General features: G+C 38.4%; 1 long non-coding RNA gene and 2 pseudogenes across 2 annotated transcripts; 1 reads left to right on the forward strand and 2 right to left on the reverse strand.

Moving 5' to 3' along the window:
- The first annotated feature begins 9,016 nt into the window (after positions 1-9,016).
- Positions 9,017-10,591, forward strand: LOC100412092 (WD40 repeat-containing protein SMU1 pseudogene; annotated as a pseudogene).
- Positions 10,592-36,916: 26,325 nt separating this feature from the next.
- Positions 36,917-48,929, reverse strand: LOC144581909 (uncharacterized). Its single transcript, XR_013533326.1, has 3 exons — positions 48,351-48,929; positions 38,936-39,190; positions 36,917-37,897 (listed from the first exon to the last, which is right to left on the reverse strand). It is a non-coding gene; the product is annotated as an uncharacterized LOC144581909 (long non-coding RNA).
- A 1,076-nt stretch (positions 48,930-50,005) lies between these two features.
- LOC108592060 (uncharacterized) lies at positions 50,006-60,654 on the reverse strand (annotated as a pseudogene). The gene is made up of 4 exons (XR_013533324.1): positions 60,531-60,654; positions 59,822-59,917; positions 50,801-52,237; positions 50,006-50,715 (listed from the first exon to the last, which is right to left on the reverse strand). The product of XR_013533324.1 is annotated as an uncharacterized LOC108592060 (transcript).
- Positions 60,655-60,948: the final 294 nt, after the last annotated feature.

The raw sequence follows: 60,948 nt of genomic DNA on the forward strand, positions 1-60,948 counted from the left end.
AAGAGCTAACGATCCTAAACATATATGAACCCAATACAGGAGCACCCAGATACATAAGGCAAGTTCTTAACGACTTACAAAGATATTTAGACTCCCACACAATAATAGTGGGAGACTTTAACACCCCACTGTCAATATTAGACAGATCAACCCACAGAAAATCAACAAGAATATCCAGGGCTTGAACTCAGACCTGGAGCAAACAAACCTGATAGACATTTACAGAACTCTTCACCCAAATCCACAGAATATACATTCTTCTCAGCACCACATCACACCTAGTCTAAAATTGACCACATAATTGGAAGCAAAGCACTGCTCAACAAACGCAAAACAACTGAAATCATAACAAACAGCCTCTCAGACCATAGTGCAATCAATTAAGAACTCAGAATTCAGAAACCAACCCAGAACCGCACAGCTTCATGGAAACTGAACAACTGGCTCTTGAATGTTGACTGGATAAACAATGAAATGAAGGCAGAAATAAAAAAGTTCTTCGAAACAAATGAGAACAAAGACACAACATGGCAGAATCTCTGGGACAAATTTAAAGCAGTCTCTAGAGGAAAGTATATAGCAATAAGTGCCCATATGAGGAGAATGGAGAAATCCAAAACTGACACCCTATCGTCAAAATTGAAAGAGCTAGAGGAGCAAGATCAAAAAACCTCAAAACCCAGCAGAAGACAAGAAATAACAAAGATTAGAGCTGAAGTGAAAAAGGTTGAGACACAAAAAGTCCTTCAAAAATTCAATAAATAAAAGAGCTCGTTTTTTGAATAGATCAACAAAACAGACAGACCACTAGCCGGATTGATTAAAAAAAAGAGAGAGAACCACCAAATAGATGCAATAAAAAATGATAAAGGGGAAATCACCACAGATTCCACAGAAATTCAAACCATCATCAGAGAATAATACAAAAAACTCTATGCACATAAACTAGTAAATCTGAAAGAAATGGATAAATTCCTGGAATTCCGTGTCCTCCCAAACCTAAACCAGGAGGAACCTGAAACTATGAGTAGACCAATAACAAGGGAAGAAGTCGAGGTAGCAATTAAGAGACTACCACACAAAAAACGCCCAGGTCCAGACGGGTACACAGCCGAATTCTACCAGATACACAAAGAGGAGCCGGTACCATTCCTTCTGAAACTATTACAAATAATCCAAAAAAAATTCTTCCAAAATCATTTTATGAGACCAATATCATCCTGATACCAAAACCTGGCAGAGACGCAACAAGAAAAGAAATCTTCAGGCCAATATACATGATGAACATAGATGCAAAAATCTTCAATAAAATATTGGTAAGCCGATTGCAACAGCAAATCAAAAAACTTATTCATCATGATCTAGTCGGATTCATCCCGTCGATGCAAGGCTGGTTCAACATATGCAAGTCTATAAATGTAATTCACCACATAAACAGAACCGAAAACAAAAACCACATGATTATCTCAATTGATGCAGAGAAGGCATTTGAAAAAATTCAACAGCCCTTTATGCTAAAAACCCTCAATAAACTCTGTATTGATGGAATGTATCTCAAAGTAATAAAAGCTATTTATGACAAACCAACAGCCAATATCATACTGGATGGGCAAAAACTGGAAGCATTCCCTTTGAAATTCGGCACCAGACAAGGATGGCCTTTTTCACTACTCCTATTCAATATAGTACTGGAAGTTCTAGCCATAGCAATCAGGCAAGAAAAAGAAATAAAGGGTATTCAAATAGGAAAGGAGGAAGCCAAATTGTCTCTATTTGCAGACGACACGATAGTATACCTTGAAGATTCCATCACCTCAGCCTAAAAACTCCTGAAACTGATAAGCAACTTCAGCAAAGTCTCAGGATATAAAATCAATGTGCAAAATCACAGGCCTTCCTCTACACCAATAACAGTCTTAAAGAAAGCCAAATCAGAAACGAACTGCCATTCACAATTGCTACAAAGAGAATAAAATATGGTGGAAAACAACTCACAAGCAATGTAAGGGACCTCTTCAAGGAAAACTACAAACCACTCCTCAATGAAATCAGAGAGGACACAAACAGATGGAGAAACATTCCATGTTCATGGTTAGGAAGAATTAATATCGTGAAAATGGCTATACTGCCCAAAGTAATTTACAGAATCAACGCTATCCCCATCAAGCTACCATTGACTTTCTTCACAGAACTGGAAAAAACCACCATGAACTTGATGTAGAACCAAAAGAGAGCCCGTATAGCCAAGTCAATTCTAAGCAAAAAGAACACAGCGGGAGGCATCACGCTACCGAATTTCAAACTATACTACAAGGCTACAGTAATCAAAACAGCATGGTACTGGTACCAAAAGAGAGATATAGTCCAATGGAACGAAACAGAAGCATCGGAGGCAACACAATATATCTACAACCATATAATATTTGATAAACCTGACAAAAACAAGCAATGGGGAAAGGATTCCCTCTTTAACAAATGGTGTTGGGAAAACTGGCTAGCCATGTGCAGAAAGCAGAAACTGGACCCCTTCCTTAAACCTTACACTAAAATTAACTCAAGATAAATTAAAGCCTTAAACATATGTCCTGGCATTATAAAAACCCTAGAAGAAAATCTACGCAAAACCATCCAGGACATAAAAGTAGGCAAGGACTTTATGAACAAAACACCAAAAGCATTGGCAACAAAAGCCAAAATAGACAAATGGGACCTAATGAAACTCCACAGCTTCTGCACAGCATAAGAAACAGTAACTAGAGTGAATCAGCAACCAACAGAATGGGAAAAAGTTTTTGCAGTTTACCCATCTGACAAAGGGCTGATATCCAGAATTTACAAAGAACTCAAACAGATGTACAGGAAAAAAAACAAACAAGACCATTCCAAATTCGGCAAAGGATATTAACAGACACTTTACGAGAGAAGACATATATGAGGCCAACAATCATATAAGAAAATGCTCATCGTCACCGGTCATCAGAGAGATGCAAATCAAAGCCACATTGAGATACCATCTCACGCCAGTTAGAATGGCGATCATTAAAAAATCTGGAGACAACAGATGCTGGAGAGGATGGGGAGAAAAAGGAACACTTTTACACTGTTGGTGGGAGTGTAAATTAGTTCAACCATTGTGGAAGACAGTTTGGCTATTCCTCAAGGCCTTAGAAATAGAATTTCCATTTGACCCAGCAATCCTATTACTGGGTATATATCCAAAAAACTAAAAATCGTTCTAATATAAGGACACATGCACATGAATGTTCATTGCAGCACTGTTTACAATAGCAAAGACCTGGAATCAACCCAAATTCCCATCGATGATAGACTGGATTGGGAGAATTTGGCACATATACACCATGGAATTGTATGCAGCAATCAGAAAAGATGAGTTTGTGTCGTTTGTTGGGACATGGATGAATCTGGAGAACATCATTCTCAGCAAACTGACACAAGAACAGAAAATAGAGCACCGCATATTCTCACTCATAGGCGGGTGATGGGAAAGGAGAACACATGGACACTGGGAGGGGAGTACTAAACACTGGATCCATTGTGTGGAAAAGGAGTGGGCCAGTGGGAGGGGGAGGTGGGGAGGGATAGCCTGGGGAGAAATGCCAAATGTGGGTGAAGGGGAGAAAGGGAGCAAAACCCACTGCCATGTGTGTACCTATGCAACTGTCTTGCATGTTCTGCACATGTACCCCAAAACCTAAAATGCAATAAAAAATTAAAAAAATAAAATGATAAAAAGGATATCACCACAGATTGCACAGAAATTCAAGCCATAATAATAGAGTAATACAAACAACTTTATGCATGTAAACAAGGGAACCTAGAAAAAATGGATAAATTCCTGGACATCCGTGTCCTTCCAAGTCAAAACCAGGAGAAACCAAAACTATGAACAGAACGATAACATGGTCTGAAGTCGAGGCAGCAATTAAAAGCCTACCACACAAAAAAAGGCCAGGTCTAAATGGGTTCACAGCTGAATTCTACCAGACACACAAAGAGGAGCTGGTATCATTGCTTCTGAAACTATTCCAAATAACCAAAAATTAGAAAACTTTTCCCAAATAATTTTATAAAACCAACATCATCCTGATACCAAAACTCGGCAGAGACTCAACAAGAAAAGAAAACTTTTCCCTAATATCCATGATGAACATAGATGCAAAAATCTTATATAAAATACTGGCAAACCGACTGCAACAGCACATTAAAAAACTTATCTATTATGATCAAGTAGGATTCATCTCGAGGTTGCAAGGCAGGTCCAACATACGTAAATTTATAAACGTAATTCACCACATAAACAGAACGAAAAACAAAAACCACATGATTATCTCAATTGACGCATAGAAGGCATTTGACAAAATTCAACAGCCCTTTATTCTAAAAACCCTCAATAAACTCGATATTGATGAAACGTATCTCAATGTAATAAAAGCTATTTACGACAAACCAGCAGCCTATTTCATACTGAAAAAACAAAAACTGACAACATTCCCTTTGAAATCTGGCACTAGACAAGGATGCCCTCTCTCACCACTTTTATTCAATAAAGTACTGGACGTTTTAGTTAGAGCAATCAGGCAAAAATAATAATTAAATAAAGCGTATTCAAATAGGAAAGACGAAAGCCAAATTGTCTCTATTTGCAGATGACATGATCGTATATCTAAAAGACCCCATCGTCTCAGGCCAAAAACTCCTAAAACTGATAAGCAACTTCAGCAAAGTCTCAGGATATAAAATGAATGTGAAAAAATCACAAGCATTCCTATTCACAAATAAAAGACTTAAAGAGAGCCAAATCAAGAACAAACTGCCATTCACAATTGCTACAAAAACAATAAAATTCCTAGGAATACAACTTACAAAGAACATAAGGAACCTCTTCAAGGAAAACTACAAACCACTGCTCAACGAAATCAGAGAGGACACAAACAGATGAAGAAACATTCAATGTTCATGGTTAGGAAGAATCAATATTGTGAAAATGGCTATACTGCCCAATGTAATTTACAAAATTTACGCTATCCCCATCAAGCTACCGTTGACTTTCTTCACAGAACTGGAAAATTCCACCATAAACTTTATATGGAACCAAAAGAGAGCCCGCATAGCCAAGACAATTTTAAGCAAAAAGAACCCAACAGGAGGCATCACACTACCGGACTTCAAACTACATTACAAGGCTACAGTAATCAAAACAGCATGGTACTGGTAGCAAAACAGACATATGAAACAATGGAACACAACAGAGTCATCAGAGGCAACACAACTTATGTACAACCATACAATCTTGGATAAACCTGACAAAAACAAGCAATGGGGAAAGGATTCCCTGTTTAACAAATGGTGTTGGGAAAACTGGCTAGCAATGTGCAGAAAGCAGAAACTGAACCCCTTCCTGACACCTTACACTAAAATAACTCCAGATGGATTAAAGACTTAAATATAAGACCTGGCACCATAAAAACCCTAGACGAAAATCTAGGCAAAACCATTCAGGACAAAGAAGTAGGCAAAAACTTCATGACCAAAACACCAAAAGCATTGGCAACAAAAGCCAAAATAGACAAATGGGACGTAATCAAATTCCACAGCTTCTGCACGGCAAAAGAAACAGTCACTCGAGTGAATCAGCAACCAACAGAATGGGTAAAAGATTTTTCAGTTTACCCGTCTAATGAAGGGTTGATATCCAGAATTTACAAAGAACTCAAACAGATTTACAAGAAAAATACAAACAAGCCCATTCAAAAATGGGCAAAGGATATGAACAGACACTTTACAAAACAAGATATACATGAGGCCAACAAACATGAAAAAATGCTCATCATCACTGGCCATTAGAGAGATGCAAATGAAAACTATATTGAGATACCATCTCACGCCAGTTAGAATGGCGATCATTAAAATATCTGGAGACAACAGATGCTGGAGAGGACGTGGAGAAATAGGAACACTTTTACACTTTTGGTGGGAGTGTAAATTAGTTCAACCATTGTGGAAGACACTGTGGCGATTCCTCAAGGACCTAGAAATCGAAATTCCTTTTGACCCAGCAATCCCATTGCTGGGTATATATTCAAAGGTGTATAAATCATTCTACTATATGGACACATGCACACGAATGTTTATTGCAGCACTGTTTACAATAGCAAAGACCTGGAACCAACCCAAATGGCCATTGATGATAGAGTGGACTGGGAAAATGTGGCACATATACACCATGCAGCAATCAAAAACGAGTTTGTGTCCTTGTTTGGGACATGAATGCACCTGAAAACCATCATTCTCAACAAACAAATGCAAGAGCAGAAAATCAAACACCACATGTTCTCACTTATAGGCAGGTGTTGAACAATGAGAACACATGGACACAGGGAGGGGAGCACTACACACTGGGGTCTGTTGGGGGGAATAGGGGAGGGACAGTTGGGGGTGGGGAGTTCGGGAGAGATAACATGGGGAGAAATGACAGATATAGGTGAAAGAGAGGAAGGCAACAAATCACACTGCCACGTGTTTACCTATGCAACTATCTTACATGTTCTTTACATGTACCCCCAAACCTAAAATGCAGTAGAATAAATAAGAAAATTAAATGATTTAATATATGTAAAGTGCTTATAAAACCATGTGGCATATATTGAGTCTTAGTAAATGTTAGCTGTCGTTATCACCATCATCTCCATGAATTCCATGGCCTAAATCCTGCAGTATTCTCAAATCTTTTGCAATCTCATTTTCGTTTATAACATTTATGGTATCAAGGCCTCCTCAAATACAGAGAAGTTTACTTCTACTTCAATGTTCTTCTACTTGCTGACCCCTGCCTTGTAATACATGACTCACTGCCTCACTTCATGCAGGTCTAGGCTCAAATGATGGCTCAGCACGAGCAAGGTGGATCACGCTTGTAATCCCAGCACTTTGGGAGGCAGAGGTGCGTGAATCACTTGAGGTCAGGAGTTTAACACCAGCCTGGCCAACGTGGAGAAACCTGTCTCTACTAAAAATAAAAAAAATTGGTGAAGCGTGGTGGTGGGTGCCTAGAATCCCAGTTACTCAGGAGGCTAAGGCAAGAGAATCATTTGATCCCAGGAGGTGGAAATTGCAGTGAGCCAAGATCTCGCCACTGCACTTCAGCCTGGCAACAGGAGGAAAACTCTGTCTCAAAAAAATTAAATTATTGTCACTCTCACATGCATGTCTTCCAAAACTACTGTTGTGAAACTATACTATGCGATGACCCATAATTCTGCATTGTTTCTTTTAATAAAACTTAACATTTGTGAGATCATATAATGTACTTATTGTATCCTTTTTTGTCAGTCTCTGCCTCCTACCGTTGTAATTTCCATGATGATAATAATACAGTTTTTGTTCAGAAGCCCCAATGCCTAAAACACCATATAACATAGAGCATAGAGTATGTATTCAGTAACTATTTGTTGAATGAAATAAAGACTGAATCAATGAGTGCCTAATAAGATTTTCTGATACAAACAAATGGCCAGTAAAAATCCTGGGTATCATGTAGCCCCTAAGGAAGGTTTTATATGCTAATCTAAAAATCTGGGTTTGCCAACTGACAGGTGACTGTGTGGTTTTAGATACAAACATATTGAAGAATTTTGTCTCAAGATATTGTGTTGACATTTTTTTCCAGCAAAGACAAATGCTTAAATATTGCTTTCTGAATAACAAGCTTTCAAAAATGGATAATTCAAATGAAACAGTATAAACAAATTATATACAGTTTTGAAAACATTTGATAGTTTGCTTTCATGAACTCTATTACTTGTATTATGTCTTCTGCTATTCATCCACAAAGTTTTCAAAGACGTTTGCAGTTTAACTATATCTATAAGTAATTAGTGGTAGCTGCATTTTAGAAAACTATTATTATTAAAAAGCCTTGACAGATGTCATTTTTTCTCTTATTTTGATTCATCCTTTAAATTTTTCTTAGAAATAGTGCTCTTTGCAGAAAAGAAATTATAATGTTTCCTTAAAACAACATGAGCCATATCATGAAGAGCCACAGAGTATATGGAAGGGACTTTCAGTAAAAAATTCTGAGCTGAAAATTTTTCTGTCAGAACAATGTCTGAAAGACAGAGTAGGCAATGACGTCATTCAACAGGGCAACTGTTTGGAGAAAGGGAAATACTGCCATCTAGTGTTCATGAGTGATAAGGCAGGATGATGTTTTCCTTTAAAAGCATGCATTCTAATAAAGAGCATGCATCATATTGAGGTTATAGGCAGAGACCCCTGAGGTGTAGACAAGTAAAACAATCAGCGTCAATTCATGACACAACCTCTGAATAACCAAACAAAGTGTTTACATTCGTGAAAAATCAATTTTGAAACAACTGTTTACTGCTGACAAATAAACTAGACGTCCATAATCAGTTTATGTGGGCTCAGGCATTGGCACCCACCAAGTAAAGATAGCTTGTACTGCATAAAAGAAAGAGAAGCTAATGACATAGTAGAAATTGCGACATAAGCATTCGTGCATTCATTTAAAATCTCTGTAGTGGTAGGCATTCCTAAAATGCCAAGTGTTGGACCTACTAAAGTTAAAATAGTACAACATGTGTTCTCATTATTCAATTCCCACTTGTGAGTGAGAAAATGATGTGTTTGTTTTTCTGTTTCTGTGTTAGTTTGCTGACAATGATAGCTTCCAGATTCACCTATTTCCCTGCAAAGGACATACACTCATTCTTTTATATGGCTTCATAGTATTCCATGGTGTATATGTGCCACATTTTCTTCATCCAGTCTATCATGGATGGGCATGTTGGTTGGTTCCATGTCTTTGCTATTGTAAATACTGCTGCAATAAACATAAAACACATAGATGCAGGTAAAGGAATATCACACACCAGAGCCTGTCTGGAGTGGGGGACAAGTGGAAGAAGAGCATTGGGACAAACACTTAATGCACACAGGGCTTAAAACTTAAATGAGAGTGAGAACTGGGGCCTACTCCCTGAGAGATACAGCTATGTCAATCAAAATCGAATACTCGGCTGTGATCCGCCTTATCATGCAGTACTTGAAGGAGAACAGTTTACATCAGGCATTAGCCACCTTGCAGGAGGAGACTACTGTGTCTCTGAATGCTGTGGACAGCATTGAGAGTTTTGTGGCTGCATTAAAAGTGGCCATTGGGATACTGTGTTGCAGGCTATACAGTCTCTGAAATTTCCAGAAAAAACCCTCATTGACCTCTATGAATAGGTTGTTCTGAAATTGATAGAGCTCTGTGAATTGAGTGCTGCCAGGTCACTTTTGAGACAGACTGATCCCATGATAATGTTAAAACAAACACAGCCAGAGTGATATATTCATCTGCAGTACCTCTTGGCCAGGTCTTATTTTGATTCTCGGGAGGCATACCAAGATGGAAGTAGCAAAGAAAAGAGAAGAGTAGCAGTTACCCAGACCTTAGCTGATGAAGTCAGTGTGGTGCCTCCATCTCATCTCATGGCATTGCCTGGACAGGCACTGAGGTGGCAGCAGCATCAGGGATTGCTTCTTCCTGGTATGACCATAGATTTGTTTAGAGACAAAGCAGCTCTCAAAGATGTTGAAGAAGAAAAGTTTCCTACACAACTGAGCAGGCATATTAAGTTTGGTCAGAAATCACATGCGGAGTGTGCTCGATTTTCTCCAAATGGTCAGTATTTGGTCACTGGGTCTGTTGATGGATTCACTGAAGCATGGAAGTTTACTACTAAAAGAATCAGAAAGGATCCTAAGTACCAGGCCCAGGATAACTTTATGATGATGGATGATGCTGTCCTCTGCATGCGTTTCATCAGAGATATAAAAATGTTAGCAACTGGGGCCCATGATGAAAAAATCAAGGTATGGAAGATTCAGAGTGGACAATGTTTAAGGAGATTTGAAAGGGCACACAGTAAGGGTGTCACCTGTCTAAGCTTTTCTAAAGATGGCAGTCAGATCCTTAGTGCTTCTTTTACCAGACAATTAGAATTAATGGTTTGAAATCTGGGAAAATCCTGAAGGAATTTTGTGGCCATTCCTCCTTTGTTAATGAAGCACCATTTACACAAGATGGACATTATATAATTAGCGCATGCTCTGATGGTACTGTTGAGATCTGGAATATGAAGGCCACAGAATGTTCAAATACCTTTAAACCCCTGGGCAGCCCTGCAGGGACAGACATTACCATCAACAGTGTGATCCTACTTCCTAAAAACCCTGAACACTTTGTGGTGTGCAACAGATCAAACATGGTGGCCATGATGAACATGCAGGGGCAGATTGTCAGAAGCTTCAGTTCTGCTAAAAGAGAAGGTAGAGACTTTGCTGTGCCCTCTCTCCCCATGATGAATGAATCTACTGTTTAGGGGAGAACTTTGTGCTCTACTGTTTCAGTACAGTCACTGGCAAACTGGAGAGAACTTTGACAGTACATGAGAAAAATGTGATTGGTATTGCACATCAACCTAAACAGAACCTGATTGCTACCTACAGCAAATATGTACTCCTAAAGCTCTGGAAACCATATTTCAGCTTTTCTTTTTAAATCAGCTTGAACGCATGTACTTAAATGTGCTCTATTTTTGTTTAGTTTTGTTTTTAAAGGCCAGCTTTTCTAAGTAAATAGATTGTCTGAATTAGTCACAAGAGTAATTTTGTAAAAATTCATGTCTGACTGGCAGGTACTGTTCTCTTTTTTATATATTTTTAAGGTATTAGAACTGGTGCAGTCCCTTAAGGTTTTCATTAATCTTCTACCTGAAGAGTAAAAGACTGATATTTATGGAAAAAATTCTGCTTTTTGATTATTTGAAATGCTAATTAAAAAGTGCTAACCATAGTAAAACTTTTAAATAAGGAACAAAAGAAAACTTAAATGACAAATTGATAGGTACAGCAGACCACCACGTCACATTTATACCTATGTAAAAAGCATATTCTGCACATGTAATCCAGAATGTAAAACTCTTTTTGTAGAAAATACTAAAAAATATTTTGGAGCTCATTTAAACATATAGTGAAAAACCAAATATCCAGCAATGGCTAGAAATAAAGCTATGTGTGAAAATGCTTTGCAATGTGTGAATTTATCTAAAAGAGCTAAACCTTTGTTTTGATTCAGCATGTTAGAAATACTGTTATTGTAGAATCTACAAAGAGAAAATTCTGAGCCCATGGAAACCAACAGTAAAAATTCAAATATTTCATGATAAAAACTAGAAACATGCTATCTGTGAAAATGCTTTGCAATGTGTGGATTCATCTCACATAATTAAACCTTTGTTTTAGCAAACTGACACAAGAACAGAAAATGAAATACTGCATGTTCTCACTCATAGGTGGGTGATGAACAATGAGAACACATGGACACAGGGAGAAGAGTACTAAACACTCGGGTCTATTGAGGGGAAAAGGGGAGGGCCAGCGGGGAGGGGAGGGAGCTGGGGAGGGACAGCCTGGGGAGAAACTCCAAATGTGGGTGAAGGGGAAAAGAGAAGCAAAACACAGAGGCATGTGTGTACCTATGCAACTGTCTTGCATGTTCTGCACATGTACCCCAAAACCTAAAATGCAATAAAAATTTAAGAAATAAAAAAACAATATTAACCCTAAATGTAAATGGGATAAATACACCAATCAAAAGACACAGACTGGCAAATTGGATAAAAAAAAAATCGGTGTGCTGTATCCAGGAAACCCATCTCACATTCAAGAATACACGAAGGCTCAAAATAAAGTGATGGAAAAAGATTTACCAAGCAAATGGAGAGTAAGAAAGAGCAGGAGTTGCAATTGTCATCTCTGATAAAATAGACTTTAAAGCAACAAAGATCAAAAGAGACAAAGAAGATCATTACATAATGGTAAAAGGCTTCATACAACAAAAAGAGCTAACGATCCTAAATACATATGGACCCAATACAGAAGCACCCAGATATATAAGGCAAGTTCTTAAAGACTTACAAAGAGACTTAGACTTCCACACAATAATAGTAACAGATTTTAACACTCCACTGTCAATATTAGACAGATCAACCAGACAGAAAATTGGCAAGAAAACCCAGGGCTTGAACTCAGACGTGGAACAAGCAAACCTGATAGACCTTTACAGAACTCTCCACCCCAAATCCACAGAATATACATTCTTCTCAGCACCACATCACACCTACTCTATAATTGACCACATTCTATGAAGTAAAGCACTCCTCAGCAAATGCAAAACAACTGAACTCATAACAAACAGTCTCTCAGAAAATAGTACAATCTAGTTAAACCTTAGAATCCAGAAACTGACTCAGAACCGCACAGCTTCATAGAAACTGAACAATTGGATCGTGAATGTTGATTGGATAAACAATGAAATAAGAGCAGAAATAAAGAAGTTCTTAAAAACCAACAAGAATGAAGACACAACATACCAGAATCTCTGGAACACATTCCAAGCAGTCTATAGAGAAAAATATATAGCAATAAGTGCCCATATGAAAAGCAAGGAGACATCAAAATGAACACCCTATCGTCAAAATTGAAAGAGCTACAGGAGTAAGATCAAAAGAACTCAAAACTTAGTAGAAGACAAGAAACAACTAAGATCAGAGCAGAACTAAAGGAGATAGGGACACGGAAAACCCTTCAAAAAATCAACAAATCCAACACGTGTTTTTTTGAAAAGATCAACGAAATAGAAAGACCACTGGCCAGATTGATAAAAAAGAAGAGAGAATAACCACATAGATGCAATACAAAACGATAAAGGGAAATTACCACAGATTCCACAGAAATTCAAAGCATCATCAGAGACTATTACTAACAACTCTATGCACATATAGTAGTAAACCTGGAAGAAATAGATAAATTCCTGGACACCTGTGTCCTCCCAAGCCTAAACCAGGAGGAAGTCGAAACTATGAATAGACCAATAACAAGGTCTGAAGTCGAGGCAGCAAGTAAGAGCCTACCACACAAAAATGCCCAGGTCCAGAGGGGTTCACAGCCGAATTCGACCAGACACACAAAGAGAAACTGGTACCATTCTTATGAAACTATTCCAAATAATCCAAAAAGAGGGAATCCTTCCAAATTCATTTTATAAGACCAACATCATCCTGATACCAAAACCCGGCAGAGACCCAACAAGAAAAGAAAACTTCAGGCCAATATCCATAATGAACATAGATGCAAAAATTTCAATAAAATATTGGCAAGCCGATTGCCACCGCACATCAAAAAGCTTATCCATGATAATCAAGTAGAATTCATCCCGGGAGTGCAAGGCTAGTTTAACATGCACAAGTCTCTAAACATAATTCAACACATCAACAGATCCAAAAACAAAAACCACGATTATCTCAATTGATGCAGAGAAAACCTTTGACAAAATTCAACAGCCCTTTATTTTAAAAACCCTCAATTAACCCGGTATGGATGGAACGTATATAAAAAAAAATAAAAGCTATTTACGTCAAACCAACAGCAAATATCATACTAAATGGGAAAAAACTGGAAGCATTCCCTTTGAAATCTGGCACTAGACAAGGATGCCTTCTCTCACCACTTCTATTCAATATAGTACTGGAAGTTCTAGCCAGAGCAATCCAGCAAGAAAAAGAAATAAAGGGTATTCAAATAGGAAAGGAGAATGCCAAATTGTCTCTATTTGCAGACGACATGACAGTATATTTGAAGACCCCATCGTCTCAGCCCGAAAACTCCTGAAACTGATAAGCAACTTCAGCAAAGTCTCAGGATATAAAATCAATGTGCAATTATCACAAGCATTTCTACACACCAATGACAGACTTAAAGAGAGCCAAATCAAGAACGAACTGCCATTCACAATTGCTACAAAGAGAATAAAATACCTAGGAATACAACTTACAAGGAATGTAAGAAACCTCTTCATGGAAAACTACAAACCACTGCTCAAAGAAATAGGAGAGGACCCAAACAGATGGAGAAACATTCCATGTTCATGGTTAAGAAGAATCAATATCGTGAAAATGGCCATACTGCCCAAAGTAATTTACAGAATCAATGCAATCCCCATCAAGCTACCATTGACTTTCTTCACAAAACTAAAATAAACCACCTTGAACTTCATATGGAACCAACAGAGAGCCCGTATAGCCAAGTCAATTCTAAGCAAAAAGAACACAGCGGGAGGCATCACACTACCAAACTTCAAACTATACTACAAGGCTACAGTAATCAAAACAGCATGGTACTGGTACCAAAACAGAGATATAGACCAACGGAACAAAACAGAGGCACTGAAGGCAACACAACATACATACAACTATACAATCTTTGATAAACCTGACAAAAACAAGCAATGGGGCAAGGATTCTATGTTTAACAAATGGTGTTGGGAAAACTGGCTAGCCATGTGCAGAAAGCAGAAACTGGACCCCTTCCTGACACCTTACACTAAAATTAACTCCAGATGGATTAAAGACTTAAACATAAGACCTGGCACCATAAAAATTCTAGATGAAAATCTAGGCAAAACCATTCAGGACATAGGAGTAGGCAAGGACTTCATGACCAAAACACCAAAAGCATTGGCAACAAAAGTCAAAATAAACAAATGGGACCTAATCAAACTCCACAGCTTCTGCACGGCAAAAGAAACTGTCACTAGAGTGGATCAGCAACCAACAGAATGGGGAAAAAATGTTTGCAGTTTACCCATCTGACAAAGGGCTAATATCCAGAATTTACAAAGAACTCAAACAAATTTCCAAAAAGAAAACGCATTCAAAAATGGGCAAAGGACATGAACAGACAATTTACAAAGGAAGACATACATGAGGCCAACAAACATGAAAAATGCTCATCATCACTGATCTATAGAGAGATGCAAATCAAAACCACATTGAGATACCATCTCACCCCAGTTAGAATGGTGATCATTTAAAAATCTGGAGACAACAGATGCTGGAGAAGATGTGGAGAAATAGGAACACTTTTACACTGCTGGTGGGAGTGTAAATTAGTTCACTCATTGTGGAAGACAGTGTGGCAAGTCCTCAGGGACCTAGAAATAGAAACTTTATTTGACCCACCAATCCTATTGCTGGGTATATATCCAAAGGACTATAAATCGTTCTACTATAAGGACACATGCACACAAATGTTTATTGCATTACTGTTTACAATTGCAAAGACCAGGAACCAACCCAAATGCCCATCGATGATAGACTGGACTGAAAAAATGTGGCACATATACACCATGGAATATTATGCAGCAATCAAAAATGATGAGTTCGTGTCATTTGTAGGGACATGTATGAATCTGGAGAACATCATTCTCAGCAAACTGACAGAATAACAGAAAATGAAACACCGCATATTCTCCCTCATAGGTGGGTGACGAACAATGAGAACACATGGACACAGGGAAGGGAGTACTACATGCTGGGGTCTATTGAGGGGAATAGGCGAGGAACAGCGGGTGGAAGGAGCTGGGGACGGATAGCATGGGGAGAAATACCAGATGAGGGTGAAGGGGAGAAAGGCAGCAAAACACACTGCCATGTGTGTACCTATGCAACTGTCTTACATGTTTTGCACTTGTACCCCAAATCCTAAAAAGCAATAAAATTAAAAAATTATAGGAAAAAATAAGTAAATAAAAGATGCTGATAAAAAAAGAATGTACAAAGGGGTATTTCAGAGCTTATTGAGGCTTGTAGTGAAAAACTGAATATGCTGCACTAAGAACTATAAACAAGCTATCTGGAAAATGGCTTTCTATGTGTGGATTAACCTCAAAAATCAAACCTTTGTTTTGATTCACCATATTAGAAACATTCTTTTTGAGGAATCTACAAAGGGTCATTCTGAGCCCATGGACACCTGCAATGAAAACCCAAATATCCTGCAATAAAAACTAGGAACAAGCTATCTGTGAAAATGCTTTGCAATGTGTGGATTTATCTCAGAGAATTAAACCTTTGTTTTGATTTGGCAAATTGAAAAGACTCTTTTTGTAGAATCTATGAAGAAACATTTTGGAACTTAGTGAAACATATAGTGAAAAAATGAATATCCCATGATTAAAAACTAGAAACAGGCTGGGCGTGGTGGCTCAAGCTTGTAATCCCAGCACTTTGGGAGGCCGAGGTGGGTGGATCACGAGGTCAAGAGATTGAGATCATCCTGGTCAACATGGTGAAACCCCGTCTCTACAAAAAATACAAAAAATTAGCTGGGCACGGTGGGGCGTGCCTTAATCCCAGCTACTCAGGAGACTGAGGCAGGAGATTTGCCTGAACCCAGGAGGCGGAGGCTGCAGTGAGCCGAGATCGCACCATTGCACTCCAGCCTGGGTAACAAGCACGAAACTCCATCTCAAAAAAAAAGAAAACAATAGAAAAAAGCTATCTGTAAAAATGCTTTGTGAAGTGTGAATTCATCTCAAAGAGTTAAACTTCTGTTTCGATTCAGCAGGTTGTAAATATTCTTTTTGTATGATCCACAAAGGGACATTCTGAGCCCATGGACACCTGTAGTGAAAACCCAAAAATCCTGTGATAAAAACAAGAAACAATCTATCTGTAAAAATGCTTTGTTATGTGTTTTTATCTCACAGAGTTAAACCTTTGTTTTGATTCGGATTGTTGAGAATATTTTTTTTTACTGAATGTATAAAGGAACATTTCCGAGCCAGCTGAAACATACAGTGAAAAACTGAATATCCCATGATAAAAACTAGAAAAACGCTATTTGTAAAAATGTTTTGCAATGTGTGGATTCATCTCAAAGAGCTAAACTTTCGTTTTGATTTATCAGGTTGGAAAGAATCTTTTTGTAGAATCTACAAAGGGACATTTTTGAGCACATTGAGACCTATAGTGAAAAACTATCCCATGATAAAATCTACAAACAAGCTAGGTGTAAAAATGCTTTGCAATGTGAATTCATCTCACAGAGTTAAACATTTGTTTTGATTCAGCAGGTTGGAAACAATTTTTTTGTAGAATATAGGAAGGGACATTTCTTAGCTTATTGAGGCCTATAGCAAAAACCAAATATCCCGTGATAAAATTTAGAAACAAGCTATCTGTTCAAATGCTTTGCAATGTGTGGATTCATCTGACAAAGTTAAATCTTTGTTTTGATTCAGGAGGATCCAAATACTCTTTTTGGAGAATCTACAAAGGAACATTTCTGAGTCCATTTAGGCCTATAGTGAAGATCCAAATATCCCACAATAAAAACTAGAAACAAGCTTTCTGTGAAAATGCTTTGGGACGTGTAGATTTATTTTACAGAGTTAAACTTTCGTTTTAATTAAGCAGGTTGGAAACACTTTTCTTTTCTAGAATCCAGGATATCTCAGAGCCCACTGAAACTTACACTGAAATACTGAATATCCTGTGATAAAAACCAGAAACAAGCCATCTGTAAAGTGCTTTGTGATGTGTGCATTCATCTTACACAGTTAAAATTTGTTTTGATTCAGTAGGTGTGAAACACTATTGCATTTTAAGTTTGGGGGTACATGTGAAGAACATGCAAGATTGTGGCACGGTACACACATGGCAGTGTGATTTTTCTCTCCTCCTCCCCATCACCTATATCTAGCATTTCTCCCCATGCTATCTCTCCCCACCTCCCCACCGCCCCCTGTCCTTCCTTTATTTCCCCCTGATAGACCCCAGTGTGAGGCTCATCTACCTGTGTCCATGCGTTTTCATTGTTTAACACCCAACAGTGAGTGAGATCATGTGGTTTGATTTCTTTTCTTGTGTCAGTTTGCTGAGAATGATGGTTTCCAGGTTCATCCAAGTCCCTACAAATGACACGACCTCATTGCTTTTTATGACTGCGTAGTACTTCATGGTGTATATGTAGCACATTTTCCCTGTACAGTCTATCATTGATGGGCACTTGGGTTGGTTGAAGGTCTTTGCTGTTGTAAACTGTGCTGCAATGAACATTCATGTGCATGTGTCTTTATAGTAGAACGATTTATAATTCTTTGGATATGTACTCAGTAATGGGATTGCTGGGTCAAATGGAATTTCAATTTCTAGGTACTTGGGAAATCGCCACATTGCCATCCACAATGGTTGAACTAATTTACACTAGTTTAGATTTGCATTTCTCTAACCACCTGTGATGATGAGCATGTTTGTTGGCCTCATGTATGTCTTCTTTTGTAAACTGTCTGTTCATTTCTTTTGCCCACTTTTGAATTGGCTTGTTTGTTTTTTTCTTGTAAATCAAACAGATTTAGTTCTTTGTAAATTCTGGATATCAGCTCTTTATCAGATGGGTAAACTTCAAACATTTTTTCCCATTCTGTTGATTGCCAATTCACTCTAATGATTGTTTTTTTCATGTGCAGAAGTTGTGGAGTTTTATTAGGTCCCATTTGTCTATTTTGTCTTTTGTTGCCAATGCTTTTGGTGTTTTGTGCATGAAGTCCTTGCGTACACAAATGTCCTGAATGCTTTTGCCTAGGTTTTCTTCTAGGGTTGTTATGGTGTTAGGTTTTATGTTTAAGTCTTTAATCCATCTGTAGTTAATTGTAGTGTAAGGTGTCAGGAAGTGGTCCAGTTTCTGCTTTCTGCACATGGCTACCCAGTTTCCCCAACACCATATATTAAACAGGGATTCATTTCCCCATTGCTTGTTTTTGTCAGGTTTATCAAAGATCGAATGGTTGTAGATATGTTGTGTTGCCTCCGATGACCATGTTCTGTTCCATTGGTCTACATCTCTGTTTTGGTGTCAGTACCATGCTGTTTTGATTACTGTAGCCTTGTAGTATAGTTTAAAGTCCAGTAGTCTAGTGCCTCCCACTTTTTGCTTATAATTGACTTGGCTATGCAGGCTCTTTTGGTTTCATATGAAGTTTAAGATGTTTTTTTCCAGTTCTGTGAAGAAGGTTATTGATTGCTTGATGGGGATAGCATTGAATCAGTAAATTACTTTGAGTGGTAGGGCCATTTTTGCGATATTGACTTTTTCTAACCATGAATATGGAATGATTCTCCACATTTATGTTTTCTCTCTTATTTCATTGAGCAGTGGTTTGTAGTTCTCCTTGAACAGGTCCTTCACGTTTTTTGTTAGTTGTATGTCTAGGTATTTTATTCACTTTGTAGGAATTATGAATGGCAGTTGGTTTTTGATTTGGCTCTCATTAAGTCTGTTATTGGTGTATAGAAATGCTTGTGATTTTTGCACATTGATTTTATATCCTGAGACTTTACGGAAGTTGCTTATCAGTTTCAGGAGATTTTGGGCTGAGACGATGGGGTCTTCTAAATCGAGACAATTTGAATTCCTCCTTTCCAATTTAAATATTCTTTTTTTCTTCTTCTTGGCTGATTGCTCTGGATAGAACTTCTACTACTATATTGAATAAGAGTGGTGAGAGAGGACATCCTTGTCTAGTGCCAAATTTCAAAGGAATGCCCATTCAGTATGATATTGGCTGTTGGTTTGTCACAAATAGCTTTTATTATTTTGAGATATGTTCTGTCAATACCTATTTTCTTGAGGGTTTTTAGCATAAAGGGCTGTTGAATTTTGCCAAAGGCCTTCTCTGTGTCAACTGAGAAAATCACGTGCCTTTTGTCTTTCATTCTGTATATGTAGTGAATTACATTTGTAGACTTCCATATGTTGAACCAGCCTTGCATCCCTGGGATGAAGCCTACTCGATCATGGTGGATAAGCTTTTTGATGTGCTGCTGCACTCGGCTTACCAGTATTTTATTGAAGATTTTTGTATCTATATTCATCATGGATATTGGCCTGAAGTTTTCTTTTCTGGTTGAGTCTCTTCCGGGTTTCAGTATCAGGATGATGTTGGTCTCATAAAATGATTTGGGATGGATTCCCCCTTTTTGGATTGTTTGGAATAGTTTCAGAAAAAGTGGCACCATCTCCTCTTTGTGTGTCTGGACCTGGGGTTATTTTGGATGGTAGGCTCTAAATTGTTGCCTCAACTTCAGACCTAGTTATTGCTCTATTCAGAGTTTCAGCTTCTTCCTGGTTTAAGCTTGGAAGGAGGGACGTATCCAGGAATTTATCCATTTCTTCTAAGTTTACAAGTTTATGTACATAGAGTTTTTTGTCATAATCTCTGATGATGGTTTGAATTTCTGTGGAATCTGTGGTGATAATCTCTTTATTGTTTTTTATTGCATCTATTTGTTTATTTTCTTCCTTTTTTATTAATCTGGCTAGTGGTCTGTCTATATTGTTGATCTTTTCAAAAACCCAGCTCCTGAATTTATTAATTTCTTGAAGAGATTTTGTGTTTATATCTCCTTCAGTTCTGCTCTGATCTTAGTCATTTCCTGTCTTCTGCTAGGTTTTGAGTGTTTTTTTATCTTGCACCTCTAGCTCTTTCAATTTTAATAATAGGGTGTCAATTTTAGATCTCTTTTTGCTTGTAACGTGGGCATTTATTGCTATATATTTTCCTCTAGAGACTGCTTTGAAAGTGTCCCAGAGATTCTCATATGTTGTTTTTGTTCCCTTTGGTTTTGAAGACCTTGTTTATTTCTGCCTTGATTTCATTGTTTATCCAGTCAATATTCAAAAACCAGTTGTTCAGGTTTCATGAAGCTGTGCAGTTCTGAGTTACTTTCTGAAATCGGAGTTGTTACTTGATTACACTGTGGTCTGAGAGACAGTTGTTTATGATTTCTATCCTTTTGCATTTGCTGAGGAGTGAATTACTCCCAATTATGTGGTCAGTTTAGAGTAGGTGTGATGTAGTGCTGAGAAGCATGTATATTCTATGGATTTGGGGTGGAGAGTTCCGTAAATGTCTATTAGGTTTGCTTGGTCCAGGCTCTGAGTTCAAGTCTTGGACATCCTTGTTAATTTTCTGTCTCATTGATCTGTCTAATATTGACAATGGCATGTTAACATCTCCCATTATTATTGTGTGGGACTCTAAGTCTCTTTGTAAGTCATTAAGAACTTGGTTTATGTATCTGGGTGCTTCTGTATTGGGTCCATATATATTTAGAATCATTAGCTCTTCTTTTTGCATTGATCCTTTTACCATTATGTAATGTACTTCTTTCTTTTTTGTGATCTATGTTGGTTTAAAGTCTATTTTATCAGAGATGAAAATTACAACTCCTGCAATTTTTGGTCTCAATACGCTTGATAAATCTTCCTCCATCCCTTTATGTTGAGCCTTTGTGTATCCTTGCATGTGAAATGCATTTCCTGGATACAGCACACTGATGGGTTTTGACTTTTTATCCAATTTGCCAGTCTGTGACTTTTGATTGGGGCATTTAGCCTATTTACATCTAGGGCTAAAACTACATTTTACATTTAGGGCTAAAATTACATTTTAGGGCTATGTGTGAGTTTGATTCTGCCATTTTGATGGTAGCTGGCTGTTTTGCCCATTAGTTGATGCAGTTTCTTCATTGTGTTAATGCTCTTTAACATTTGGCATGTTTTGGAGTGGCTGGTACTGGTTGTTCCTTTCTATGTTTAGTTTCTCTTTCAGGAGCTCTTGTAAAGCAGGCCTAGTGGTCATGAAGTCTCTGAGTACTTGCTTGTTGGCAAAGAATTTATTTTTTCTTCACTTATGAAGCTTAGTTTGGCTGGATATAAAATTCTGGTCGAGAGTTCTTTTCTTTAGGGATTTTGAATATTGCCCCCCACTCTCTTCTGGCTTGTAGGATTTCTGCTGAGAGATCTGCTGTGAGTCTTATGAGCTTCCCTTTGTGGGTAACCTGACCTTTCTCTCTGGTGCCCTTACCATTTTCTCCTTCATTTAAACCCTGCTGAATCTTACAATTATGTGCCTTGGGGTTGCTCTTTTTGAAAAATATCTTTGTGGTGTTGTCTGTATTTTCTGGAATTGAATATTGGCCTGCCTTGCTAGGTTGCAGAAGTTTTCCCAGATAATATCTTGAAGTGTATTTTCTAGCTTGGTTTCAATCTCTGTCACATTTAGGTACACTTATCAAACATAGATTAGGTCTTTTCACATAGTCCCATATTTTTTGCAGACTTTGTTAAAATTTTTTACTCTTTTTTCTCTAATTTTGCCTTCTCATTTTATTTCATTGAGTTGATCTTCAACCTCTGATATCCTTTCTTCTGCTTGGTCAATTTGGCTGTTGATACTTGTGTATGCTTTGTGAAGTTCTTATGTTGTGTTTGTCCACTTCATCAATGCATTTATATTCCTCTCTAAGTTGTTTATTCTCATTAGCATTTCATCAAATATTTTTTCAAGTGTCTTAGTTTGTTTTCATTCAGTCAGAACATGTTCTTTTAGCTCACAGTATTTTCTTAATACCCATTTTCAGAAGCCTGATTCTGACAAGTCATGACACTCATTCTCCAGAATTGTTCTCTTGCTGGTGAGGACTTGTGATTTCTTGTAAGAGGAGAGGCGTTCTGGTTTGGGGTGTTTTCATCCTTTTTGCACTGGTTTCTTCCCATCTTTGTGGATATATCCACCTGTCATTTTTCTAGTTGTTGACTTTTAAACTGGGTCTCTGAGTTGATATCCAGTTGGTTGATGATGAAGTTATTTCTTTCTGTTTCTTAGTTATCCTTCTACCAGTCAGGCCCCTCTACTATAGGACTGCTGAAGTCCACTCCAGGCCCTGCTTGCCTGGGGATCACCTGCAGTGGCTGCAAAATAGTAAGGGTTGAAGCTAGTTTCTTCTGCTGCTATCTTTGTCCCAGAAACTTACCCACCAAATGTCAGTCTGAGCTCTCCTTTATGAGGTGACTCTTCAGATATACAGGGTCCAGGAGATGCTTGAAGAGACAGTCTGTCCTTCATAGGAGCTCAAGTGCTGAGCTGTGAGCTCCATTGTTCATTCAGAGTTGCTGGGCAAGTATGTATACATCTGCTGCAGCAGAACTCATAAACTCCCCCTTTTTCCAGGTGCTCTGTCATGAAGAGTTAGGGCTTTATGAGTTTTTGTTGTGCTGCTTTTTATCAGGGCTGCCCTACCCAGCGAGGAGGCAGCCCAGTCACTGTCTGCCTGCAGAGGCATTGCTTAGCTGCTGTGGGCTCTGCACGTCTTCTGTGTGAACTTCCCTGCAGTCCCGTTTACACGGGTGTAGTTAAAACTGCCTCAGTAATGGTGGCCCACCTCTGTAATAGTGGACTCTCTGTATGTTGGCGGGTTGCCTCTGCAATGGCAGGCTGCCTCAGCCATGGTGGACTACCTCCATAGTGGTGGACTGCCTTGGTAATGGCAGACGCACTTACACAACAGAGCTGGACCTTCCCGGGTTCAGCTCTGCTTGCTGTGAAACGCTCAACCTAGAGTGTTTCCAATTGCTTTTTTTATGTGGGAATAGGATAAGCTGAGCTCGATCACCTGGCTCACTGCCTCAGAGCTTTTTTTTTAGTTGATTGGTCGACTCTCTCCCAGGTGTTCCAGTCGCCTGTTGAAAAGATGTGGGGATCTCTGGATTTCCTGTGTGGTGACCCACTGCACCAGCTGAAACAGTGGTGCTGAGATTCGTGGCGCTTTTTTGCCTGGGAATCTCCTGGCCTGGCTCCCTGTTTCAGTCCCCTTTTTAATCAGATGGACGGGCAATTCTGCCTTCCCAGATCTTCAATCACCACCTAAAACAGTGCCTGGACCCGTGTATTTTGTATGGAGAATCACTGTGCTGGGGCACCAACCCTAACAGCCGTGCTGGCCAAAACAGGCATGCTGGCCGAACCAGACATGCTGGCGACCCGAGAGGCTCTTTTGCCTTGGAATCTCCTGGTCTGTGAACAATAAAAATCCGAATGGAAATGCGGCATCCACTCACCCTCTGTGCTTTCACTGGGAGCTGCAATCCTGAGTTGCTCCTAATCGGCCATCTTGGATCTCTCTCCCTCTCTCCAGATTTTTTAATGATTGCCATTCTAACTGACATGAGATGGTATCTCAATGTAGTTTTGATTTGCATTTCTCTAATGACCACCGATGATGTGCATTTTTTCTTATGTTTGTTGGCCTCATGTTTGTCTTCTTTTGTAAAGTGTCTGTTCATATTCTTCACCCACTTTTGAATGGGTTTGTTTGTTTTTTTCTTGTGAAACTAATTTAGTTCTTTGTAGATTCTGGATATCAGTCTTTTGTCAGATGGGTAGATTGAAAAATTTTTTCCCATTCTCTTGATTGCTGATTCACTCTAACGACTGTTTCTTTTGCTGTGCAAAAGCTGTAAAGTTTTATTAGGTCCCATTTGCCTATTTTGGCTTTTGTTGCCATTGCTTTTGGTGTTTTGGTCATGAAGTCGTTGCCTACGCCTATGTCCTGAATGGTTTTGCCTAGATTTTCTTCTAGGATTTTTATGGTGTCAGGTCTTATGTTTAAGTGTTTAATTCATCTGCAGTTAATTGTAGTGTAAGGTGTCAAGAAGGGGTCCAGTTTCTGCCTTCTGCACATGGCTAGCCAGTTTTTCCAACACCATGTATTAAATACAGAATCTTTTCCCCATTGGTTGTTTTTGTCAGATTTGTGAAACATCAAATGATTGTAGATACACTGTGTTGCCTCCAAGGCCTCTGTTCTGTTCCATTGGTCTATATATCTCTTCTGGTACCAGTACAATGCTGTTTTGATTACTGTAGACTTGAGGTTCGGTAATGCGATGCCTCCCACTGTGTTCTTTTTACTTAGAATTGACGTGGCTCTGTGGGCTCTTTTGGTTTCATATGAGATTAAGGTGGTTTTGTCCAGTTCTGTGAAGAAGGTCATTGGTAGCTTGATGGGGATAGCTTTCATATTAAAAATTACTTTGGGCAGTATGGCCATTTTTATGATATTGATTTTTCCTAACCAAGAACATGGAATGCTTCTACACCCTCTTTTGCTCTCTTATTTTGTTGAGCAGTGGTTTGTAGTTCTCCTTGAAGAGGTCCTTTGTGTATTTCTAAGTATTTTATTCTCTTTGTAGAAATTACAAATGTCCTTTCCTTTTGATTTGTCTCTCATAAGTCTGTTATTGGTGTAGATGAATGCTTTTGATTTTTGTACATTGATTTTGTATCCTGAGACTTGCTAAAGTTCCCTAACAGTTTCAGGAGATTTTAGACTGAAACAGTGAAATTTTTTTAAATTGCATTTTACGTTTTGGGGTATATGTGAAGGACATGCAAGATTGTTGCATAGACACACACATGGCAGTGTGACTTTCTCCCCATCATTTATATCTGGCATTTCCCCCCATGTTATCTCTTCCCAACTCTGCACACCCTGCTGACCCTCCTCTATTTTCCCTTGACATACCCCGGTGTGTGATGCTACCCTCCCTGTGTACATGTGTTATTGTTCAACACCCACCTATCAGTGAGAACATGTGGTGTTTGATTTTCTTTTCTTTTTACAGGAAGGGGAAAAAATGTCTCTGGGATTTTTTTTTTAATTTTAAGTTTCAGAGTTCTGTGCCTAATGTTGTCTTTCTTTTTTTTATTCTTTATTGCTTTTTAGGTTTTGGGGTACATGTGCAGAGCATGCAATGCACTTGCATAGGTACACACATGGCAGTGTGTTTTGTTTGCTTTCTCCCCTTCACCCATATATGGCATTTCTCCCCAGGCTATCCCTCCCCACCACCCCCTCCAACTAGCCCTCCCCTTTTCCCCCCAATAGACCCTAGTGTTTAGTACTCCCCTCTCTGAGTCCATGTGTTCTCATTTTTCATCACCTGCCTATGAGTGACAATATGCGGTGTTTCATTTTCTGTTCTTGTGTCAGTTTGCGATAAATGATGTTCTCCAGATTCATCCATGTCCCTACAAACGACACGAACTCATCATTTCTGATTGCGGCATAATATTCCATGCTGTATATGTGCCACATTTTCCCAATCCAGTCTATCATCAATGGGCATTTGGGTTGATTCCATGTCTTTGCTATTGTAAACAGTGCTGCAATGAACATTCGTGTAAATGTGTCCTTATAGTAGAACGATTTATAGTCCTTTGAATAATATACCCAGCAATGGGATTGCTGGGTCAAATGGAATTTCTATTTCTAAGGCCTTGAGGAATTGCCACACTGTCTTCCACAATGGTTGAACTAATTTACACTCCCACCAACAGTGTAAAAGTGTTCCTTTTTCTCCACATCCTCTCCAGCATCTATTGTCTCCAGATTTTTTAATGATCGCCATTCTAACTGGCGTGAGATGGTATCTCAATGTGGTTTTGATTTTCATCTCTCTGATGACCAGTGACGATGAGCATTTTTTCATATGATTGTTGGCCTCATGCATGTCTTCTTTCGTAAAGTGTCTGTTTATATCCTTTGCCCAATTTTGAATGGGCTTGTTAGTAAATCTGTTTGAGTTCTTTGTAAATTCTGGATATCAGCCCTTTGTCAGATGGGTAAACTGCAAAAGTTTTTTCCCATTCTGTTAGTTGCTGATTCACACTAGAGACTGTTTCTTTGCTGTGCAGAAGCTGTGGAGTTTCATTAGGTCCCATTTGTCTATTTTGGCTTTTGTTGCCAATGCTTTTGGTGTTTTGTTCATGAAGTCCTTGCCTAATCCTATATCCTGGAGGGATTTGCCTAGATTTCCTTCTAGGGTTTTTATGGTGCCAAGTCTTATGTTTAAGTCTTTAATCCATCTGGAGTTAATTTTAGTGTAAGGTGTCAGGAAGGGGTCCAGTTTCTGCTTTCTGCACATGGCTAGCCAGTTTTTCCAGCACCATTTGTTGAAAAGGGAATCATTTCCCCATTGCTTGTTTTTGTCGGATTTATCAAAAATTGTATGATTGTAAATATGCTGTGTTGCCTCTGATGCCTCTGTTCTATTCCATTGGTCTATATCTCTGTTTTGGTACCAGTACCATGCTATTTTGATTACTGTAGCCTTGTAGTATAGTTTGAAATCTGGTAGTGTGATGCCCTTCGCTGTGTTCTTTTTGCTTAGAACTGACTTGGCTATGTGGGCTCTTTTTTCGTTCCATATGAAGTTTATGGTGGTTTTTTCCAGTTCTGTGAAGAAAGCCAAAGGTAGCTTGATGGGTATAGGGTTGATTCTGTAAATTACTTTGGGCAGTATAGCCATTTTTACAATATCAACTCTTTCTAACCATGAATATGGAATGTTTCTTTATCTGTTTGTGTCCTCTCTGATTTCATTGAGCAGTGGTTTGTAGTTTTCCCTGAAGAGGCCCGTTACGTTCCTTGTGAGTTGTATTCCAAGGTATCTTATTATTTTTTTGTAGCAATTATGAATGGCAGTTCGTTCTTGATCTGGCTCTCTTTAAGTCTGTTATTGGTGTAGAGGAAGGCTTGTGATTTTTGCACGTTGAGTTTATATCCTGAGACTTTGCTGAAGTTGCTTATCAGTCGCAGAAGTTTTTGGGCTGAGGTGATGGGGTCTTCTAGGTATACTATCATGTCGTCTGCAAATTTAGACAATTTGGCTTCCATCTTTCCTATTTGAATACCCTTTATTTTTTTTTCTTGCCTGATTGCTCTGGCTAGAACTTCCAGTACTATATTGAATATTAGTGGTGACAGAGGGCATCCTTGTCTAGTGCCAGATTTCAAAGGGAATCCTTCCAGTTTTTGCCCATTCAGTATGATATTGGCTGTTGGTTTGTCATAAATAGCTTTTATTATTTTTAGTACCTTCCATCAATACCGAGTTTATTGAGGGTTTTTAGCACAAAAAACTGTTGAATTTTGTCAAATGCCTTCTCTGCATCAATTGAGATAATCATGTGGTTTTTGTTTTTGGTTCTGTTTATGTTGTGAATTACATTGATAGACTTGCGTATGTTGAACCAGCCTCGCATCCCCGGAGTGGATCCTACTTGATCATGATGAATAAGTTTTTAAATTTGCTGTTGCAATCGGCTTGCCAATATTTTATTGAAGATTTTTGCATGTATGTTCATCATGGATATTGGCCTGAAGTATTATTTTCTTGTTTGGTCTCTGCCCGGTTTTGGTATCAGGATGATATTGAACTCATAGAATGGTTTGGGAAGGATTAGTTCTTTTTGGATTATTTGGAATAGTTTCAGAAGAAATGGTACCAGCTCCTCTTTGTGTGTCTGGTAGAATTCGGCTGTGAACCCGTCTGGACCTGGGCTTTTTTTGTGTTGTAGGCTCTTAATTGCTGCCTCTATTTCTGACCTTGTTATTGGTCTATTCATTGTGTCAGCTTCCTCCTGGTTTAGGCTTGGGAAGACACAGGAGTCCAGGAATTTATCCATTTCTGCCAGGTTTACTAGTTTATGTGCATAGAGTTGTTTGTAATATTCTCTGATGATGGTTTGAATTTCTGTAGAATCTATGGTAATTTCCCCTTTATCATTTTTTATTGCATCTATTTGGTTGTTCTGTCTTTTTTTTTTAAATCAATCTGGCTAGTGGTCTGTCTATTTTGTTGATCTTTTCAAAAAACCAGCTCTTGAATTTATTGATTTTTTGGAGAAGTTTTTGTCTCAATCTTTTTCAGTTCACCTCTGATCTTAGTTATTTTTTGTCTTCTGCTGGGTTTTGAGTTTTTTTGATCTTGCTCTTCTAGCTCTTTCAATTTTGATGATAGGGTTTCAATTTTGGATCTTTCCTGTCTTCTCACATGGGCACTTATTGCTATATACTTTCCTCTAGAGACTGCTTTAAATGTGTCCCAGAGATTCTGGCATGTTGTGTCTTCGTTCTCATTGGTTTCGAAGAACTTCTTTATTTCTGTCTTCATTTCGTTGTTTATCCAGTCAACACTCAAGAGCCAGTTGTTCAGTTTCCATGAAGCGGTGCGGTTCTGGGTTGGTTTCTGAATTCTGAGTTCTACCTTGATTGCACTATCGTCTGAGAGGCTGTTTGTTATGATTTCAGTTGTTTTGCATTTGCTGAGCAGTGCTTTACTTCCAATTATGTGGTCAATTTTAGAGTAGGTGTGATGTGGTGCTGAGAAGAATGTATATTCTGTGAATTTGGGGTGGAGAGTTCTGTAAATGTCTATCAGGTTTGCTTGCTCCAGATCTGAGTTCAAGCCCTGGATATCCTTGTTGATTTTCTGTCTGCTTGATCTGTCTAATACTGACAGTGGAGTGTTAAGGTATCACATTATTATTCTGTGGGAATCTAAGTCTCTTTTTAAATGATTAAGTACTTGCCTGTACATCTGGGTGCTCCTGTATTGGGTTCCTATTTATTAATAATGGTTAGCTCTTCTTCTTGCAGTGATCCTTTTACCATTATGTAATGTCTTTCTATGTCTTCTCTGATCTTTGTTGGTTTAAAATCTATTTTATCTGAGATTAGATATGCAACTCCTGCAATTCTTGGTCTGCTTGCTTGGCAAATCTTCCTCCATCGCTTTATTTTGAGGCTTTCTGTATCCTTTATGTAAGATAAATTTCCTGGATACAGCACACTGGTAGGTTTCGTCTTTTTACCCAGTGTGCCGATCTGTGTCTGTTAATAGGGTCATTTAGTCCATTTAAATTTAGTGATAATATGGTTTATTTTTATTGCATTTTAGGTTTTAGGATACATATGCAGAACATGCAAGATAGTTGCATAGGTACACACATGGCAGTGTTATTTGCTGCCTTCCTCCCTTTCATCAACATCTGGCATTTTTCCCCATGCTACCCCTCCCCAGCTGCCCCCCCACTGTCCCTCCTCTATTCCCCCCATTAGAACCCAGTGTGTAGTGCTCGCCACCCTGTGTTTATGTGTTCTCATTGTTCATCACCCGCCTATGAGTGAGAAAATGCAGTATTTCATTTTCTCTTCTTGTGTCAGTTTGCTGAGAATGATGTTCTCCACATTCATCCATGTTTCTGCAAAGGACACGAACTCATCGTTTTTCATTGCTGCATAATATTCCATGGTGTATATGTGCCACATTTTCCAAGTCCAGTCTGTCATCGATGGGCATTTGGGTTGGTTCCTGGCCTTTGCTATTGTAAACAGTGCTACAATGAACATTCGTGTGCATGTGTCCTTGTAGTAGAACGATTTAAAGTCCTTTAGATATATACCCAGTAATTGGATTGCTGGGTCAAATGGAATTTCTATTTCTAGGTCCTTGAGTAATCGCCACACTGTCTCTCACAATGGTTGAACTAATTTACACTCCCACCAGCAGTGTAAAACTATTTTTATTTCTCCACATTCTCTCCAGCATCTGTTGTCTCCAGATTTTTTAATGATAGCCATTCTAACTGGTGTGAGATGATATCTCAATGTGGTTTTGATTTGCATCTCTCTAATGACCAGTGATGATGAGCATTTTATTATATGTTTGTTGGCCTCATGTATGTCTTCTTTTGTAAAGTGTCTGTTCATATCCTCTGCCCATTTTTAAATTGGCTTGTTTGTTTTCTTTTTGCAAATCTGTTTTACATCTTTGCAGATTCTTGATGTCAGCCTTTTTTCTGATGGTTAGACTGCAAAAATTTTTTCCCATTCTGTTGGTTGCCAATTCACTCTAGTGACTGTTTCTTTTGCTGTACAGAAGCTGTGGAGTTTGATTAGGTCCCATTTGTCTATTTTGGCTTTTGTTGCCATTGCTTTTGGTGTTTTGGTAATGAAGTCCTTGCCTACTCCTTTGTACTGAATGGTTTTGCCTAGAATTTATTCTAGAATTTCTATTAAGCCAGGTATTATGTTTAAGTTTTTAATTCATATGGAATTAATGTTAGTGAAAAATGTCAGGATAGGGTCCAGTTTCTGCTTTCTGCACATGGCTAGCCAGTTTTCTTAACACCATTTATTAAACAGTGAATCCTTTCCCCATTGCTTGTTTTAGTCAGGTTTACCAAAGATTGTATGGTAGTAGATATGCTGTGTTGCCTCCAATGCCTCTGTTCTGTTCCATTCGTCTATATCTCTGTTTTTGTACCAGTAACATGTTGTTTTGATTTCTGTAGCCTTGTAGTATAGTTTGAAGTTCAGTAGTGAGATGCCTCCTGCTCTGATCGTTTTGCTTATAATTTACTTGGCTACGTGGGCTCTCTTTTGGTTCCATATGAAGTTTCAGGTGGTTTTTCCAGTTACGTGAAGAAGGTCATTTGTAGCTTGATGAAGATAGTGTTGCATCTCTAAATTACTATGAGCAATATGGCCATTTTCACTATACTGATTTTTTCTAAACATGAACTTGGAATATTTCTCCATCTGTTTGTGTCCTCTCTTATTTCGTTGAGCAGTGGTTTGTACTTCTTCTTGACCAGGTCCTTTATGTTTCTTGTCAGCTGCATTCCTAGGCATTTTATTTTCTTTGTAGAAATTGTGAATTGCAGTTCGTTATTGATTTGGCTCTCCTTAAGTCTGTTATTGGTATATAGAAATGCTTGTCATTTTTTCACATTGATTAAGTGTCCTGAGACTTTTCCTAATTTGCTTACCAGTTTCATGAGTTTTTGGGCTGAGATGATGGGGTCTTCAAAGTATACTATCACGTCGTCTGCAAATAGAGACAATTTGGTTTCCACCTTGCCTATTTGAATACCCTTTATTTTGTTTCTTGCCTGATTTCTCTGGATAGAATTTCCAGTACTATATTAACTAAGAGTGGTGAGAGAGGGCATTCATGTCTAATGCCAGATGTCAAAGGGAATGCTTCCAGTTTTTGATTATTCGGTATGATATTGGCTGTTGGTTTGTCACAAATAGCTTTTATTATTATTATTTTTTTATATTTATTAAAAGCATTTGTATTTTTTTCTGGTATCTTTTTCTTAAATTTTTTATTGGATTATAGGTTTTGGGGTACATGAGCAGAGCATGCAAGACAGTTGCGTAGGTACATACATGGCAGTGTGCTTTGCTTTTCTTCTCCCGTTCACCTACATTTGGCATTTCTCCACAGGCTATCCCTCCCCACCTCCCCCTCCCACTGGCCCTCCCCTTTTCCCCCCAATAGACCCCAGTGTTTAGTACTCCCATTTCTGTGGCCATGTGTTCTCATTTTTCATCACCCACCTATGAGTGAGAATATGCAGTGTTTCATTTTCTGTTCTTGTGTCAGTTTGCTGAGGATGATGTGCTCCAGATTCATCAATGTCCTTACAAACGACACAAACTCATCATTTCTGATTGCTGCATAATATTCCATGGTGTATATGTGCCACATTTCTCCAATCCAGTCTATTATCAATGGGCATTTGGGATGATTCCAGGTCTTTGCTATTGTAAACAGTGCTGCAATGAACATTCGTGTACATGTGTCCTTATAGTAGAACGATATATATTCTTTTGGATATATACCCAGTAATGGGATTGCTGGGTCAAATGGAATTTCTATTTCTAAGGCCTTGAGGAATCGCCACACTGTCTTCCACAATGGTTGAACTAATTTACACTCCCACCAACAGTGTAAAAGTGTTCCTTTTTCTCCACATCCTCTCCAGCATCTGTTGTCTCCAGATTTTTTAATGATCGCCATTCTAACTGGCGTGAGATGGTATCTCAATGTGATTTTGATTTGAATCTCTCTGATGACCAGTGACGATGAGCATTTTTTCATATGACTGTTTGCCTCATATATGTCTTCTTTCGTAAAGTATCTGTTCATATCCTTTGCCCACTTTTGAATGGGCTTGTTAGTTTTTTTCCTGTAAATCTGTTTGAGTTCTTTGTAAATTCTGGATATCAGCCCTTTATCAGATGGGTAGACTGCGAAATCCACTCTAGTGACTGTTTCTTTTGCCGTGCAGAAGCTGTGGAGTTTGAATACGTCCCATTTGTCTATTTTGGCTTTTGTTGCCAATGCTTTTGGTGTTTTGTTCATGAAGTCCTTGCCTACTCCTATGTCCTGGTTAGTTTTGCCTAGATTTCCTTCTAGGGTTTTTATGGTGCCTGGTCTTATGTTTAAGTCTTTAATCCATCTGGAGTTAATTTTAGTGTAAGGTGTCAGGAAGGGGTCCAGTTTCTGCTTTCTGCACATGGCTAGCCAGTTTTCCCAACACCATTTGTTAAACATGGAATCCTTGCCCCATTGCTTGTTTTTTTCAGGGTTATCAAAGATTGTATAGTTGTATGTATGTTGTGTTGCCTCCGGTGCCTCTGTTTTGATCCATTGGTCTATATCTCTGTTTTGGTACCAGTACCATGCTGTTTTGATTACTGTAGCCTTGTAGTATAGTTTGAAATCCGGTAGTGTGATGCCCCCCGCTGTGTTCTTTTTGCTTAGAATTGACTTGGCTATGCGGGCTCTCTTTTGGTTCCATATGAAGTTCATGGTGGTTTTTTCCAGTTCTGTGAAGAAAGTCAATGGTAGCTTGATGGGGATAGCGTTGATTCTGTAAATTACTTTGGGCAGTATAGCCATTTTCACGATATTAATTCTTCCTAACCATGAACATGGAATGTTTCTCCATCTGTTTGTGTCCTCTCTGATTTCGTTGAGCAGTGGTTTGTAGTTCTCCTTGAAGAGGTCCCTTACGTTCCTTGTGAGTTGTATTCCAAGGTATTTTACTCTCTTTGTAGCAATTGCGAATGGCAGTTCGCTCTTGATTTGGCTTTCTTTAAGTCTGTTATTGGTGTAGACGAATGCTTGTGATTTTTGCACATTGATTCTATATCCTGACACTTTGCTGAAGTTGTTTATCCTTTTCAGGAGTTTTTGGGCTGAGGCAATGAGGTCTTCTAGGTATACTATCATGTCGTCTTCAAATAGAGACAATTTGGCTTCCACCTTTCCTATTTGAATACCCTTTATTTCTTTTTCTTGCCTGATTGCTCTGGCTAGAACTTCCAGTACTATATTGAATAGGAGTGGTATGAGAGGGCATCCTTGTCTAGTGCCAGATTTCAAAGGGAATGCTTCCAGTTTTTGCCCATTCAGTATGATATTGGCTGTTGGTTTGTCATAAATAGCTTTTATTACTTTGAGATACGTTCCATCGATACCGAGTTTATTGAGGGTTTTTAGCATAAAGAGCTGTTGAATTTTGTCAAATGCCTTCTCTGCGTCAATTGAGATAATCATGTGGTTTTTGTTTTTGGTTCTGTTTATGTGGTGAATTACATTGATAGACTTGCGTACGTTGCACCAGCCTTGCATCCCCGGGATGAATCCTACTTGATCATGATGAATAAGTTTTTTGATTTGCTGTTGCAATCGGCTTGCCAATATTTTATTGAAGATTTTTGCATCTATATTCATTATGGATATTGGCCTGAAGTTTTCTTTTCTCGTTGGGTCTCTGCCGGGTTTTGGTATCAGGATGATGTTGGTCTCATAAAATGATTTGGGAAGGATTCCCTCTTTTTGGATTGTTTGAAATAGTTTTAGAAGGAATGGTACCAGCTCCTCCTTGTGTGTCTGGTAGAATTCGGCTGTGAATCCGTCTGGACCTGGGCTTTTTTTGTGTGGTAGGCTCTTAATTGCTGCCTCAACTTCAGACCTTGTTATTGGTCTATTCATAGTTTCAGCTTCCTCCTGGTTTAGGCTTGGGAAGACACAGGAGTCCAGGAATTTATCCATTTCTTTCAGGTTTACTAGTTTATGCGCATATAGTTGTTTGTAATATTCTCTGATAATGGTTTGAATTTCTGTGGAATCTGTGGTGATTTCTCCTTTATCATTTTTTATTGCATCTATTTGGTTGTTCTCTCTTTTATTTTTAATCAGTCTGGCTAGTGGTCTATTTTGTTGATCTCTTTAAAAAACCCGCTCTTGGATTTATTGATTTTTTGAAGGGTTTTTCGTGTCTCAATCTCCTTCAGCTCAGCTCTGATCTTAGTAATTTCTTGTCTTCTCCTGGGTTTTGAGTTTTTTTGATCTTCCTCCTCTAGCTCTTTCAATTTTCATGATAGGGTGTCAATTTTGGATCTCTCCATTCTCCTCATATGGGCACTTATTGCTATATACTTTCCTCTAGAGACTGCTTTAAATGTGTCCCAGTGGTTCTGGCATGTTGTGTCTTCGTTCTCATTGGTTTCGAAGAACTTCTTTATTTCTGCCTTCATTTCATTGTTTACCCAGTCAACATTCAAGAGCCAGTTTGTTCAGTTTCCATGAAGCTGTGCGGTTCTGGGTAGGTTTCTGTAATCTGAGTTCTAGCTTGATTGCACTATGGTCTGAGAGGCTGTTTGTTATGATTTCAGTTGTTTTGCATTTGTTGAGCAGTGCTTTACTTCCAATTATGTGGTCAATTTTAGAGTAGGTGTGATGTGGTGCTGAGAAGAATGTGTATTCTGTGGATTTGGGTTGGAGAGTTCTGTAAATGTCTATCAGGTTTGCTTGCTCCGTGTCTGAGTTCAAGTCCTGGATATCCTTGTTGATTTTCTGTCTGGTTGATCGGTCTAATATTGACAGTGGAGTGTTAAAATCTCCCACTATTATTGTGTGGGAGTCTAAGTCTCTTTGTAAGTCCTTAAGAACTTGCCTTATGTATCTGGGTGCTCCTGCATTGGGTCCGTATATGTTTAGGATCATTAGGTCTTCTTGTTTATCGATCCTTTTACCATTATGTAATGTCCTTCTTTGTCTCTTTTGATTCTTGTTGCTGTAAAGTCTATTTTATCAGAGGTGAGAAATGTGACTTATGCTTTTTTTTGCTCTCCATTTGCTTGGTAAATCTTCCTCCATCCCTTTATTTTGAGCCTTTGTGTATCCTTGCATGTGAGATGGGTTTCCTGGATACAGCCCACTGATGGGTTTTGGCTTTTTATGCAATTTGCCAATCTGTGTCTTTTGATTGGTGCATTTAGTTTATTTACATTTAGGGTTAATATTTTTATGTGTGAATTTGATACTGCCATTTTGATGCTAAGTGGCTGCTTTGCCTGTTAGTTGTTGTAGATTCTTCATTATGTTGATGCTCTTTAGCATTCAGTGTGATTTTGGAATGGCTGGTACTGGTTGTTCCTTTCTATGTGTAGTACCTCTTTTTGGAGCTCTTGTAAAGCAGGCCTGGTGGTGACAAAATCTCTGAGTACGTGCTTGTTCGCAAAGGATTTTATTTTTCCTTCACTTCTGAAGCTCAGTTTGGCTGGATATGAAATTCTGGGTTGAAAGTTCTTTTCTTTAAGAATGTTGAATATTGGCCCCCACTCTCTTCTGGCTTGTAGTGTTTCTGCCGAGAGATCTGCTGTGAGTCTGATGGGCTTCCCTTTGTGGGTAATTCTACCTTTCTCTCTGGCTGCCCTTAGTATTTTCTCCTTTATTTCAACCTTGTTGAATCTGACGATTATGTTGAACACACTTTTAAGATGTTATTCAGAAATTCATTCCAGAGGCCAGTATTTAGAAGAGAACTTTCTAAGCATTCTAGAATTTTTGTATCTTGAAGACTCATAAATATGTCATTAATGTATCTTATTTTTTATATCGAAAGAGGTAGGGGTCCACCTTTTTCTGCATAAAACTAACCAGTTTTCTTAATGCTATTTAACATAAATACTGTCATTATTTTTTGGAAGGAAGTCTCATTCTCTCATACAGGCTAGAGTGCAGTGGCACAATATTGACTCACTGCAACCTCTGCCTCACAGGTTCAAGCAATTCTCTTCCCTCAGCCTCCCAAGTAGCTGGGACTGCAGGTATGCACCACTCTGAGCTAATTTTTCTATTCCTAATAGAGAAAAGGTTTTGCCATATTGGCCAGGCTGGTCTTGAACTTCTGACCTTATGATTTGCCAGTCTCAGCCATCCAAAGTTCTGGGATTACAAGCATGAGCCACCAGTCCCAGCCCATCAGTAGCATTTCAATAAACTAGAAACTGTCTCAAAATAAATTTTAAAAACAACTCCATCTACAATAAATGTAGTAACTATACTTTCAAATAAATTTAACAAAAAATTTGAAGCATCTTACATTATATTCTAAAAAACATTAAAGAAATTGATAAGAATTCAAAATTAATCATTAATAAACTGCCATTATTATTGTTAAATAATTGTATTACACAAAATGATCTACAGATATAAAGCAACCTCAATGAAAGTATCTGACATACTTTATAAAATTTTTTTTTCTTTTTTGAGACAGAGTCTCACTCTGTCACCAGGCGCCAGGCATGTGTGCAGTGGCACAATCTCAGCTCACTGCAACCTCCACTGCTTGGGTTCAAGCAATTCTCCTGCCTCAGCCTAGAGGCGTGGACCACCTTTTTTTGCACTCTTTTATTGCAGAGTCACTGCGCCCAGCAATAAAACTTCTTAAAAACAGGTCAGGTGCGGTGGCTTCCGCCTGTAATCCCAGCACGTTGGGAGGCTGAGATGGGCAAATCACAAGGTCAAGAGATCGAGACCATTCTGGCCAACATGGTGAAACCGCATCTCTACTAAAAACACAAAAAATTAGCTGAGTGTGGTGGCTGGTGAGACTGTTACTCAGGAGGCTGAGGCTGCAGAATTGCTTGAACCCAGGAGGGGAAGATTATAGTGAGCCAGCAGGAAGCTGTGGCTGCAGAATTGCTTGAACACAGGAGGTGAAGGTTGCGGTGAGGCAAGATTGCACCACTGCAGTGCAGCCTAGTAACAGAGTGAGACTCTGTCTCAAAAAAATATTTTTAAAAATACATCTACAATTTATGTGGTACCACAAAAGACCCTGTATAGCCAAAGCCTTCAGAGAAAAAAAAATGAAGCTATCACCCTACCTGACTTTCCAATATGCTACAAAACTATAGTAACAAAACCAGTATGGTAATTCAATAAAAACAGACACTGGGCTAATGAAGGAGAAAAAAGAGACCAGAAATATAACAATGTAATTACAGCTAACCAATTTTAAATAAAGGTGACAATTTCTTTTTCTTTCTTTTTTCTTTAGAGAGACGGGGTTTCTCCATGTTGGTCAGGCTGGTCTTGAACTCATGACTTCAGGTGTTCCACCCGCCTCCGACTCCCAAAGTGCTGAGATTACAGGTGTGAGCCACTGCCCCCAGGAAAGTGACAATTTCTTAGGGAAAAGACAGTAAATGCTGTTGAGAAAACTTTATGACCACATGCAGAAAGGAGAATCTAAACTCACACTACATATAACAATCCACTCAAAATAAATTAGACACATAAATGTGATGCCTGAAACTCTGAAACTACTACCAAAACACACACACACACACACACACAAAACCCTCAGAGTGAAAGCCCTATAACACTGGTTGAGCAGTGGCTTTTTTTGTAACAAAGGGGAAAACAAGAGTCAGAATACTTCAAAATAAAATGCTGCTGCACAGAATATGACATAATCAACAGGATAACTGAAAAATGGGACAAGGGGTTAATATCAAAAATATGTTAAGAAATTTAAATAACTATACAACAAAATCAAGTAACTATTAAAAATGGACAGAAAGCATATTTTTTTTCCAGAAAATACAAACATATCTCAAACATATATTTAAAAATGCTCAATGTCAATTCTTATTAGGGAAAGCAAGCCAAAAAAAAACTATAATATCTCAACTGACTTGTTAGAATTACACTTACATAAGAAAAACAAAACAAGGGCTGGGTTCAGTGGCTCATGCCTGTGATCCCAGCACTTTGGGAGGACAAGGCAGGTGCATCACCTGAAGTCAGGAGTTTGAAACCAGCATGGCCAACATGGCGAAACCTCATCTCTAATAAGAACACAAAAAATTAGTTGGATGTGGTGGCAGGTACTTCTTTTTTTTTTTTTTTTTCCTCTTGTGATTTTTTAATTGCAGCAGCTTCCTTCTCCTAGTCTTACTGGAGACAAGGATATTTTTTTTTAATTTTTTATTGAATTTTAGGTTTTGGGGTACATGAGCAGAGCATGCAAGACAGTTGCGTAGGTACACACATGGCAGTGTGCCTTGCTTTTCTTCTCCCCTTCACCCACATTTGGCATTTCTCCCCAGGCTATACCTCCCCACCTCCCCCTCCCAGTGGCCCTCCCCTTTCCCCCCCAATAGACCCCAGTGTTTAGTACTCCCCTTTCTGTGTCCATGTGTTCTCATTTTTCATCACCCACCTATGAGTGAGAATATGCGGTGTTTCATTTTCTGTTCTTGTGTCAGTTTGCTGAAGATGATGTTCTCCAGATTCATCCATGTCCCCACAAACGACACGAACTCATCATTTCTGATTGCTGCATAATATTCCATGGTGTATATGTGGGTGGCAGGTACTTCTTGTCCAAGCTACTCGGGAGAGTGAAGTAGGAGAATCACTTGAACCCAGGAGGTGGAGGTTGCAGTGAGCCAAGATTACATCATTGCACTACAGCCTGGGTGACAGAGCAAGAATCTGTGTCAAAATAAATAAAATTTAAAATGTGTTGGCTGGTAAATATATAAAATTTTTTTAATACTTTCACACTGTTGGTTTGAATGTAAATGAGGACAGCCATTATGAATAGCAAAATAGAAATTACTAAAACATTTTAAAACTTAAAATTAAACTATTATATAATACAACAACTTCACTAGGGGATATATGTTCTGAAAAAAATCAGAATAACGAAATGTTCACACTTCTATGTTGCTTCTAGCACTCTTCAAAACAGCCAAATTATACGGTCAGCAGTTCAACATCTAATGAGTAAATAAAGACATTATGGTATATATGTCCAATGGAATACTATTCATATTTTAAAAATTTTATTATTTCCAATTACATTAACCTGAAGGACCTCAGTTGAAATGTCATAGATGAAATAAGTCACAGAAATATTAGTATGTCATGATTTCACTTACACATGGATTCTAAAAAATTTAGTCTCACTGATGTAAAGAGCAAACTGGTGATCACCAGATGCCAAGGTATTTAGAAAAAAATGAGGAATTAGAAAGATGTCTGTCAAAACTACATAATTATAGTTGATTAGGAGGAATAAGCAAGATTGTACAACACTATGACTGTAGTTTATAATATTGCATTTTTTCAATTTGAAAACTACTGACAATGTTATGTGATCTCACCATAAAAATGTTAACTATTTGAGATAAGGCATTAATTACCAGAACTAAGCATTTGGCCACATGTATATACTTCAAATTGTTGTTTTATAGAAAAAAATACACATTTTATCTTTCAAGTTAGAGAATATATTTTTAAAACTTTATAAAAAGATACCAGTATTTCATATAATGTCTGTGTCTTTGTCATATTGTTTACTTGCAGCCGGGTGTAACACCTATACAATAAGTCTGCTGTCAAAGCTGAAGAATTAAAAAAAATTAGGCACCTGGCTGCATATGGTGGCTTATGCATGCAATCCCAGAAATCTGGGAGGCCAAGGCAGGTGGATCCCCTGATGTCAGGCATTCAAGACTAGCATGATCAATACGGTGAAACCCCGTCTGCACTAAATATACAAAATTCAGCAGGGCATGGTGGCCTGCATCTGTAGTCTCAGGTAGTAGGGAGGATGAGACAAAAATTGCTTGTATCTGAAAGGTGGATATTGTATCCAGCCGAGATAGTGCCACTGCACTCCAGCCTGTGCAAGACAGCGAGACTAAAAAAAAAAAAAAAAAGGAAGAAGAAAACAAAATTATATATACCTTATTAAAATGACTTGTCTTGTAACAATATTGATTTTTTATTCTGAAAATAGTTACAAACTAGTACTTAAACACAATTAATTCATCATTTTCTTACACCTAAGGTTTATATTTACACTAATAGACCGGTATATTTAACTCTAGGTAAATTAAAACTAAAGGTCTGTGTGTGTTTACAAGCCTATAGGCCAAATAAAAAAGAATACAAAAGAAATTTTTAAAAGTATATATTCAGGACTCAGATATTTGTAAATTTTATTTATAATGGTAGAAAATTTTTGTTATTATAAAAATGATTGTTCTAACAATCTACTTGTATATTTTTAAATAACTGTAGAATTGAATTATTTATATTAAAAAATAAATTTTAGGTGACTGATATCTCATTTAACCTAATGTGATTATTATATATAAATGTCTATCAGAGTATGTTTTTATAACAGATATACATAACATAAATATTATGTGACCACAAAAATTAACAGTAAATTTAAAGGCAAAAAATAAATAAATAATTTACCTTCAAGAACAATATTTCTTATCTGCAGTTTTAAGTCACTGGCAAAAAAGATGTCAGTCAATTATTTAACCAAATAGTGTATTTTTACCATGTTTTACCTACACCCTTGAGTAAAGGGGACTAGGTTAAGTGGAATAATAAGAATTAATTGAATGTGAAATATTTAAAATATAAAAAAGGTTGAATTAAGAAATTAAATTCACATGTAATCTAACATTTTTAACTTCTACATTTTGTTTCATAAAATAAAATTAGTAAAGTAATATAGTACTAATTTATTTTAATTTTTCTTTTAAGAAATATTCTCACAATCTTGCCCATGCTGGAGTGCAGTGGCATGATCTTGGCTCACTGCAACCTCTGCCTCCTGGGTTCAAGTGATTCTCCTGCCTCAGCCTCCCAGGAAGCTGGGACCACAGGTGTATACCACCAAGCCTGACTAATTTTTGTATTTTTAGTAGAGATGGGGTTTCACCATATTGACCAGGCTGGTCTCAAACTCCTGACCTCATGATCTGCTTGCCTTGGCCTGGCAAAGTGCTGGGATTACAGGTGTGAGCCACCACACATAAACAATTTAATTTTAGCTAAAACTAAAAATATTTGTCTCTCAACGTAATGCAGAAAAAATATTATTCTGTACACCTACCTCATGCATCACTCAATATTGTAAGTTAACCACAAAGAAACTTTTTACTCACATTTTCATCATGCATTTTACATTTTAATGTATTTACTCTTTCATAAAACAGGTCATAAATGCTTACCTACAAAAAAAATCTCATATATATATATATATATTTTCCAAATGGAGTTTTCCTCCTGTCACCCAGGATGGGGTGCGGTGGTGGGATCTTGGCTCACTGCAACCTCTGCCTCCCAGGTTCAAGTGATTCTCTTGCCTCAGCCTCCCAACTGGCTGGGATTATAGGCATGCACAACGACGCCTGGCAGATTTTCTTTTTTAATGTTTTATTGGATTATACGTTTTGGGGTACATGAGCAGAGCATGCAAGACAGTTGCGTAGGTACACACATGGCAGTGTGCTTTCCTTTTCTTCTCCCCTTCACCCACATTTGGCATTTCTCCCCAGGCTATCCCTCCCCACCTCCCCCTCCCACTGGCCCTCCGCTTTTCCCCCCAATAGACCCCAGTGTTTAGTACTCCCCTTTCTGTGGCCATGTGTTCTCATTTTTCATCATCCACCTATGAGTGAGAATATACGGTGTTTCATTTTCTGTTCTTGTGTCAGTTTGCTGAGGATGATGTTCTCCAGATGCATCCATGTCCCTACAAACGACACGAACTCATAATTTCTGATTGCTGCATAATATTCCATGGTGTATATGTGCCACATTTCTCCAATCCAGTCTATTATCAATGGGCATTTGGGTTGATTCCAGGTCTTTGCTATTGTAAACAGTGCTGCAATGAACATTCGTGTACATGTGTCCTTATAGTAGAACGATATATATTCTTTTGGATATATACCCAGTAATGGGATTGCTGGGTCAAATGGAATTTCTATTTCTAAGGCCTTGAGGAATCGCCACACTGTCTTCCACAATGGTTGAACTAATTTACACTCCCACCAACAGTGTAAAAGTGTTCCTTTTTCTCCACATCCTCTCCAGCATTTGTTGTCTCCAGATTTTTTAATGATCGCCATTCTAACTGGCGTGAGATGGTATCTCAATGTGGTTTTGATTTTCATCTCTCTGATGACCAGTGACGATGAGCATTTATTCATATGATTGTTGGCCTCATATATGTCTTCTTTTGTAAAGTATCTGTTCATATCCTTTGCCCACTTTTGAATGGGCTTGTTGGACTTTTTCCTGTAAATCTGCTTGAGTTGTTTGTAGATTCTGGATATCAGCCCTTTGTCAGATGGGTAGACTGTGAAAATTTTTTCCCATTCTGTTGGTTGCCGATCCACTCTAGTGACTTTTCTTTTGCCGTGCAGAAGCTGTGGAGTTTCATTAGGTCACATTTGTCTATTTTGGCTTTTGTTGCCAATGCTTTTGGTGTTTTGTTCATGAAGTCCTTGCCTACTCCTATGTCCTGGATAGTTTTGCCTAGATTTCCTTCTAGGGTTTTTATGGTGCCAGGTCTTATGTATAAGTCTTTAATCCATCTGGAGTTAATTTTAGTGTAAGGTGCAAAAACTGGAAGCATTCCCTTTGAAATATGGAACTAGACAAGGATGCCCTCTCTCACAACTCCAGTTTCTGCTTTCTGCACATAGCTAGCCAGTTTTCCCAACACCATTTGTTAAACATGGAATCCTTGCCCCATTGCTTGTTTTTGTCAGGTTTATCAAAGATTGTATAGTTGTATGTATGTTGTGTTGCCTCCGGTGCCTCTGTTTTGTTCCATTGGTCTATATCTCTGTTTTGGTACGAGTACCATGCTGTTTTGATTACTGTAGTCTTGTAGTATAGTTTGAAATCCGGTAGTGTGATGACCCCGCTGTGTTCTTTTTGCTTAGAATTGACTTGGCTATGCGGGCTCCCTTTTGGTTCCATATGAAGTTCATGGTGGTTTCCTCCAGTTCTGTGAAGAAAGTCAATGGTAGCTTGATGGGGATAGCGTTGATTCTGTAAATTACTTTGGGCAGTATAGCCATTTTCACGATATTAATTCTTCCTAACCATGAACATGGAATGTTTCTCCATCTGTTTGTGTCCTCTCTGATTTCGTTGAGCAGCGGTTTGTAGTTCTCCTTGAAGAGGTCCCTTACGTTCCTTGTGAGTTGTATTCCAAGGTATTTTATTCTCTTTGTAGCAATTGCGAATGGCAGTTCGCTCTTGATTTGGCTTTCTTTAAGTCTGTTATTGATGTAGACGAATGCTTGTGATTTTTGCATATTGATTTTATATCCTAAGACTTTGCTGAAGTTGTTTATCAGTTTCAGGAGTTTTTGGGCTGAGGCAATGGGGTCTTCTAGGTATACTATCATGTCATCTGCAAATAGAGACAATTTGGCATCCACCTTTCCTGTTTGAATACCCTTTATTTCTTTTTCTTGCCTGATTGCTCTGGCTAGAACTTCCAGTACTATATTGAATAGGAGTGGTGAGAGAGGGCATCCTTGTCTAGTTCCAGATTTCAAAGGAAATGCTTCCAGTTTTTGCCCATTCAGTATGATATTGGCTGTTGGTTTGTCATAAATAGCTTTTATTACTTTGAGATACATTCCATCGATACCGAGTTTATTGAGGGTTTTTAGCATAAAAGGCTGTTGAATTTTGTCAAATGCCTTCTCGGCGTCAATTGAGATAATCATGTGGTTTTTGTTTTTGGTTCTATTTTTGTGGTGAATTATGTTGATAGACTTGCGTATGTTGAACCAGCCTTGCATCCCCGGGATGAATCCTACTTGATCATGATGAATAAGTTTTTTGATTTGCTGTTGCAATCGACTTGCCAATATTTTATTGAAGATTTTTGCATCTATATTCATCATGGATATTGGCCTGAAGTTTTCTTTTCTCGTTGGGTCTCTGCCGGGTTTTGGTATCAGGATGATGTTGGTCTCATAAAATGATTTGGGAAGGATTCCCTCTTTTTGGATTGTTTGAAATAGTTTTAGAAGGAATGGTACCAGCTCCTCCTTGTGTGTCTGGTAGAATTCGGCTGTGAACCCGTCTGGACCTGGGCTTTTTTTGTGTGGTAGGCTGTTAATTGCTGCCTCAACTTCAGACCTTGTTATTGGTCTATTCATAGTTTCAGCTTCCTCCTGGTTTAGGCTTGGGAAGACACAGGAGTCCAGGAATTTATCCATTTCTACCAGGTGTACTAGTTTATGCGCATATAGTTGTTTGTAATTTTCTCTGATGATGCTTTGAATTTCTGTGGAATCTGTAGTGATTTCTCCTTTATCATTTTTTATTGCATCTATTTGGTTATTGTCTCTTTTATTTTTAATCAGTCTGGCTAGTGGTCTGTCTATTTTGTTGATCTTTTCAAAAAACCAGCTCTTGGATTTATTGATTTTTTGAAGGGTTTTTCGTGTCTCAATCTTTTTCAGCTCAGCTCTGATCTTAGTAATTTCTTGTCTTCTCCTGGGTTTTGAGTTTTTTTGATCTTGCTCCTCTAGCTCTTTCAATTTTGACGATAGGGTGTCAATTTTGGATCTCTCCATTCTCCTCATATGGGCACTTATTGCTATCTACTTTCCTCTAGAGACTGCTTTAAATGTGTCCCAGAGGTTCTGGCACGTTGTGTCTTCGTTCTCATTGGTTTCGAAGAACTTCTTTATTTCTGCCTTCATTTCGTTGTTTACCCAGTCAACATTCAAGAGCCAGTTGTTCAGTTTCCATGAAGCTGTGCGGTTCAGGGTCGGTTTCTGAATTCTGAGTTCTTAATTGATTGCACTATGGTCTGAGAGGCTGTTTGTTATGATTTCAGTTGTTTTGCATTTGTTGAGCAGTGCTTTACTTCCAATTATGTGGTCAATTTTAGAATAGGTGTGATGCGGTGCTGAGAAGAATGTGTATTCTGTGGATTTGGGGTGGAGAGTTCTGTAAATGTCTTTCAGGTTTGCTTGCTCCAGATCTGAGTTCAAGCCCTGGATATCCTTGTTGATTTTCTGTCTGGTTGATCTGTCTAGTATTGACAGTGGAGTGTTAACGTCTCCCACTATTATTGTGTGGGAGTCTAAGTCCTTTTGTAAGTCATTAAGAACTTGCCTTATGTATCTGGGTGCTCCTGTGTTGGGTCCATATATGTTTATGATCGTTAGCTCTTCTTGTTGTATCGATCCTTTTACCATTATGTAATGGCCTTCTTTGTCTCTTTTGATCGTTGTTGCTTTAAAGTCTATTTTATCAGAGATGAGAATGGCAACTCCTGCTTTTCTTCGCTTTCCATTTGCTTGGTAAATCTTTCTCCATCCCTTTATTTTGAGCCTTTGTGTATCCTTGCATGTGAGATGAGTTTCCTGGATACAGCACACTGATGGGTTTTGGATTTTTATCCAATTTGCCAGTCTGTGTATTTTGGTTGGTGCATTTATTCCATTTACATTTAGGGTTAGTATTGTTATGTGTGAATTTGATACTGCCATTTTGATGCTAAGTGGCTGTTTTGCCTGTTAGTTGTTGTAGATTCTTCATTATGTTGAAGCTCTTTAGCATTCAGTGTGATTTTGGAATGGCTGGTACTGATTGATTTTTTCTATGTGTAGTGCCTCTTTTAGGAGCTCTTGTAAAGCAGGCCTGGTGGTGACAAAATCTCTGAGTACTTGCTTGTTCACAAAGGATTTTATTTTTCCTTCACTTCTGAAGCTCAGTTTGGCTGGATATGAAATTCTGGGTTGAAAGTTCTTTTCTTTAAGAATGTTGAATATTGGCCCCCACTCTCTTCTGGCTTGTAGTGTTTCTGCCGAGAGATCTGCTGTGAGTCTGATGGGCTTCCCTTTGTGGGTGACCCGACCTTTCTCTCTGGCTGCCCTTAGTATTCTCTCCTTTATTTCAACCCTGTTGTATCTGACGATTATGTGCCTTGAGGTTGCTCTTCTTGCGGAATATCTTTTTGGTGTTCTCTGTATTTCCTGCAATTGAGTGTTGGCTTGTCTTGCTTGGTGGGGGAAATATTCCTGGATGATGTCCTGAAGAGTATTTTCCAGCTTGGATTCATTCTCTTCGTCCCCTTCTGGTACACCTATCAAACGTAGGTTAGGTCTTTTCACATAGTCCCACATTTCTTGGAGACTTTGTTCATTCCTTTTTGCACTTTTTTCTCTGATCTTGGTTTCTTGTTTTATTTCATTGAGTTGGTCTCCGACTTCAGATATTCTTTCTTCTGCTTGGTCAATTCGGCTATTGAAACTTGTGTTTGCTTCGCGAAGTTCTCGTATTGTGTTTTTCAGCTCCTTTAATTCATTCATATTCCTCTCTAAGGTATCCATTCTTGTTATCATTTCCTCAAATCTTTTTTCAAGGTTCTTAGTTTCTTTGCATTGATTTAATACATGATCTTTTAGCTCACAAAACTTTCTTATTATCCATCTTCTGAAGTCTAATTCCGTCATTTTGTCACAGTCATTTTGCTCCCTTCGCTGGTGAGGAGTTTTTGTCCTTTCTAGGAGGCGAGGTGTTCTGGTTTCGGTTGTTTTTCTCCTTTTTGCGCTGGTTTCTTCCCATCTTTGTGGATTTGTCTGCTGGTCATCTGCGTAGTTGCTGACTTTTCATTTGGGTCTCTGAGTGGACACCCAGAATGTTGATAATGAAGTTTTTCTGTTGCTTGGTTTTCCTTCTACCAGTCTAGCTTCTTCGCTGTACAACTGCTGAGGTCCGCTCCAGACCCTGCTTGTCTGGGGTGCACCTCTAGTAGCTGCGGCACAGCGAGGGATGCTACCAGTTTCTTTTTCTGCTCTCTTTGTCCCAGAATGATGTCTGCCTAATGTCAGTCTTTTGGATATAGAGGGGTCAGGGAGCTGCTTGAGGAGGCAGTTTTTACTTTATAGGGGTTTAATTGCTGAGCTGTGCACTCTGTTGTTCATTCAGGGCTGTTAGGCTGTTATGTTTGATTCTGCTGCAACAGAGCTCATTAAAAAACCGTTTTTTTTTGTTTTTTCTCAAATGCTCTGTGTTGAGGGGTTTGGGCTTTATTTTTGGATGTCTGATCAGGTGTCCTGCCCAGCTAGAAGGCAGACTAGCCACTGTTTGGCTGTCGAGGCTCCGCCCTGCTGTTGTGTGATTCGCGCTGTTCCTGCTGGCTCTGCTGTGGTCTCCGCCACGCTCTGCGGTGGAGTCTCTTCGTTGTAGCGTGTTGGCAGGCTGCGTCAGCAGTGGGCGTGTATCTCAGTAGGGACGGGTTGCCTCAGCAACAGCTGGCTGAGTCAGCAGTGGGCGTGTATCTCAGTTGGGGCGGGTTGCCTCGGCAATGGCTGGCTGCGTCAGCAGTGGGCGTGTATCTCAGTTGGGGCGGGTTGCCTCGGCCATGGCTGGCTGCTTCAGCAGTGGGCGTGTATCTCAGTTGGGGCGGGTTGCCTCGGTAGTGGTGGACGCCTCTCCCCCACAGAGCATCTTGGACCGTCTGCTGGGGATAGTTTGAAATCGCGGTTTTGTTCGTTTCACTGGGTATCCCAATCCCTGCAATCCCCTGGGCTGGCCTACTGTCCAAGTCTCCTTCAGTCTCAAGTCCAGCCCTCTCAAGTCTCAGGTTGCCGGTTCAACAGGGCACCCGGACAAGTGCGCCCTGTGGGGATTGCTGGGTAGGGCCGGCCGCCACCGCCCCGGCTGCCAGCTTCGCCAGGCAGACCTACTGTCTGGCGTCCCGTGTCTTTTTTATACTTGGGAGTTTCCCCGTTCTGTGGGCAACAAAGATCAGTCGAAATGCCGCTCTGACTCACCGTTTGCGGATTCAACGAGAAGAGCTCCAATCCTGGGTTGTTCTCACAGCGCCATCTTGAGTCCTCGCCTGGCAGATTTTGTACTTTAGTAGAGATGGGGTTTCTCCATGTTGGTCAGACTGGCCTTGAACTCCAAAGATCAAGTGGTCCTCCAACTTCAGCCTCCCAAACTGCTGAGATTACAAGCATAAACCACTGTCCACAGCCAATCTCTCAGATCTCTGATGCAGCAACAATTAGTCACATGCTTTCATGTATAAATAGGGTAAAGAAGCAGGATGGGCCAGGCACAGTAGCTAGCACCTGTAATCTCAGCACTTTTGGAACTGAGCTGTGAAGATCACCTGAGGTCATGAGTTTGAGACCAAACTGGCCAATATGGCAAAACCCCATCTCTACTAAAAATACAAAACACAGCCAAGAGCAGTGGTATGTGCCTGTAATGCCAGATACTTGGCAGGCTGAGGCTAGAGAAGCACTGGAACCCAGCAGGTGGAGGTTGCAATGAGGTGAGTTCATGCCACTGTACTCCAGCCTGGGTGACAGCAGGACTCTGTCTCAAAAATAAAAAAATAACAAACAAATTTCTTTAGCATGAAGTACATTGAGAGATAATTGCGATATTATTAGTATGAAGTAATATGAGAGTTAATTACAATGTTGTAATCCTTCAAAAAATATATACTTGTAATTACAATTCTCCAAAAAAAATTTTTTATAATTTTAAAATCATATACAAATAATTTTTTCACCAACTGTAGTTTTGGATTATTTTTTAAACTCGGAACTCTGATTTACTGTCAGTGCCTTATACATTTCTTGTTTTTTGTTTTGAGACCAAGTCTCACTCTGCTCCCCAGACTGGAGTGCAGCAGTGCTATCTTGCCTATCTGCAACCTCCACATTCCAGGTTCAAGTGATTCTTTGGCCTCAGCCACCTAAGTAGCTGGAACTACAGGCACATTCTACCACACCTGGCTAATTTTTGTATTTTTAGTAGAGACGGGGTTTCACCATATTGGCCAGGATGGACTAAACTCCTGACTTCATGATCTACCCACTTCAGCCTTCCAAGGGGCTGGGATTGCAGGTGTGAACAACCATGCCTGGCCCGCCTTATACATTTCTGTAAATTATCTGATATTTACATAGACTTAATTTTGGATTCAATTTTTTTTTCTGTTTACTGTATATGTAAAAATATATTTTAGTATGAACACTCTGGAGTTTCCTAGCTCTACTTTTTTTTCCAAATTTATTACATTTGCAGGGTTTTTGTTGGATATAAATTCTCTGATGTTGAACAAAATTTGAGCAATAGCTTCAGGACTTGTCTCTAATACAACAACATCTGCATTACAGAAAAAGTTACTACAACTCTCTTTATGTTTGTGATGTTTGCCTTCAAAATAAGCCCTCTTCAGCACTTTAAAGGCTTATATTTTCTAAAGAATCTTTTGAGAAAATTACACTTTTAATGCTTTTATTAAATATAAACTCTCTGTTGTAGAGTAAGATTGTGAGCAGATAGTAACCACTTTTTTACTTTCTATTTGTACATTTAAAATGTGTTCCTGTGTAATAAGATATGAGCATTGTTTAAAAGTTTTGCCACATTTTTCATACTTGTGGTTTTCTCCAGTATGAATTATCTTAGCTAGAATCAACTGTGACAACCATTTAAAGGCTTTGTCACATCACACTTCCGTGATTTCTCACCAGCACTATTTCTTTTATGTTTGGAAATGTCTGAGGTGTTGTCACAGCATTATCACTACTTTTGGGTTTGTAGAGTTTCTCTTCAGTATAAATCATCTTATGTCTGCACTAAAAATTGAGGACTAAAAGTTTTGTCACATCCTTTATATTTGTAGGGTTTCTCTCCATTATAAATTATCTTATGTCTAGTAAGGTTTGAGGACTGCTTAAAGCTATACCACTGGGTGTGGTGACTAACGCCTGTAATCCCAGCACTTTGGGAGGCCGAGGTGGGTGGATCACGAAGTCAAGAGATCAAGACCATCCTGGTCAACATGGTGAAACCCCGTCTCTACTAAAAATACAAAAAATTAGCTGGACACGGTGGCGCATGCCTTTAATCCCAGCTACTCAGGAGGCTGAGGCCGGAGAATTGCCTGAACCCAGGAGGCAGAGGTTGCGGTGAGCCGAGATCGCGCCATTGCACTTTAGCCTGGGTAACAAAAGCAAAACTCCATCTCAAAAAAAAAAAAGCTATACCACCTTCTTTACATTTATAGGGTTTCTCTCCAGTATGAATTGTCTTATGTGTAGTAAGGTTTGCAGACTGATTAAAAGCTTTGCCACATCCCTCACATTTGTAGGGTTTCTCAGCAGTATCAATTACCTTATGTTTACAAAGGGTAGACAACTGGTTAATAAGCTTTGCCATATTCTGCATATGTGTAGAGTTTCTCTCCAGCATGAATTACCTTATGTCTAGTAAGGTGTGAGGATTGGTTCAAAGCTTTGCCACATTCTTTACATTAGTAGGGCTTCTCTCCAGTATGAATTTTCTTATGTTTAGTAAGGGTTGAGTGTCGGATAAAAGCTTTGCCACATTCTTCACAATTGTAGGGTTTCTCTCCAGTATGCCTTCTCTTATGCGCAGTAAGATGTGATAACCAGATAAAGTCCTTGCCACAATCTTCACATTTGTAGAATTTCTCTTCAGTATAAATTATCTTGTGTGTAGTAAGGTTTGAGAGACAGTTAAAAGCTTTGCCACATTGTTCACATTTGTAGGGTTTCTCTCCAGTGTGAATTTTATTATGTCTAGAAAAAGTAGAGAAACGGCTATAAAATTTGCCACATTCTTTACATTTGTAGGGTTTCTCTCCAGTATGAATTGTTATGTGCAGTAAGGGTTGAGGACCGGTTAAAAGTTTTGCCACAGTCCTTACATTTGTAGGGTTTCTCCCCAGTATGAATTATCTTATGTGAAGTGAGGTATGCAGGCCGGTTAAAAGCTTTGCCACATTCCTCATATTTGTAGGGTTTTTCTCCAGTATGAATTCTTTTATGGTTAGTAAAATATGAAGATCAGAAAAAAGCTTTGCCACACTTTTCACATTGGTAGGGTTTCTCTCCAGTATGAATTCTCTTATGTGCAATACAGTTTGAGAATTGCTTAAAGGCTTTTCCACATTTTTCAAATTTGTAGCGTTTCTGTCCAGAATGAATTCCCTTATGTTTAGTAAGTTGTGAGGACTGGCTAAAAGCTTTGGTGCAATCTTTACATATGTAGGGTTTCTCTCCAGTATGAATTCTCTTGTGTATAGTCAGGTTTGTAGATTGGTTAAAATCTTTGCCACATGACTCACATTTGTAGGATTTCTCTCCAATATAAATGATCTTATATCTACTGAGGTGTGAAAACTGCTTAAAGGTTTTCCCACATTCTTCAAATTTGTAAAGTTTTGTTTCAGTATTAATTATTTTACAGGTAGAAAGGCTTGAGGTCCCATTATAGGCTTTGCCACATTCTTTACATTTGCAGGGTCTTTCCCTAATATGAATTATTTGATGTTGAGCTAAGTGTGAACGCATGCAAAATGACTTTTCATAGTCTTTACATTTGAAAGTGTTCTTTCCAGTTCGTCTTATCTTATGTCTGCTTGAATTTGAAAATTTATCAGAGACTTTCACAAATTTGTTACATTGAAATATTTTACACTGGGTAGTTATCAAACACTGGTTAAGTCAATTGTAATATTCTTTGTGCAACTTCCACTCATCCACACTTTGACAACATCTTCTTAACTGTAAATTTTCATGTACACATTTTTTATATCTTCTCAGTATCTTTTGGAAACAATTTTTTATGCCCCACTTTGGCCAAAGGTCTTGGGCAAAATAAGAACATACAACTGAAAGAAATAATAGTGACAATTACTCCACTTACAAGACTCAGATAAATTTATTTTACAAAGCTTACCTATAAAATTATACAAACTACATCACCAGATGGCATAGGAAAATATTACAGGCAAATATTTTTTCACAGACATATAAACGTATCAAAAACATGCAGACCAAATTACGTTTGTAAAAATTTAAAGTAACTGTGTGTAATGCCCCTCGTGTGCCCAATGCAAAGAGCCACAAAGAAGAAAAGTCTGTTATATTTACCAAACACATATCTTCCTGCTTCTCAATATAATATAGTGACTTGAAATAAATTACCAACTCCTGATTTCTTTTTTAAAACTCAGGTAAAATACTGCCGTATACATCTTTATTTCTGGATGGTAGGGTCTTTTACAGATACTGTTTCCTGTTTCTCATTATAAAACGTTCTGAAATAGTGGTATTTTTTCAAATGACAGCTGAGACAAAAGGTAAGGTTTACAGTAGCAGAAAGACTGTGGTATCACAGACAGCAAACAATTGTAGAAATTGAATGTGGTGGTTCACACCTGTAATACTAGCACTTTGGGAGGCTGAGATGGGAGAATGACCTAGGGTCGAAAGTTTGAGACGAGCCTAGACAACATGGTAAAACCTTGTCTCTATGAGAAATACAGAATTAGCTGAGCATGGAGATACATGCCTATAATCCCAGCTATTTGAGAGGCTGAGACAGAAGAATCACTTGAGCCTGGGAGGCAAAGGCTGCAGTGAGCTAAGACCATTTCACTGCACTCCAGCCTGAGTGACAGGAGTGAAACTGTCTCAACAATACGAAGGAAGGAAGGAAGGAAGGAAGGAAGGAAGGAAGGACGAAGGAAGGGAGGAAGGAGGGAGGGAGGGAGGGAGGGAAAGAGGGAAGGAGGGAAGGAGAGGAGAAAAGGAGAGAAGGAGAGGAGGGAAGGAGGGATGGAGGGAAGGAGGGAGGGAGGGAGGGAGAGGGAAGGGAAAGAGAAAGAATGAAAGAAAGAAAAAGAAAAGAAGATGAAGAAACATGAATCAACTCCTTTAACTAAAAATTTTCAAAAATCTCAGACAACAAGAGAGTCTTGGAAACTGCAAGGTAAAAGTAATGTGTCATTTACAAACCCAGTGTTAGAAAATTTTACAAAAGGCACATCCTAACAACATGTTTAAAAGACTCCCAGAATGTCTAGCTAAGATAATTGTTTTCAGACTATGTCAGAAAAACTTATTTTAAAGACTGTGACAGGTAGCTTTTTAAAAAATATTCGAATCTCAAAGATTACATAACAGGGCAATATTATTTTATCAAAAATATTATATAATTTTCAGAAAGAAACCATAAAAATGTGTACATATTAACATTAAACACTGATAATAAATTGAGTAGGCTGGATGCCATGGCTCATGCCTGTAATCCCAGCACTTTGGGAGGCCAAGGCAGGTGGATCATGAGGTCAAGAAATCGAGACCATCCTGGCCAACATGGTGAAACCCCGTCTCTATTAAAAATACAAAAAATTAGCTGGGCATGGTGGCGCATGCTGTAAATCCCAGCTGCTCAGGAGGCTGAGGCAGTAGAATTGCCTGAACCCAGGAAGCAGAAGTTGCAGTGAGCCGAGATTGGGCCATTGCACTCCAGCCTGGGTAACAAAAGTGAAACTCCGTTTGAAAAATAAATGAATGAATGAATGAATGAATTTAGTAGTAATGAATGAGTGAAACAGGAACACAGACTGCTATAAAAAACAAACAAACAAAAAGGATAAAAACAAAAACCTTAAAACATTTTTTTAATTTTGGGGGTAAAAATTTATAAAATCAGTAAAAGGAAAATCCCAAAAGTTTTAAAAAAATGTAAAAGTTAAGAGGTTCAACAAACAAATTATGATACACACAAAGATATTTATTGAAAGAAATATATATATATAAGCACATTTTCAAAAATCACAGACAAGAAAAAGGTCTTGGAAGCTGCAAGATAAAAGTAATGTGTCATTTATAAACACAGTGTAAGGATATAACCAGTAAATTATCAACAAAAATTTTACAGGCCAGAAAAAAACCGTGTGACACAGTCAACATTCTGGAGGTGTGTAAGAATAATAACCATCAACACATCCGTCCTGCCAAAAGATCAGCCTGGCCAACATGTATCTTTACTAAAATATAAAACTTAGATGGGCATGCCTGTAGTTCCACCTACTCGATAGGCTAAGAAAGGAGAATCACTTGAACCCAGAAGTTAAATGCAGTAAGTTGAGATCACAACGCTGCACTCCAGTCTGGCAACAGAGTGAGACTCAAGTGGGTGGGGGTGGGAGATCTTTGAAACAACTGAATTCCAAAAACTATATTGGCACTGCATATGCTGTATATATAAAAGATGCTGAAAACACTGTCTTAAACTGAAGATCAAAAAATTCAAGAAAACAACACATAAATAAAATTACATTATTTTCTAGGAAAGATGCACATACACAAAAATAGAATACCATGATAATGCAGACATAACTCTAAATTATTCTCTAATATTTGAAAAAATAAAAGCACAGAAATTGCAAAGATCTGATAATGAATATTCAATGTAAAAACATAATTAGAAACATTAATGACAAATTTCAGGGCAGACATTATGAGAAAAAAATTTTTATTCAACTGAAGTTTATTTTGTACCAAATTAAAAATATGTTGTTGTTTCTTACAGGTTTTATGTAACCCCCCCAAGGTACCAAAACAAAAAAATCTTTTATTGTATATACATACAGCAAAGTGAATTAGAAATAAGTAAAAGCATATAAACACAAAACTCTAAAGACACAAAGAAAGAGAGTAAATGACAAAGATAAAAGAATCAAATAATTAAAAACATAACAGTACGTCTTTTGCTTTTAGTAAATTATTTAAATATATATATAATTAACCTTCAAATAAAGAGATGTAAATTCAATAAATAAATGTATTAAAAAATTTAAAACCCGGTCATGCATGGTGGTTCAGGCCTGTAATCCCATCATTTTGGAAGGCTGAGGCAGGCCGATCACAAAGTCAACAGATCAAGACTACCCTGGCCAACATGGTAAAACTCCACCTCTACTAAAAATACAAAAATTAACTGGACAAGATGGTGAAGTCCTGCAGTCCCAGATACTCAGGAGGCTGAGGCAGGAGAATCACATCAACCAGGGAGGCAGAGGCTGCAGTAAAATGAGATTGGATCACTGCACTCCAACCCAGCAACAGCCCAAGACTCCATCTCAGGAAAAAAAAAATCGAAAACTAAAATCCAACATTTTTCTCTACAAAAGTCAGTTGAGATATAGTGATAAAAAATACTGATTGTGCCAGGTCTTATGTTTAAGTCTTTAATCCAGCTTGAGTTAATTTTAGTGTAAGGTGTCAGGAAGGGGTCCAGTTTCTGCTTTCTGCACATGGCTAGCCAGTTTTCCCAACACCATTTGTTAAACATGGAATCCTTTCCCCATTGCTTGCTTTTGTCAGGTTTATCAAAGATTGTATAGTTGTATGTATGTTGTGTTGCCTCCGGTGCCTCTGTTTTGTTCCATTGGTCTATATCTCTGTTTTGGTAACAGTACCATGCTGTTTTGATAACTGTAGCCTTGTAGTATAGTTTGAAATCCGGTAGTGTGATGCCCCCCGCTGTGTTCTTTTTGCTTAGAATTGACTTGGCTATGCGGGCTCTCTTTTGGTTCCATATGAAGTTCATGGTGGTTTTTTCCAGTTCTGTGAAGAAAGTCAATGGTAGCTTGATGGGGATAGCGTTGATTCTGTAAATTACTTTGGGCAGTATAGCCATTTTCACGATATTAATTCTTCCTTACCATGAACAAGGAATGTTTCTCCATCTGTTTGTGTCCTCTCTGATTTCGTTGAGCAGTGGTTTGTAGTTCTCCTTGAAGAGGTCTCTTACATTCAAAACCCTAGAAGGAAATCTAGGCAAAACAATCCAGGACATAAGAGTAGGCAAGGACTTCATGAACAAAACACCAAAAGCATTGGCAACATAAGCCAAAATAGACAAATGGGACCTAATGAAACTCCACAGCTTCTGCACGGCAAAAGAAACAGTCACTAGAGTGGATCGGCAACCAACAGAATGGGAAAAAATTTTCGCAGTCTACCCATCTGACAAAGGGCTGATATCCAGAATTTACAAAGAACTCAAACAGATTTACAGGAAAAAAACAAACAAGCCCATTCAAAACTGGGCAAAGGATATGAACAGATACTTTACAAAAGAAGACATATATGAGGCCAACAATCATATGAAAAAATGCTCATCGTCACTGGTCATCAGAGAGATGCAAATCAAAACCACATTGAGATACCATCTCACGCCAGTTATAATGGCGATCATTAAAAAATCTGGAGACAACAGATGCTGGAGAGGATGTGGAGAAAAGGGAACACTTTTACACTGTTGGTGGGAGTGTAAATTAGTTCAACCATTGTGGAAGACAGTGTGGCGATTCCTCAAGGCCTTAGAAATAGAAATTCCATTTGACCCAGCAATCCCATTACTGGGTATATATCCAAAAGACTATAAATCGTTCTACTATAAGGACACATTTACACGAATGTTCATTGCAGCACTGTTTACAATAGCAAAGACCTGGAATCAACCAAAATGCCCATTGATAATAGACTGGATTGGAAAAATGTGGCACATATACACCATGGAATATTATGCAGCAATCAGAAATGATGAGTTCGTGTCGTTTGTAGGGACATGGATGAATCTGGAGAACATCATCCTCAGCAAACTGACACAAGAACAGAAAATGAAACACCGCATATTCTCACTCATAGGTGGGTGATGAAAAATGAGAACACATGGCCACAGAAAGGGGAGTACTAAACACTGGGGTAAAAGGGGAGGGCCAGTGGGAGGGGGAGGTGGGGAGTGATAGCCTGGGGAGAAATGCCAAATATGGGTGAAGGGGAGAAGAAAAGCAAAGCACACTGCCATGTGTGTACCTACGCAACTGTCTTGCATGCTCTGCTCATGTACCCCAAAACCTATAATTCAATAAAAAATTAAAAAAAAATACTGAATGTGGGGCTGCGTGCGGTGGCTCAAGCCTGTAATCCCAGCACTTTGGGAGGCCAAGGCGGGTAGATTACATGGTCAAGAGATTGAGACCATTCTGGTTAACATGGTGAAACCCCGTCTCTACTAAAAATACAAAAAATTAGCTGGGCATGGTGGTGCGTGCCTGTAATCCCAGCTGCTCAGGAGGCTGCGGCAGGAGAATTGCATGAACCCAGGAAGCAGAGGTTGCAGTGAGCTGAGATCACGCCATTGCCCTCCAGCCTGGGTAACAAGAGGGAAAGTCCGTCTCGAAAAAAAAACATACTGAAAGGGGCAAGATGGAAGTAGACATTTCATGCAAGTATTGGTCATATGAGAGCAGAAAATTTAAAATATTATACAAGCTATATTTTAAGTCAAAAACTGTCATATTTTTTAAATGTACTTCAAGTCAAATCTTCCAGGAGACAAAAGAAAACATTAAAACTTACAGATTTAGCCCAGGCACTGTGGCTCACATGTGTAATCCCAGCACTTTGGGAGGCCAAGGCGGGCAAATCACTTTAGATCAGGAGTTCGAGACTGGCCTGGCCAACATGGTGACACCCTGTCTCTACTAAAATCAGAAAAATTAGCCAGGCATGCTGATAGGTACCTATAATCCTAGCTATCTGGAAGGCTGAGGAAGGAGAATTGCTTGAACACAAAAGGCAGAGGTTACAGTGAGTGGAGATCACACCACTGCACTTCAGCCTGGGCAACACAGTGAAACTCTGTATATATTTAAAAAAAGTATGGATTTATTCACTGGAAACCTATGACAAATTTGTATATACATCTGTGCATGTGTGTGTCTCACATTAGGGCTTCAAACATATAAAGCAAATATTGACAGAATAACAGAGAGAAATAGAGAGCAACATAATTGTAGTAGGTTATTTCAATACTGCACTTTTTGTAATAAACATGAAACGAGAATATTAGTAAGGAAATAGAAGAATTGCAGGCATTTAGATGATTATTTGTAACAGAGGTATAGAAAACACTCCTTAACATCAGGATACACATGGTTTTCAATAGTAATACAACATTTTCCTTCACTGAAAACCTCTTAGGCAAAAAAGAAAGTCTTACCAAACTTTAAAAAACTGAAATTTTATAAACAACTTCCTATCATCAAAATGAAATGAGAATCCAATTAAATAAAATCAAAAACTAAAAAATTTACGAAAACAACACACACTGAGGAAACCCTTCTGAAAGGCTGGAAAAGGGAATACTGTAATGATGTTCACCCTTCTCAATGCAATCTACAGATTTAATGCAAAGTTTTTCAAGTTTCTCAGTGGATTTTTTTTACAAAATAGAAATAACAATCCCAAGCACATAGAATCTTGAAAGACAATAAAGTACCCCAAAATATTGAAAACAAAACCAAATAATGTTGGGGACATTACAGTTTCTGATTTCAAAACAAATTACAAATCTACAGAATTAAAACAATTTCTCATGAGTATAAAGGTAAACGAGTAGGTCGGGTGTGATGGCTCATGCCTGTGATCCCAGCACTTTGGTAGGTTGAGGGGGTAGATTATGAGGTCAGGACTTTGAGACCAGCCTGGCTAACATGGTGAAACCCCGTCTGTACTAAAAATAAAAAAAAGCTGGGCGTGGTGACGTGCACCTGCAGTCCCAGCAGCTCAGGAAACTGAGGCACAAAAATCGCTTGAACCCAGGAGGCAGAGATTACAGTGAATAAACGCCCTAGCAAAATCCCAGTAGTTTGTTTTTTTTTTTTTTTATAAAGATAGTGTTTCACCGTGTTTGTCAGGCTGGTCTTGAACTCCCAACTTCACAGGTGATCCACCCATCTTGGCCTCCAAAGTGCTTTGATTACAGGTATGAGCCACCACACCCAGCCTCCAGTAGTTTTTACAGTAATAGAAAACAAAATTCTAAAATTCATGTAGAACTACAAAGGACTTTGAATAGCCAAAGCAATCTTTAAAAAAAAAAGAACAAAGCAGAAGAGCATCATACTTTATAATTTCAAACTATAATTCAAGACTATAGAAGACAAAATGTATATGCAGAAAACTTAGTAATAAAAACAATAGAAAAAAATCACTACTCCCACATATTTTAGATATGATGTAAAGGAGAAACTTTAAAAACAGTTTAACATGCAGTTTCTCAATATTATGCAGATATCTGTGTGTTTTCAAAAACAATAAAAAAGCAGTCAAATTTTGCAGTCTCTTATATGCCATGAAGAGGACTTTGGCTGGCACTGTAAACTTGAAGGAATGTCACTGAAGGGAAACTAAAATTTTCAGAGATTTTAAAAAGATAAGACAGAAGAGTTTCTATGTGAGAGCAAAATTAAAAAAACAAAAACAAAAACAGGCTTTCCAGAAATTACTTCCTTTGGAACACGGAATTCCAAATCATTTCAAGGCCTGGCTTTTTTCTTACTTTGGACCTCTCATCTGTGTCGACTATTGTACTCACTTTCACTTTCACCTACCTGGGAGTTCAGCTACCATCTCATGTCTCTTCACATTCCAAGGTTCTTTTCCTTGCTCCAGACAGGTGATCAGGTCTGGCTTCAAGGCAGCAATACCTGTTTTATTAAAAATTACATAAATTTTGCTTATATTCTCCAATTACCAACTTATTAGTGTGCTCAGTAAAAAGAATGCAAAAGAATACTCAGTAAATTCTTAAATACTAATTTATAACAACAACTTTTAAATATTTGGAAAATATTTTAATTGTGTAAGTTCTTAATTTCACTAACTGGTACTACTAAATAAAAAATCAGTAGTGGCAATTAAATTTTAAGATTTGGGCAACAGTATGCTATGCCACTGAATTTCTACAATTAACACTAATCTAGAGTGAAGGATACAGATCAGCTCAAGAATGTGGAAACTTCAGGTAAAAATTAAACATCTTAAAATTCTTTTTTACATAAATAAAGTTTAGGCTGGGCGTGGTGGCTCTTGCCTGTAATCCAAGCACTTTGGAGGACAAGGCGAGCGGATCACCTGAGGTCGGGAGTTCAAGACCAGCCTGACCAACATGGTGAAACCCGTTTTTTTAAAAAAGAAAAAAAAAAAGAGTTAAAAAATAACAGATCTGAAAGCATACATCACTAAAAACCATTCTAGAATCAATCAATAAATAAATCTTACAGGGTGTATTAAGAAATTGTGTATTGAAGTTATGCTCACCCAGAAAGACCAGGTTTCTGTAGTTCTCTAACATCACATTCCTATATAAATTCTGTTGTGCAGTGTCCAGGCATTGCCACTCCTCCAGACAGAATTCTATGGCCACATCCCTAAATGTCAACACTCCCTGAAAAAGAACACACAACACACACACACACACACACACACACACACACACACACACACACACACACACAATTTACCAAGTTGCCAGGAGCAGAAATTTTAATTTGACTCAAGTTAAAACAAGAATAAAGAGAAGTGGTTTTTACTTATACAAGTGACTGACAACATCCAATAAATAACTTTCAACACAGAAATATGCTCTAATGTATTCTCTAAGCCTGAGAAAAGAGTGGCATAAGATCCACGACATCACAATATAGATGGTACTTTTCTAGATAATGAAGTACAAAAC

Source organism: Callithrix jacchus, chromosome 3, assembly GCF_049354715.1.
Source record: "Callithrix jacchus isolate 240 chromosome 3, calJac240_pri, whole genome shotgun sequence".
NCBI lineage: Eukaryota > Metazoa > Chordata > Mammalia > Primates > Cebidae > Callithrix > Callithrix jacchus.